This window comes from Apium graveolens, chromosome 10 (genome assembly GCF_009905375.1).
Source record: "Apium graveolens cultivar Ventura chromosome 10, ASM990537v1, whole genome shotgun sequence".
Lineage (NCBI taxonomy): Eukaryota > Viridiplantae > Streptophyta > Magnoliopsida > Apiales > Apiaceae > Apium > Apium graveolens.
In genome coordinates, this window is record NC_133656.1 from 148,828,557 (window position 1) to 148,900,645 (window position 72,089).

At 36.4% G+C, this 72,089-nt stretch overlaps 2 protein-coding genes and 1 non-coding gene across 3 annotated transcripts; 2 read left to right on the top strand and 1 right to left on the bottom strand.

The window, feature by feature from the left end:
- Positions 1–15,618: 15,618 nt before the first annotated feature.
- On the bottom strand, positions 15,619–20,022 carry LOC141691128 (uncharacterized). The gene is made up of 4 exons (XM_074495871.1): positions 19,599–20,022; positions 19,142–19,369; positions 18,793–19,040; positions 15,619–15,825 (listed from the first exon to the last, which is right to left on the bottom strand). Exons 1-4 carry the CDS (start codon positions 20,020–20,022, stop codon positions 15,619–15,621), a joined length of 1,107 nt encoding a protein of 368 aa, XP_074351972.1.
- LOC141694645 (small nucleolar RNA R71) lies at positions 15,977–16,083 on the top strand. Its single transcript, XR_012563933.1, has one exon. It is a non-coding gene; the product is annotated as a small nucleolar RNA R71 (small nucleolar RNA).
- A 2,118-nt stretch (positions 20,023–22,140) lies between the features above and the next one.
- On the top strand, positions 22,141–24,978 carry LOC141693757 (uncharacterized). Its single transcript, XM_074498922.1, has 5 exons — positions 22,141–22,277; positions 22,923–23,095; positions 23,298–23,396; positions 23,497–23,648; positions 24,359–24,978. Exons 2-5 carry the CDS (start codon positions 22,925–22,927, stop codon positions 24,744–24,746), a joined length of 810 nt encoding a protein of 269 aa, XP_074355023.1. The 5' UTR covers positions 22,141–22,277; positions 22,923–22,924; the 3' UTR covers positions 24,747–24,978.
- The last annotated feature ends 47,111 nt before the right edge of the window (positions 24,979–72,089 follow it).

The window sequence follows — 72,089 nt, forward strand, 5'->3', positions numbered from 1 at the left end:
TTTATTATCCATCGAGTGAGTAGCTTATGTAACAATAAGTCATGTAGCACATTTCTGCAAACACCCTTGTTTAGATTCTGTAGTAGCATATAAGTCATGTTGACTTTAATTAGATATGCAGAATAGGTTGATTAATTGTACATAGATGATGTCTTGTAATTCTGCATAAATGAAATAAAGTCAAGTTCCAGAAAGCTACCCGACGTATGATCAAAAATGCTACTCGACGGATGATAAACAAGGAAACCCGACGGATAATCAATTCAAACATTTGTTGACAGTGACAACACAGTCACATGCGTCGAGTGTATGCAAAAGGAATGTGGAAGCCTATTCAACTGGGTTTTTGAGAACAAAGAAGCATTGCCATTTTCATGCTATTATGAAGATATTCAAAGATGCTAGAATAGAGTAATGAAGTAGCATAGTATTAGACTTGATAGGTTTTGTTTTATTATCTTGTCTTATTACTGTGTAATCTTGGTGATATATAAACCAAAAGTAAATTCTCAAGAAGACTAAGCAAGTAAATTCTCAGAGAAACATTTCTAAGCTGTATTCTTAGCATTTCTCTATAAGTTTAGTTGTTCTTATTGTGTAAGCAGCTGTGAGCTATTCAAGCTTCACAGAGTTCTCTCGATATATATATATATATATATCCGGTGGATACTTTCTAATCCACCAGAAAGTTTTAAAAACTTGTGTTTTTATTACTTTGTGTTTTGATTCATATTTAACTTGTTATTCCGCACTTTGCAAATCAAAACACTGTCATATATATCTTAAGTTAGAAAATTTTATATTTCTGAAAAAGGTTCAAGAATTCCATTCAACCCCCCTTCTTTACTTCTTATTGCATTGTTAGGGACTAACAAACCCAAGTGAATCGAATGGCATATCCAACTTCCTCTTCCATGGAGGTGCATTCAAAACCTGCAGTTGCTCTGCCCCTTCTTCATCTTCAATAAGTGATTCCCCTATTAAGGATCTCCCTAAGGTATCTGACTTTGGCAATTGCTCAGGCTCTGAATTCATGACAGAGTCGACCCACTCTACTTTAAAGCACTCCTCTTTAGCTGTGGGTAAATTTATTGCCTTGAACACATTAAAAGTGACCTTTTGATCGCGAACCTTCATCGTAAGCTCTCCTTTTTGCACATCGATTGTAATAACCCCAATTTTTGGAATTTTTGAAACACTGATGAATAGTAACTTTTGCTGATGATGCTGATGAAGGAAAATTATCAGACCACGCTATATAGGAGTACTGTTATGGAAATTCTAAGACAGTATTAGTCTTCCATAAAGTAAATGAGTGTATGTAAAGGTCGTTAGAATTCGAATCCGGACACTTTCATTTTTTCCGAAAATCCACCAGATACCGAAAGAATTGAGTATAAGGTAACATGATTAAAAGGATTTAAATTCAAGGATTATAAGAGAGGATCATAAAAGGAGTATAAAATATTGAGAAAGGTTTAAGGGAACCCAAGTAATAAGATCCCGTATATGATCCCTCAAACAACGAATGAGAATAAGAGTTAAGCGAACCGTAAAATAAATAAACGACCAAGGGACAAGCTCATGCAAGTAGGATGGGAAGAAAGCTTCCAAGAGAAGCTAAAACATGTGGTTAAAGGTTAAGACACCCTTACACCACATGAAATGGACATGTGGCATATTGATGATGCAAGCAATGATGTAATCAAAAATCAAAAGCAAGACATTTTGCAAGGTTGATTTACAACCAAGTAAATTCATTTCACTTTCCAGAAAAATCAACCAAGCACCATTCATCTTCTCTCCCCCATTCCAAGCTTCAAAGCTCTCAGCCAAAATAAACCCAACAACTTCAAACTACCATATCTCCTTCAATACTCACTCAAATGTTGTGTTTAATCGCTCGTTGGAAAGGAATTGAGATGGCCTACAACTCTTGTTCACAAACGAACCTTTACCCCTCGCTTTACTTTGAGACCTTGTTTAAGGCCCTTAAAAGACTAACTGGATTACGAAACAATTATGTAAGGTGGGTTAGGAAATTGGTAGAGTATTCGCGAAAGAGTCGCCTTAAAATTCGTAACGGTTAAATTATTAAAATTGGTGGAGCCGAGGGTACGCAAGTGAGTAACGCAAATCGTTAAGCGTATAAGTGACCGTAAGCGACCGTTAGGGTATGAGTGAGTTTTGACTAGTTTCTTAAGCGACCGTGGTCTAATTCCGGCTTATGTTATTGTTAATAGGTTACCGAACCCACTCTAAGCTTAAGTCTACCCAGGAACACTCAGTCAAGTTTCTACCCGTTATAATGTTGTTGTGATGTAAATATATTGATGCATTATATTGAGATAAATGCATGGTTGTTATTAGCAAATCTTGCGATATATTGGAGCATGTTGATATGGTATATATATGCATGTTGTGAAATCTTGATATTTTATTATCAATTCAAATACTTATAAACTGCATAATACCTATGTTAGAGATAAGCAGTAGTTGCGTATACCCTTAGTATAGGGGACCCAGAGTTGAACATTTTTCTAAACCGGGAGACGATGTTCCCGAGTATATTATATATATATATATAAATATTTTTCAAAACTATTAATCGAATAATGTTTATTCAATAGTTTTATATTATAAGTGAATATTATTTTTTTGAATATTCATTTAAGATTCCTATTACGATCAAAGACTAGTTTAATTATTTGAATAAAGTTTCTACTTATGAAACTTATTTTATTTCTATTAATAAATGAATATTAGTCTGAATATTCATTCGAGGACTTATGACTCCGCTTATTTTATTAAATGAATATTAGTCTAAATATTCATTCGAGTACTTATGACTCCGCTTATTTTATTAAATAATATTCTTTGTTTTCTTAAAGAATAATGTGTCAATATTCGCCAAGTATTCGGAAAATGATTGATACTATCAAATCATTCTTACTTTAAATATTTCCAGAGATTATTTTCAAATTTTATCAAAACAATTTTTGGAAAGTTAGAGCGGATCCCAAAACTTTTCAAATTTAATCCTTTCGAAGGGTATTTAAATACTCGCTCAAAAATCTGAGGGATCCGGCTCTGTGATATATTTTTATATTCGCAACAAGGTTGCTGTTTTGATAAAAGAGTTTTTGATTACTTACCTAACACTTGGGAAGTAAAATTCTTGGAATAAGTTAATCCATTAACAGTCATCGCCTGGGAAATATCGGTGAGTTTTCCTTTCCAACTAGATACGACTTCTTGGTGGAGCCGTATCAACAAGTTTCTACTTGGGGAAAGGGGGGACGAGCTTTACGTTTTAGAGTCATGGATTTCATCTGAACTAGGAGTGGCGTAAGTGGTCGAGTGGCGCCGGCCCAGCCTTATTATATTGGCCCAAATAGCCCGGAAGTTCCGCTAAGACGGTCCATTCCTTAGGAGTCCAGCGTTCGGTCGACAAGTAAATCTGAGTGTTCTCCTCAACATGTAGAAAATGGCGGGTTTGCACTACTACGACTGATCATCGTGAGTGGTCTTCCTGGCGCGGGAAACTCCCGTAATGAGTTCATCATCCAGTTGGATATTTCTGCAACATTACCCAGAGCACTTCGAAAGAAAGGCTACGGCTGGGCGATTGTTGAGTGTTGGCAGGGTCGAGTTTTCAAAATGATGTTTTCATCAAATGAAGTATCTCGTAACTTCATTTCATTTTGATGATATTTCAAAGATTGATTCTATATAATTTTTGTCTTGTAGCTTCATCTATGGGATGAACTATTTATACCTTGAATGGTGGTAGTTCAAGTAGTATTCGGAAAAAGATATAAGTATATTGGAGTATATTGTAACTTCATCTTTTCAACTTAGATCTGGTTAATGATTATCTTATGCATGACAAAGATTTTCAGAAAAACGTTGAGACAAGGTTAGATATATGAGATCACCTTGCAACAATATTTTTATACAGTTATAAACTGGAACTCTGTGTATATTATGCATGGAAGAAGACTTCCAAGATTTTGAAAAGTATATATACATATATACTGAATATTTTGCGACTTGGTCGCGTTAAGATATCAAACTTGGGCATATCTGTTTGACAAAGACTTTTATGAGTACTATGAGAAGGCTCATATATTGTTAATTATAATACATATTATTTTGGTGGGCTTGTTGATCACCCTTGTTTTCTTCTTTCATCACACAACAACAGATAGACAAGATGAACATGACCAAGCTCCCAATTCACGAGCGGACATGAAACGTTCCGCAGTTTCCTGTAGGCGTTGATGCCGCTGTAGCCGAGGTAGTAACTACCAATAGGCTAGGTTTTCAACTGTTGATGTACCAGACTTATGTATATTTATGAATTGTAATAATGGCAAGGAATATGTAAATTTATTCAGAAACCCTTTTAAGGTGTAATGGTTTATATTTGTGGAATAAAATGACTTGTAGTATTTTTGGTATTCATCTCTGAGATTATAACTTGTGGTGTGTGTGTGTATATTGTGGGGTCACAGTACGTAGTAGTTGGTTGTTTATTAATATTAAGTGTTATTAAGGGAAATGGAACTCGTGACAACCCGGATCCCCGACCCCGGATTTTGGGGTGTTACAGAAATGGTATCAGAGCTAAGCGTTATAAACCTCAGAGATGATGTAAAGTTAAGATAATAAGTTCACTAAGATAATAAGAACTCTTTCCAAGTTCATAGTCGAACTACCTAACGTAGTACTGACAGTTAAAACCCTTATGGGAACCCTTATAAATATCGTGATAGAAGCGTAGTTCGTTATCGTATATGCTAGCGGGACTCCGAACCCAGAGGTTGAGGAGTAACAACGCGATGATGTTTTATTACTTATTGGAGATCATATTGTGGATCCGATAGAGCGTCCTAACGCGGGACCGGATGATATTCATATTGAGGATGTTGTCCTCGAAAGGATTATTACTGAGAAGGATCCCGTGGAGGATCCTGACAAGAATGAATAAAGGACCACTGAGGAATTGATGACCATGGATAGGGCGACTACCAGAGGTAGGATTGGCCGGTCACTACCGGAGGTTCGTTCAAGGTTGTAAAGATAATAGCCCCTTTAATGCGGCTTACTCATAAGACTGAGAAGTTCGAATGGACAGAGAAATGCGAGAACAACTTTTAAGAACTGAAGCAAAGATTGGTGACGACCCCTATGTTGGCGTTGCCGGATGGAAAAAGGAGATTTTGTGATGTGTAGTGACGCTTCGCATAAGGAATTAGGGTGCTTCTTATACAGCACAGCAAGGTAATCGCGTACGCGTCAAGACAATTAAGGGAATATAAAATTCGATATCCCCACCCATGAGCTTGGGCTCGTGGCAATAGTTTTGCCCTAAAGATTGGAGGCACTACTTGTATGGAGAGAAGTGCGATATTTACACAAGCCATAAGTGTTCTAGTGCATTTTCACGCAGAAAGAGCTCAACATGCGCCAGAGGAGGTGGTTAGAGCTAATCAAGGATTACGATTATGAGATTTTTTATCATCCAGGGAAAGCCAAAATGGTGGCTAATGCTCTTAGTGTAAAAGAGAGACTCAAGATGAAAATGTCTTTGGGAGAGTTGATCAGAGATTTTGTGAAAATGGAAATAGAAGTGAAGGTAACCGGAGCCGGTACCGAAAAGCTGTTTGAGTTCGCAATACATCCCGAATTATTGAAAAAGATCATATTATGCCAAAAAAAAGTGATGAATGAAGGCAGAGAGCCAACAAATAGAGAAGATATTAATACCAAGAAAGATGATATGGGAATAATGAGTTATTCCTACAGAATTTGGGTTTCAAACATTCAAGAGCTTAAGGACGAGATCTTAGATGAAAGCCATAGTTCGAGGAATAAGATTTAGGGCAAACCCTGAATGTGATAGTCAGGGAGGTCGCTATCAAGAAAGAAAGAACCCATAACATAATGAAATGGAAAACAAGGATTTTAACATATGAGATAACCCTGATTATGGGAGGAGGATAAATCATTTCATATTGAGAAAACGGAAGTCGAACAAGATAGGGAAAACCGGGATGGTACTCCTATGGGGCAATTCATGGACCTGCCTAAACAAAAACTATACTTTTATTCCCAAACACCACCCTGAGGAAACAATGCGGTGGAAAATTCTTTCAGCTTTAAGTCACTAAGCTCTCAGAGTTCCAAGGAACAAGCTGACCTAGCCGAGGCAAGAGCCTGGCTAAAGGAAATAAAGGAATGATTTTATATTCTAAATGATTGATGAAGCGCAAAAGACTATTTTTGTCACTTACCTTCCTAAGAGAGAGGCCACTCGCTGGCGAAAGGCCAAGAAAGGCACGGAGCCAGATGCTATAATAAACTGATTAAAGTTCAGTCAATTGTTTTCGGGAAAGTACTTCCCAAGGTTATAGAGATAGTGTAAAAGCTTTAGAGCCAGAACAAAGGCGGACAAGTATGATGAATCATGAATCTAGGTTGTGAAAGTCGTCAAGGTTCGTCTGAAGGACACGAATCCAGAATGACGGGATGTTTAAAATCAATGCTTATGTGGTGTTGGTTCATGAAATGGTTGTAATAGAAATAAAAATAAAAGACTGAAAGGGGAAGGAGTATAAAGGGATATAAAGTAAATAGAGTTGAGAAGTGATAAGGGAGTTAGGTAATGGAAATCCTAAGAAAACCCTTGTAATAAATATAGAGAAGTGTGTCATCATCAGCGCGATGGTGACTGATCATGAGATAAATTCAAGGTTGAAGGCGTAAGCAATACGTGTAATTAATCCCCTTGAAGTTGAGAGTATTCGATGAAACTTTGAGATAGATCGATGGATTAATAAGGAAACACGGATGGACTGACGAGACAGGATAACAAGAATTTAGGAAAATGGATGAAGGAAGTGACCTTCAAAAATGTGAAGTGTATGTAACACCTGTGGCTTGATGCCCAAAAAGGGAGACACCGAGTATAAATAATATCCCAACATTGAGATATCGGTTGAGATAAATAATGGAGATAAATGAGTAGTTAGAACTTAAAAAGTTCACATTGAACACGACCAATATCTTCCAGAACATCCCTGTTATCATTACCAAATCAGGAAAGAAAAGCGGATAACCATTGTTATCTTTTGGAGGCCATATGGATTGACCTCAGCTTGAATAAAGATGCTATTGTGAAATTTGGTATAGACTATCGAGGTGGGAATGATTGAATAAGATAATCTATCAAGGATATATGACTTGATTTATCCATGGAAGGATGCAGGTATCTTTTAAAGGTGGAATTAAGGATAAAACCCCGATAACTTAAGATGAACCCTAGGGGAATGTATAAGGGTTGGCATTTCACCCTTAATAGGGATAATATGAGTTTTGACAGTACAAATTGCAAGGACTAAGGTAACAACAACCTTTAAGGATCAGTGGAGAAATTTTTCAGAAGTATATAGACAATGGTCCTAGTATTAGTAAATGGTATTTTGATATGCCCTGTATCTAGGGAATACAGGAGGAACGATTTAAGGATAACCTTAGAGGTCTTACAAGGAGAAAGGTAATATTCAAAGTTCTGAAGAAGAGAAATTTTGATAAAGGAAATATGACGTAATTATAATAATGCCAGGTAGGCACGTGTTGAATCATAAGAAAGTATAGATCGACCCAATGAAGGTCGAGATTGGTGAAAACAAGAAGGACCCAAGATAAGAGACGTCCTAAGTATGATCGAGAGTCAGTCGTGACAATGTTAACTTCTAAAGACCGAGGCAATAACTTATGGAAAAATGGTGATATTTTTTTTCTCACCAAAGCTTAAGGAAGAGCATTTTCACACAAGTAGTGATTGGAAATGAGGTAGAAAATTTAGTTGGAGATCGTTCAAAAGACATTGATTATGAGGAACTATTACTATCAGGAAAGGCCAATGAGGTGGCCGACACTCTAAGTGTATGAGAGAAATTATAGGCGCTCGTGCCAGAGGATTACAGTGATGATGGTTAAAGCCATGAAGGTTGTATTATGGTGTGGAAGATTGACATTCCTTCTGATGATTGTGCGATACTCAACCGTAATAGTATTTTTGTAAAGATTTAATTCATGTAATCGCCGTGAGCGGGCTATATATCTTAGAAGGTCCTATCTTGAGATTAGCCAGGACCATGTTACGAAAGGACTAAATGAACCTTTGAGCTTCATGTCTCCCAATAAAGAAATATGGTTAATAATGGTATTAACCTGCTATCGTTGCTTTTATTGAAACTCTTCTACAATTTTATCTGCTTCATGTCATATGTACGTCAAGTTCAGGAGTGTTCTTCATCGATCACAAATGGTGATTATGTTACCTCCTTAGAAGAGTTTGATATGGCAAGTATGGACTCCGTATGACTAGCTATCGAGATTTTGAGGAAAACAAATGATTACAGTAGGTCAGTGGTGGACCATAGTAATGCTACAATGAGTCTATGAATAATGAGACAATGACGATTGTGAGAGTGGTATTGTAATGAATGTTGAGATTGAGTACCACTAATTGGGTCATGGTGATGTATAAGTAATCATCGTTAGACTAGCTAAGCCGATCATTTACCTATGATATATTTATTCCTTCTTATCAATAAAGATTAATATTACTATACGAAGAAGGTTGCGGTATAGCAATGGATTCTAGTAACGATGATGTCTAGAATGAAATCCCTTATTTGATTTTCGATGTCGAGGGAGTTTCAGAGGTGATTGTTTATAAGCTCGAGCAAGAGCATGGGTCCATGGAATGATGGACGGAATAGCAAAAATATTTAGGCATTTGAAATGCGATGCTATAATACTTGATATTGATATATATACGTATATGTTTTGTTCTCCTATGACAAACCTCTATAGTTCAGAGGTAGATTCCAAGCCAGATATTTTGTGGCAGTATTTTTTTTTACATACATACAATTCTCTCCAATTCGTTCTTTTCTCTTCTTTTCATTTCATGTAAATTGAGAAGAACAACCCTTCCAGAAGGGGAGGTATTGCCGAATGACTATCTATCTGTGTGATAGAAGCCTAGTAGGATACCACATGTTGTTTAATTGCTTGTCAAGTACTAAAGGCTGACCACCTTCTATACTAACCATGCGATGTAACAAGTGTTCATGATCATAGTGATCTCTCAATAAATTCTTTTACTTCTATACGATGGATCAAGCTTTCGAAGATAGAAGCAGCTAGAAAGGAGTAGTATGAGTGCGGTGGTATTCCGAATCTAACGCGTTCGTGATGCTAAGGTTGACGCGGTTATTAAAAGGTTATAGAACACTAACGAGCAAAAGTATAGCTAGAATAGTATTATGTACGGAAGATAGTAACGCTTATAAACTAGAAAAGAATGAGTATCGAGAAGCGAAAGCTTTAGTGCTAGAAGCTATAATGAGAGTCTGTGCAATAGACTTGAAAGAATTTGGAATGATCATTTATCGCGGATTGAGTTTTCTTACGATAATAGATCATATGTCATTATCGAGATGTCGCCTTATGAGATCCTTAAGGGAAGACAATGTCGATCTCCCTTATGTTAGGATGAAGTTGTAGAGCGCAAGATGCTCGGACCAGCAGTAGTCCAAAGGACCAGGGATATAATAGATCTAATCAGAGGACGGCTGGTAGTAGCCCAAGATGGAAATAAGAGGTATGCTGATTTGACCCTAAAGGACAAAGAGTATTATGAAATAGGGGACCTAGTAATGTTAAAGGTATCCCTTGGAAAGGATTGATGAGGTTTGGAAAGAAAGGAAAGCTAAGTCTACAATTTGTTGGACCCTTGGAGATATTAAGACATATTGGGAAGTTAGCATATGAGCTAGCCCTACCCCCGAACCTGTAGCAAGTTCATAATGTATTCCACGTATCAATGTTAAGCTAGTGTAATCCGGATGCCAGATAATAGGGGCATATGAGCGCATAGACATGCAACCAGACGTAACCTATATGGAGCAACCAGGAAGGGTTGTAGATTGAAAAGGAACAAGTGCTTAGGAGAAGGGTTATCAAACTAGTCAGAGTTTGATGGTAAAACCACAATGTGGGAAAATTTACTTGAGAGTTAGAAAGTGCAATGCTAAGAGAGTATCCCTATTCATTTTCTATCTAATTTCGGGACGTAATCCTTTTAAGGAGGGGAGACTGTAATAACCCCAATTTTTGGAATTTTTGAAATACTGATGAATAGTAACTTTTGCTGATGATACTGATTAAGGAAAATTATCAGACCACGCTATATAGGAGTATTGTTATGGAAATTCTAAGATCGTATTAGCATTCCATAAAGTAAATGAGTGTATGTAAAGGTCATTAGAATTCGAATCCGGACACTTTAATTTTTCCCGAAAATCCACCAGATACCGAAAGAATTGAGTATAAGGTAACATGATTAAAATGATTTAAATTCAAGAATTATAAGAGAGGATCATACGAGGAATATAAAATATTGAGAAAGGTTTAAGGGAACCCAAGTAATAAGATCCCGTATATGTTCCCTCAAACAACGAACAAGAACAAGAGTTAAGCGAACCGTAAAATAAATAAATGACCAAGAGACAAGCTTATGCAAGTAGGATGGGAAGAAAGCTTCCAAGAGAAGCTAAAACATGTGGTTAAAGGTTAAGACACCCTTACACCACAAGAAGTGGAAATGTGGCATATTGATGATGCAAGCAATGATGTAATCAAAAGCAAAAGCAAGACATTTTGCAAGGTTGATTTACAACCAAGTAAATTCATTTCACTTTCCAAAAAAAAATCAACCAAGCACCATTCATCTTCTCTCCCCCATTCCAAGCTTCAAAGCTCTCGGCCAAAACAAACGCAACAACTTCAAACTGCCATATATCATTCAATACTCACTTAAATATTATGTTTTATAGCTCGTTGGAAAGGTATTGAGATGGCCTACAACTCTTGTTCACAAGTATCGTCCAAATAAGCAAGGTAAGACCCTCATTTTTACAGTTTTTTCAATCAGACTTTTAGAAACTTCAAAGCCTAACTTTGTATTCTTGATTTCTTTAGAAAGATCAAACTTATAGGAGGCTCCCTAAGGCTTCCTAGCAACTTAACACCTCCCAAGGAAGGTATAAACTTCAAACCCTAGCCTTTACTTTGATTATCAGTGAGTTTGATGGTTGGTTTTCTAAATGAGAAGCATGATCTTTGATTATTAGTAGTTTGATTTGAATTTGGAGTGATTTGGTGAATGAATCTTGTTATTGTTAATAGAACTTGATTGTGGTTGGTTGAGATGAAGAATCTGTAGAATAAGGACTGGTATATTATTATTTAGTTGAGGTTTTGATGTGTTAATAATTGTGGATTGTTTGGTGAGGTTTTGGTATAGTGAGAAACTTGGAAAACTCGTAAACATAGCCGTCGTAATGCCCGTTTTCCTTAGACTGTTGTACATGAATCTCGGACCAGATAACTCACTGACCAATCTGTAACATTGCCATGATTAGCTAGAGCGCGTCGTAAGCTTCATTTTGATATGTGGTTCACTTCGTTTCGATGTACGGTTTAGCAGAAACGACCGTTTTAAGTAACGGCATTTCGCGAACGAACCTTTACCCCTCGCTTTACTTTGAGACCTTGTTTAAGACTCTTAAAAGACTAATTGGATTACGAAACAATTATGTAAGGTGGGTTAGGCAGTTGGTAGAGTATTCGCGAAAGAGTCGCCTTAAAATTCGTAACGGTTAAATTATTAAAATTGGTGGAGCCGAGGGTACGCAAGCGAGTAACGCAAATCGTTAAGCGTATAAGTGAACGTAAGCAACCGTTAGGGTATGAGTGAGTTTTAACTAGTTTCTTAAGCGACCGTGGTCTAATTCCGGCTTATGTTATTGTTCATAGGTTACCGGACCCACTCTAAGCTTAAGTCTACCCTGAAACACTCAGGCAAGTTTTATACCCGTTATACTGTTATTGATCGTTAAGCGTATAAGTGAACATAAGCAACCGTTAGGGTATGAGTGAGTTTTGACTAGTTTCTTAAGCGACCGTGGTCTAATTCCGGCTTATGTTATTGTTCATAGGTTACCGGACCCACTCTAAGCTTAAGTCTACCCTGAAACACTCAGGCAAGTTTTCTACCCGTTATACTGTTGTTGTGATGTAAATATATTGATGCATTATCTTGAGATAAGTGCATGGTTGTTATTAGAAAATCTTGCGATATATTGGAGCATGTTGATATAGTATATATATGCATTTTGTGAAATCTTGATATTTTATTATCAATTCAAATGCTTATAAACTGCATAATACTTATGCTAGAGATAAGCAGTAGTTGCGTATACTCTTAGTACATGGGACCCAGAGTTGAACATTTTTCTAAACCGGGAGGCGATGTTTCCGAGTATATTATATATATATATATAAAAATAATTTTCAAAACTATTAATCAAATAATGTTTATTCGATAGTTTTATATTATAAGTGAATATTATTTTTTGAATATTCATTTAAGATTCCTATTACGATCAAAGACTAGTTTAATTATTTGAATAGAGTTTCTACTTATGAAACTTATTTTATTTCTATTAATAAATGAATATTAGTCTGAATATTCATTCGAGGACTTATGACTCCGCTTATTTTATTAAATGAATATTAGTTTGAATATTCATTCGAGGACTTATGACTCCGCTTATTTTATTAAATAATATTCTTTATTTTCTTAAAGAATAATGTGTCAATATTCGCCAAGTATTCGGAAAATGATTGATACTAACAAATCATTCTTACTTTAAATATTTCCAGAGATTATTTTCAAACTTTATCAAAACTATTTTTGGAAAGTTAAAGCGGATCCCAAAACTCGTTTTCAAATTTAAGATCTTCCTTTCGAAGTGGATTTAAATACTCGCTCAAAAATCTGAGGGATCCGTCTCTGTGATGTATTTTTATATTCGCAACAAGGTTGCTGTTTTGATAAAAGAGTTTTTGATTACTTACCCAACACTCGGGAAGTAAAATTCTTGGAATAAGTTAATCCACTAACAGGCATCGCTTGGGAAATATCGGTGAGTTTTCCTTTCCAACTAGATACGACTTCTTGGTGAAGCCGTATCAACAAGTTTCTACTTGGGGAAAGGGGGGTCGAGCTTTACGTTTCAGAGTCATGGATTTCATCTGAACTAGGAGTGGCGTAAGTAGTCGAATGGAACCGGCCCAGCCTTACTATATTGGCCCAAATGGCCCGGAAGTTCCGCTAAGACGGTCCATTCCTTAGGAGTCTAGCGTTCGGTCGACAAGTAAATCCGACTGTTCTCCTCTACATGTAGAAAATGGCGGGGTTGTACTACTGCGACTGATCATCGTGAGTGGTCTTCCTGGCGCGGCAAACTCCCATAATGAGTTCATCATCCAGTTGGATATTTCTGCAACATTACCCAGAGCACTTCGAAAGAAAGGCTACGGCTGGACGATTGTTGAGTGTTGGCAGGGTCGAGTTTTCAAAATGATGTTTTCATCAAATGAAGTATCTCTTAACTTCATTTCATTTTGGTGATATTTCAAAGATTGATTCTATATAATTTTTGTCTTGTAGCTTCATCTATGGGATGAACTATTTATACCTTGAACGGTGGTAGTTCAAGTAGTATTTAGAAAAAGATATAAGTATATTGGAGTATCTTGTAACTTCATCTTTTCAACTTAGATCTGGTTAATGATTATCTTATGCATGACAAAGATTTTCAGAAAAATGTTGAGACAAGGTTAGATATATGAGATCACCTTGAAATGATATTTTTATACAGTTATAAACTGGAACTCTGTGTATATTATGCATGGAAGAAGACTTCCAAGATTTTGAAAAGTATATATACTGAATATTTTGCGACTTGGTCGCGTTAAGATATCAAACTTGGGCATATCTGCTTGACCAAGACTTTTATGAGTACTATGAGAAGGCTCATATATTGTTAATTATAATACATGTTATTTTGGTGGGCTTGTTGATCACCCTTGTTTTCTTCTTTCATCACACAACAACAGATAGACAAGATGAACATGACCAAGCTCCCAATTCACGAGCGGACATGAAACGTTCCGCAGTTTCCTGTAGGCGTTGATGTCGCTGTAGCCGAGGTAGTAACTACCAATAGGCTAGGTTTTCAACTGTTGATGTACCAGACTTATGTATATTTATGAATTGTAATAATGGCAAGGAATATGTAAATTTATTCAGAAACCCTTTTAAGGTGTAATGGTTTATAATTGTGGAATAAAATGACTTGTAGTATTTTTGGTATTCATCTCTAAGACTATAACTTATGGTGTGTGTGTGTGTATATTGTGGGGTCACAGTACGTAGTAGTTGGTTGTTTATTAAGATTAAGTGTTATTAAGGGAAATAGAACTCGTGACAACCCGGATCTCCGACCCCGGATTTGGGGGTGTAACATCGATCATAGTTTGGCTAGTAGCTAAGAATGGTCTTCCCAAGATAATGGGAATCTTCTTATCTTCCTTGAAATACAAAATTACAAAATTAGCAGGGAAAATGAGTTTATCCACTTTGACCAAGACATCTTCCACTATACCTTGTGGATAAGCGATGGAACGATCAGCTAGTTGCAATGACATGTATGTCGGTTTCAGATCAAGTACACCAAGCTTCTTGAAGATAGACAAGGTCATCAGATTGATGCTAGCTCCCAAGTCACATAAACACTTGTCGAAAGACAAGTTTCCGATGGTGCAAGGAATAGTGAAGCTTCCAGGATCTTTAATCTTCGGAGGCAACTTCTGTTGCAACACATCACTGCATTCCTCCGTAAGAGCAACGATCTCTAAGTCATCGAGCATCACTTTCTGAGAGAGAATACCTTTCATAAAACTCGCATAGCTAGGCATCTGTTCAAGAGCTTCAGCGAAAGGTATGTTGATATGAAGTTTCTTGAACACCTCCAGAAACTTCTCAAACTGCTTATCCAGCATTTTCTTCTGCAACCTTTTAGAAAAAGGAGGTTGAGGAAAGATCTATTTTTCCCCTGTATTACCCCCAGGAGGAGTGTGTTCCACAGTTTTCTTCCTTGATTCCACTTCTGCTTCCTTCTACACATCTTCTTCAGCCAAAATTTCAGATTCCAGAACTTAAGATTCTTCAGAGCTTGCAACCTTCCCAGACCTCAATGTAATTGCCTTAACCTGCTCTTCTGTTTCCCTCTTGCCTGGAACTTCTGTATCACTAGAAAGCGTTCCTGATAGTTGATTCAATAAGGCATTAGCAATTTGCCCTATTTGGTTCTCCAGAGTCTTGATAGAAACAACATGGCTTTGACATATAAGAGCCTGGTTTTTGCACATAAGCCGCAATTCCTCCAATTCAGATTTTTCACTCGAAGATAGACCTGCATCATGAGTTTGTTGTTGAAGTTGGAGTTTTTGTATTGGTGCAAATTGTTGCTGAAAACTGGGAAGATTGAATTGCTCGTTTCCAAACTGCTGGAACGGCTGTTACATCGCATTCTGATTGTTGTTCCATCTGAAGTTAGGATAATTCCAGTTGCCAGGATGATAAGTGTCTGGAACTGGTTGTTGTGATCTCTGAAAGTTGCTCATAAACTAAGCCGATTCACTAAATATAGTGCATTGCTCCATTGCATGCGAACCTGCACATAGCTCACAAACACTGGTTAGCTGATTAACATCATAGTTAGCCAGATAATCGATCTTCATAGATAACTCCTTTAGTTGAACAGTGATAGTCGTAGCTATATCCACTTGAAGAACTCCAGCTACCTTGCCATGTGGAAATCTCTGAGTTGGATACTGATATTCGTTAGCAGCTATTAGTTCAATTAGATCATAAGGTTCATCGTAGCTCTTAGCCCATAAGGCTCTACCTGATGCTGCATCGAGCATGGGTCTGGATTGTGCTCCCAAACCATTATAAAAACAATTGATGATCATCTAATCAGGCATGCCATGATGATGACACTTCCTAAGAATCTCCTTGTAGCGCTCCCAAGCTTCATATAAAGATTCTTCTGATTGCTGCGCAAATTGAGTAAGAGCATTCTTGATTGCAGTTGTCTTTGCCATAGGGAAGAATTTAGTGAGAAACTTTTGAGCAAGATCTTCCCAAGTAGTAATCAAACCAGCTGGTAGAGAGTGTAACCAGCTCCTAGCCTTGTCCCTCAGAGAGAATGGGAATAGTCTCAGCTTCACAGCATCTTCAGAAACACCGTTGAACTTGAAGGTGTCACATATCTCAATGAAATCCCTAATGTGCATATTGGGATCTTCCGTTGGAGAACCCCCAAACTGGATAGAATTCTGCACCCATTGAATTATGCCAGGCTTGATCTCAAAGGTATTAGCTGTGATAGCTGGCCTGAAAATGCTAGATTGAATGTCAATGATCTTGGGTTGAGAAAAATCCATCAAGGTTTTTGTTCGTGCTGCTGGATCTCCCATTGTAATGAGTACCTGAAACACAACAAGTAAACCGTGAAAGTAAAAGAGTCCGAGTCAGTGAACTTTAACGACCACCGATGACAAGCACATAAACTAAAAATTAACACCGAGTCCCCGACAGCGGTGCCAAAAACTTGTTAGGGCATTAACACACGCTAATAATACACGCAAGTATACGCGTTCACAAGTAGTATAAGATTTAGATCAAATTCGTTACCACAGAGACTCTTTGGTTAATTTAAGAATATGCACCTATGCAACAATGATATGGTTATTACCCGATGCTAAGACAAATAACAAGTTGAGATTGTTTATAACTAAGAATTAAACTAACAATTATAACTAAGAGAACAAGAATAGTTGAATTAATATATATGACAAACATGGGATCCTAACTTCATTAAATACTTCATTCAATAGCCTTTTTGTTCTTAACCTTAGCATGTAATGGTGATGACACTAATCAGATAACACGAAACTAGTAAATGCCAAATTTCGTTGTACGAATACCCTACTACCAAGCTTCCACAAAAGAGATAGAAGTTGAATAGACACCAGTTATGCTTAGTCCTTATATGTCTATAAGAATTGAAAACATAACGGTTTAATGCGCAAGTTATCTATCATGATCACATCGTGCAAGTAAGATGGTTAAAATTACCTACGAATCATGCATAACAATTATATATGAACCTATGCTAGCATGGCAAGTTCTAAATCTCTATATTCACTTTCCCTTCAATAGAGATTAACACGCTATCTTATATGTTAGCTACGCACATAAGACGAATAAGCACAACCGATACTAGGATATCAATCAATCACCACACACTAAAGTATCGAAACAGTTTAACTAAAGAAATCCATAAATAAATCCACTAAAACCCCATGATAATGATTAGTTCATAATCGAACTCATCATCACCATGAGTTCCAATGAAAGCATGATAATAAACAATATAAGAGTACTAGGGTTTAAAGACAAATAAAAAACAAGCATCCAAGTATCAACTATATTGAAGAAAACAAGAGTCTTCTTCTCCGTAGCCTTCTCGTGCTCTCTAGGTCTTCTTATTGCTCTTCCAGGTCTCCTTGTTGTTGAAAACGTCTTTTTATTGATATATATAGGCTCCACGATGACCAGGATTCTCAAAATCTTCAATTTCGACTAAAATCAAGATTCTGGGGTAGAAACCGGGCACGGGCGCGCTGTTTTCGGCCGTGGCCGCACTGTAATAGAGATTTCAGCGGCGCGGGCGCGCTGGTTCCGGCACGGGCGCGCTGACATTCTGGAAAAATTATGACAATTCTTCTTTTGGCCGTATCTTGAGTTCTGCTCTTCAGAATTAGGCGATTCAACTGCCCACGCGAAGCTAACGAGATTCTCTACAACTTGATAATGTCCTAGGCTTCCAATTCTGATCGTTTTTCAGCATAATTCTTTGAAAAGTTTCTTTCTTCTTTTAACTAATGCATGAAATGCAATAACACAAAAATACATCAAAAATACCAACAACTTTAGTCCAAAACACCAACCTAAGCCTGAAATGAAGCGTTCCAAGTAGATATAAAATCCACTTATCACCTTTCTTCTGAAAAGACAACAATCGGATTTATCTTTTCACAAATAAAAGAAATAAAGAGAGAAATAGAGGGAGATAGAGATATATAGAGAAAGAGACATGGAGAGATATAGAGAGAGAAGCGTGAAGTGAGATAGTCGTATATAGTTTCAAATCAAAGAGAGGGGAGAAAAATATTGTAAGCCCTAATTGTAAATCAAAGCTTGAACATAGATTTGTAATCCAAGCTTTACATATAATGAAACTCTAATTCATCTCGTAAATCAACCTTTAAACTTAAGCCCTTCCGCTTGAAAGCTTAATTGAGTCCGCCATTGAGAGGCTCATTTAGTTAAAAAGAAGAGTGAATATGGGTTAGCGATGGAGGTATTTTAAGAGTTATGGTTGTTTAAGAGTTTTGTGTATCTAATTTTTTTTATTTATTATTATAATTAAATTGAGCGGGTTAATTTTCGTTTTTAGTCACCCAAATTTTTTGGTCAAATTTGACCCTCCTAGAATTTAGTAGATTACCGCCTGAAATTTCAATTTTTAGTAACATATTTCGAAAAATCAATTATAACACTGTAATTTGTGTTACAACAGAAACTTAATCGTCACTAAGGTAACATTAGATGATATCAATGGTAGCACCAAGAAAAAGTATTGCCTTATATCAATTTTTAGTCATTTAAGGTAATATTTTTGCTTGTAATACACAGAAAAGTGTTGGTAGAGGTCAAATATGGTGTAGTACCACTTCATTACTAAACCCCATCTTCAGAAGCACGGCTTCTAAAAAATTCCACTCTACACGATCATAAGCTTTGAACATATCAAGTTTTAAAGCCATCCAACTATCTTTCCTCTTAGTTTTCCTTTTCATGTAGTGCATTACTTTAAAAGCAATCATTATATTTTCTGTAATTAAACGACCATGTGTAAAGGCGCTTTGACAGTCTGGCATAATTGAATCCATGACCTTTTTCAACTTATTAGCCAACACTTTAGAAATGATTTTATAAAGAACACTACATAGGGAATATGACGTAAATCTGTCATAGAAACTGGATTATGCTTTTTTGGGATTAATGCTATGTTGGTACCTCTTAGCTGAGCATTAATACTCCCGGATTCAAAGAAACTTTGCACCATGGAAACCACATCTTCCTTCATGATATTCCAACATTTCTGATAAAAACCCGAAGTCATGCCGTCTTGTCCCGAAGATTTGTCAGGATGCACACCAGAAAGTGCAGCCTTGACTTCTTTTTCACCCACCTCGAGAAGCAACAACTCATTTTGGGCACTGGTGACTCTCTTAATTGCACAGTCTGTCACTTGATTTCAATCAGTGTTTGTGGTATTGAATAATTGAACAAAATAATCCTCCATTATTTGCTTTAAACCATTACCCCACTCAACTTTATTTTTGTGACTATCTTGCAATGAACTGATATGATTTACTTTATGTCTATTCCTTATATTAGCATGAAAGAACTTACTATTCTAATCACCCTAACGCAACCAAAGTTGAGCCAAAACACTTCTTGTTGTGCGTACGTTTCTGCAAGCTTCTTTTTCTCCCTCCTGGATCAGTTTCACAGAATGAACATCCCCTCCTTCCTTTCAAAGCTTTAAAAATCCTTTTGCTTCGAGATATACGATCTTTAAAGTTGCCCGTGACTTCCTTCTCCCATTCTGACAAGACTTCTGAGCAAAAAGATAATTTGTCGTAGAGAGTCATAGTGTTATTACTCCAGGCATCCACTACTAATTGGTAGCACATAGGTTCTCTTAACCATGCATTTTCAAAGTGAAATGAAGGCTTGTTGTTAGCTTTGATACCAACCTCAGTTTCCAACAATAATGGGCAATGATCAGGGGTAGAGACTTTCATATTTGTGAGTTTAGCTTCTTTAAACAGATTTAAGAACTCCTCAGATACGAGTGCCCGATCAAGGCGTACTTCGATGTGATTATTCATGCCCAAACCTCGTTCTCACGTAAATTGGTATCCACACAGATTCATATCATGTAATTCACAGTCGTTCAGCACATCTTGAAAAACTTGTAGTAAACGATTAGGGTAGGGCCTACCTCATTTTTTGTCATTCTGTGAGAGAACATTATTCATGTCTCCAATAAGACACCAAGACAGTGTATTATTGCTAGCCAAACTCCTAACTAATCTCCAGGTCTCTTCTCGTTTTGATCGGTCTGGTTCACCATAAACACCAGTAAGTCTGTATTTCAAACCTTTTGAAGTTGTCACAACCACATCTATATGATTTTTTTTTAAAAAGACAAAGTCACTTCTTCTTTATTGCGCCAAAAGAATGCAAGGCCTCCACTGTGCCCACTAGGATCTACTGTTACCATCCCTTCAAAACTGAATGATACTCTTACTTTCTCTACAATATCTTTTCTGCAAATGGTTTCACTCAAGAAAACGTAATTGGGTTTCTTCTGGAGCACTCCTTACAGAATTGTAAGGCCCATGGGGTCCCAAGCCCATGGCAATTCCAACTTATGGTACTCACAATGCTAGGCGAGCACCTACTTGGGTACCCGCCTTCTGTCCGTTTTTTGGATTCAACATATTGATTGGGCTTGATTGCTCAATAGACATGTTCACATCCTCATTTGGATTCAATATGACACCAGTGTTATGGCCCATTTGATTGTCTAGGACCAATCCTTCGTCCGTTCTACATTTTTGGGCTCAATGACGGTTAAATTAGTATGCTCAATTATAGGCGAAATAAGTTCATCTGTGCTGTGAGTAATCCGTATCCCTGACATCCCCTATTTTTGAATCTTTTTGAATTCATGATCTCCAATAATTCCTCCCTTCCCACCCAACTCCTGATTTCTTGGAGTTAATGATGGATCGTGATTGCTGCTACTGCCACCACTATGAGTTTGTGATTGAACTTCGTTATAATTTCGATCATCGTTATCGACTCCGCTTTGAAGTCACTTTGCACCTATAGGCTTTACTTGTTTCTTAAATAGGGCTCTCATCCATGGCCCGTAAGGCTTAGCAATGTTCTCTCCTGATGTTTCAAACAATTTACCACAGAATTTTTCAGAGTGGCCTAATGTTCCACAAATGAAGCAGAATATCGGAACATTCTCATATTTGAACGATATCCAGTACCAATCCTCGACATTATTTTTCATCTTCATTCTTCGTTTGAGTGGTTTAAAGACGTCTACAGAAACACGAACTCGGAAGTAGTCTTTCCAGACTCCCACAAAATTGCTAGCACCTAATGCTACGAACTTTTCACTGTTATTGTCGACTTCTGTAATTATTTTTCAGACATGAATCCGAATTTGAGATCATAAATTTGCACCCATAATTCCATATGATTCAGTTCTACATTGTGAGGATTTTCTCCATCCATCAAACGTCGCATGACTAAAACTCGTCTATTGAAAAACCACGGGCAACCTTTCATTACCCTTTTGACGTCTACCTCATGATAAAATTGAAACAGATAGAGATTAATTTCTAATTTCATCATATATACTCCTTTGCCCCGTCTCTACAAAGCTTCCAGTGTTTGCTGCATGGAGGAGAAATATGCATACCCTTCTGATAAGAATCTACCCACTATGCATAATTTTGCATCGAAACCATTCAAAGAATGTTCATGACTAAGTATCTCCTCTGGATCTAAAGCCAATCCGCCTTCTTCTTCCTCTTCTAAAGTGATATTCTTCCTTTTCTAACAACACTCTTTATATTCACTATTTAAATAATATTTTATTATTAATTTTTTTTATCAGAAGTATAATACAAATTGGAGAGAGAAAGTGACTAGCTGTATTACCTATTATAAAATATAACTTAAAATTAGATAATTGGCTCTTAAAAGAGAGGTGAGAGAAGAGACTCTTAAAATTTTTAAGAGTCTATTATTTTTTAATTAAGAATTTGTTTAAAAAGTGTGTCGGAGATGCTGCATGAGACTATTGGAGTATTTGTCTTAGATTCATATTTTTACTGCAGATTAGTGACGTGTTTTTCGGGTCTGGGCTTTTAATTCAACCCATTCTCAGATAGCCTAGTAACTACATATAAAAAGAAAGATCCAAACTAAGCCCATATTTATATACACACACACCCTGCATACATACACCAAAAGAGAGGAAAGTGAAGAAGAAATAGAGCCAAGATTCATCACATATCTGCACCCATTTGAATCTCTTGTTTCCTCCGCAACAATTCAAGTATGCCCATCTCTTGTATCTCTCTATCTGTTTATATTTATGCACTGTATGTACACACACTATATGTTGTATCTTTGATTTGTGACTCCAGATTCATATAAAGTTTTGAACTTTATTGTGTTTCTGTGATTTTGTGAGATGGATTTGTTTTAAATTTCAATGTGATGATGTGAAAATGATTTTCTTGATCTTTGTGTTATTTATGTATTTGTTTGAGTTCTTGTTTCCTTTTTAGTTTGTGAAAGTGTGATTTTTTATTGATTCTTGGATAATTAATTAATGAGGAATGTAATCAAAGTGTATATATATATATTGATTCTTGAATAAGTGACCAATTATTGAGTAATGAAAAAGATTTGTAATTGTATTTGGGAGCTGCAGAATGTTTGTTAATGCGAGTTCTTGTTCTCAAGTGAATTTTCGATGTAAGGTAATAATTGATGCAAGATTGTTACTGTATTGAGTTACTAGGATAGGCTAGCTTTGATCGTAAATAGGACGGATTGTATAGGAAAGTTTTCAGGTTATGTATTATTTGGGATTGGATGGTTTATGCAGGGATTTAATTTGTATTGCAGATTTGCAATTGTGTTTTGAAGGAAATGGTGTCTGAGAATATATGTGTTTTTTTATGTTGTGGCACAGGAATGTATGATAATATTGGTAATCAGTCAGGTGGAACAAGACTTCCGAGTGATGGGCAACAAATTCCTTTTGGAAGTGCATTCTCTGGGGCAGGCTCAGGGCTTATTAGAGGCGGACTAGGTGCTTATGGAGAGAAGATTTTAGGATCAAGTTCAGAGTATGTGCAAAGCAATGTAAGTAGCGTGCTAGGATTACAGGCGTTATTTAAAATACATTTTCCGTCGAGACAAGTCAATTTATGCATATGTTACTGACAAAAAGTAATTGCTGATTAATTGCTTTTGTCTTCTAACTTTTGATTTTTTGGGATGCAAATTGTTATGAATCTGAGATACGATTTTTGTTTGTATGTTAATAATTTTTAATTGCAAACAGATAAGTAGGTACTTCTCTGATCCCCAATACTATTTCCAAGTTAATGACCACTATGTGAGGAACAAATTAAAGGTCGTTCTTTTCCCTTTCCTGCACAGAGTAAGTTTTACACAGTTCTTTCCCTTCTTTTCTCCTAGATACTCTCTGTCATCAGTAAATATGGTAATCTCCCCCCGCCCTCTTCTTTTTGCTATTCCAGGGTCATTGGACAAGAATTACGGAACCAGTTGGAGGTAGACTTTCCTATAAGCCCCCAGTATATGATATTAATGCTCCAGATCTCTATATTCCATTCATGGCGTTTGGTACCTATGTTGTTCTTGCTGGGTTCTTATTAGGTCTTCATGGGAAGTAAGTGCCAGAACGAACAAGTTTCTTCATACATTCTATATGTTTTTTAAATCAATACGAGTTTCTAGTACCCACTGTCAGAACTTTGCTTTTTTGATGTTTGCATCCAAGTAACATTGATAGTTCTCCTTTTCAGGAGTTAATACCGATATTGTACCGATTTAACAGGGCTACTATAGTCTATATATAATAAATACTGTATTTTCTTACCTGTCATTCTATGGAGCACAATATGCTAGTAATTACATATATAAGTATGTTTCTTCCAATCTACTTCTTCACATATCAGATATCCTAGAAGCAAGACCTGATATTGCTGAAGTTTTTTTTTAATATAGTTTTATGTTGTAGCCTGCATAACGTTGAAGGCTTTTGCCAAATTCCTTACAGAATAGCCTGCTTTGTAAGAACTCAGAATGGTAATTGTACTCCATAAAGATAAAGCTATTATGAATTTTGGCCATATAGTTTAGCACTGTTGGATCTAAGTCGAAAAGTTCTTAGTGTATTTATACTGTTACGAGATTTGAAAGACACCTATTAGATTTAGACCCCTATTACATGATTTTTACAACTACAATTTAATATGTTAACTCCCAAATGCACCATCTTTGGGATCTGTGTCAGTGATCATAAATTTTTTGTCTTAGTTTAAATTGCATTACTGTAAAGATTTTTACTTGTAAATTGATTTCATTGTTTTTCAACAGGTTTACCCCCGAAGCTCTGAATTGGCTGTTTATCAAGGGGTTGGTGGGTTGGTTCTTGCAAGTTTCACTACTGAAAATGTCTTTGTTTTCCTTAGGTAGTGGTGAGGCTCCTTTACTTGATATTGTGGCATATGCCGGATATACCTTCACTGGTATGTGTATGGCTGTATTCGGGAAAATTGTATGGAGCTATTCTTACTACTTCTTGATGCCTTGGACATGCTTGTGCATGGGAATTTTCTTGGTGAAGACGATGAAGAGGGTACTTTTTGCAGAGGTAAGGACATATGATTCAAGCAGACACCACTACCTCTTGCTCTTCATTGCTGTAGCTCAACTCCCGCTCTATGTTTGGCTTGGCAACATCAGTATGAACTGGTTATTTTGAGCTTCATGCCTTCTTGTTGTAGAACGGTTATATGTATACGGATGACTCCAAGAAGTATGAATGGAGAATCATGGCTTTAGTTTGTTCGGATAGGATAGTTAATATCAAATAGTATCCAAACAGTGGGTTCTAGATTGTTTGACAATTTATTGATGATATACACAAATGTAAAAGTACATTTTTTAAGTTCTGAGGAATGGGCTTGGATTAATGGATAACCATCTACAGATATTGTGAGGTAGCCAACTAGGTGTAAATGTCAATTTATACAATTTTCTGGAGCCATGTAGAACCTGTATTATGTCTTGCTTCCTAATTTTCTGGAGCCATGTGAAGTAACTAAAATTTCCCAACATAAATGGAAAAAGGTAGAGTTTATGTTCTTCCCTATTTAGCCATAAAGATTTCCTAATTGCAGCAAGTATGACACCAAGGAAGTAGCAAATGTTATTCAAGTACTATTTTTTGTCTTGTATTTTCTAGTGTTTCGTGAATTGTAAATTCAAACCAAAAATGCAATCCTCATTGTATTTTCATGTTATATGGTAATACACAAATAAAAATTATAATTCTGTAAATTCATAATTATTTTGTTACTATTTCATTAACTTCATCAGTTCCGACACTATTACTAGAACAATTTTGTATTCAAAGTTTAGATATCTATTAATATAATATAAGATTTAAAGTTTAAATATATAAATATATAAATATATAAATATATATATATATTATATATTTTATAGATAACTATATATTTTCTTAATATCTAAATTCTAGATTTTATCAGTTACAATTGTTCTTCTACTGTACAACTTTCTTTTAATTTATAATTAGAGAAACATTTCTTTCAAATTATCTCGTTAATTCCTTTCATTTATCTTTGCTCATGAAGGCCTGACCTGCAAATGGTTTGTTTGTCTTTTACTGAATCGAGTTGTGGTTTGTCTCATGTTAAGTATTTTTTTTGCCAAGCATGTTAAATATTTTTTTCATGTATTTGTCTAATATCTAGATGCATGCATACTGATGGCACACTCATCTTCCAAGAAAAGGAAACTGATCGGTTCACGCATCTTACACTTCAAAACCGCGTGAGGATTTATCGGGGTTTTGTAATCTAAATTAAATTGTAGAAATATTATTAATTTATTGTGTTAAATCAATAAAATCTGGGGCTATTATTAGTATTGGATTTCTACGACCTCGACATGACAAGAAAAGGGAACACGGTGAGACAGGAGCAAAGTGAAGACATGAAGCTAACTGGAAGAGACACCTAGCCGATCATCTGAAATGATAAGACTAGAGATCGAGTCCATCAATGTCACTATTCTGAAGGAGGAAACTTAACAACAAGTCCTATTCTTCGGGCATGATTATTTTTCGGGCATGATCTAACCGTGGAAGAAAGGGAGAAAAAAAGATAAGCATGATTTGAAAATAAGGAGAAAAAAGAGGAACAAACAAGAAGAAAAACAAGGCATAAAAACAAGAACACAACATGAAGAACAGCAGAAAGAAACACACGCAGATACCCTCCATATACATCAGGTAACACAGAGTCATTCTCGAGTAAATACACAAATTGTCCATGCACACTTACACTAGCATGAACTCATTATCTGTATTAATAACATAGTATATAGAACGATTCATATCTTGTAATCAATATTGAATTATAGTGGATTTTATTAGGTTGGGTACATAATCCCACCCGCAGTTTTTTTCTCTTTCACGGGTTTTCCGCGTCACCAATTTCTTGTGTCATTTACATTAGCGTTCTTATTCGTTTAGCTACATTGTATGAATCGATCTAAATAGCCCTTAGCAATTAATCGACCAAATTCAGTAAAAACAATTGGCGCCGTCTGTGGGAAACTTTCTAAGGATTTTGATTGATTCAATATCATGGCGGGCAACGAATCGGAAGAACAAGTCACAAATCGAGAAGCTGAGACAGAAAGCAACAAAGAAATGGCTGCAATATTAAAGAAACTACATGAGGAGATGAAATGAGGGATTGAAGAAAGAAATCACTATGGCCAAATCCAAGACCAAAACGGCTACAAAGAAGACGATTCTGAGTGTAGTCAGACGTCTGAACATGGATGATGCTAAGGAGTGGGATCAACATGGGGAATCAACAGATATTGGCGATGTCATCGAGATAGATGACATTGAGGTTATACCAAATACTGACGATGATGTAGAATAGCAACGTGATGAACGATATTACGATGATCGCGAGGAATAAGAGGGGGATCATAACAGGAGGAGATCACGTCACAAGAGTACAAAGTCTCAGAATCATTCCGGAGGAGTTTAAAAGGGAATTACAAGAAGTGATGGAATTAATCGAGAGGATTCCTGGCGTCCCTAAGCCAATGGAGAAAGCAACCCCTACGAGTTATGCTGATTCACCTTTTCATGACAATATTGCTTTGGTGGAGATACCAAAAAGCTTCACAGTGCCACAGATGAGGCCATATGACGGAACTAGTGACCCATTGGAACACATCTCCCAATATAAACAACGAATGTTTACGGTACCTATTACACGTGACTTAAAATATGCTTGTATATGTAAGGGTTTTGGCTCAACATTGTTAGGACTAGCCCTACAATGGTTTGTGAATCTTCCATAAAGGAGCATCAAGATGTTTGCCAACCTGGAGGATGCATTCAACATGCAATTTTCTAGCTGTAGAGTTTGAGAAAACTATGAGTAATTTATACAAGATCGTGCAACATCATAGAGAGCCGCTACGTGACTACTTGACACGATTCAACTAAGAGAAAGTGATTATTGCCAACTCTGATGTACCCACAACTATTGAGGCGTTTAGAAGGGGTTTGGAGAAGGAATCTCCACTTTATGAAGAATTGACAAAGTGCCCGTATAGAATTATGGATGACATATAAGCAAAGGCAGATTGGAAGAAGACATGAGGGAAGATGATGAGAAATATTACAGACCTTCAAGAAAGATTACAACATCAAGGTCTATGTCAACATGAAATGGGAACACAATGATTGGAGAAAGAAGGAACGTGTGGATTGGAGAAATGACCCTAATTTACCACCAATATACGACAGCTACGGTTTCACGATAACACCGTAAACCATGATGAAGGAGTTCACTAAAATGGGAAATATAGCTAAATGGACAATGAAGATCAACAAGCCCAAGGCGAATCCAGGCTCCAAATTATGTTGAGACTAACATGGAGATTATGGACACAAAACTTATGACTGTGTGTCTTTATGAAAGGAACTACAATTCTTAACCAAGAAAGGGTATTTAACTGAGTTCATGACATCCAAGAAAACAGCTTACGTCAGGAGAGATAAGTCACCTAATAGAGATGACATAATGCCAATGAGACAACCACCACCACAACACCACAAAGTAATTAACTTCATTGCGGTGGTTCTGAAGTGTGTGGGTCTACGTACTCACAAGCTAAAAGGGTGGCTAGAGAGACAGACATACGAGTTTCTCAAGTAGGAGTTGACAATGGTACTCTATCAGCCTTGATATTTGATGAATCAGATAAGAAGAGTATTCAAGAACCACAACAGGATGGTCTTGTCATCTCGCTCCCAGTGGGAAATTGCCTGATCAAAAGGATATTGGTTGACAACGGGAGTGCTTCCAACATCATGATGCTGAGCATGTTGAAGCAAATGGGATTGGCAGAAAGTGACATGATTAAGAAATCAACAACATTGGTGGGGTTCAGTGGAGAAACCAAACATACGATGGGTGAGATCACGCTGCCTACATATGCACAAGGGGACAGCCTTTTGGAGAAGTTTTTTTTGGAGAAGTTTTGTATAATAGACGTCGACTCCATATACAACATAATCATGGGAAGACCTAGGATTCATAATTTGAAGGAGGTCCCGTCAATATACCATCAAGTTCTCAAATTCCCAACACCATGGGGAGCACAGGAAATTCGGGGAGACCAAGACATGGCGCGTGAATGTTACAAGACATGTTTGAAGCCAACTATCCAATATCATGGGAATGAAACGCATGTGGATATAATTACTGAAAAATTGGCTGAAGTTGATCTAAACACAGGAGAAAATAAAATTTTGATAGGAGAAGACTTATTACCAACAATTGAAGCTACCACAAGACTGGATGCATTTGCGTGGGAACACGACGACATCATGGGAATTGATCCTAGTATGATCACTCATAAGTTAAATATTGATCCTAGTCACACTCATGTTCAAGAAAAAGAAGAAAATTCATTACGGAGAGAAACAAAAATAATCAATGAAGAAGTGGACAGGCTTATGAAGGCTGGGATGATCAAAGAGGTCGACTATCCTGAGTGGTTAGAAAATGTTGTCATAGTCCAGAAGAAGAACGGGAAATGGAGAGTTTGTGTTGATTACACGGACTTGAACAAAACTTGCCCCAAGGATCTCTATCCATTGCCCCACATTGACACCATGGTGGATTCGACAGCTGGACACGAGTTGCTTACGTTCCTGGATGCATCAAGTGGTTTTAATCAAATCCAAATGGAGCTATCAGATTGTGAGAAGACAACATTCATTACAGACAGGGGGATATATTGTTATTTAGCTATGCCTTTTGGACTACGTAATGCTGGGGAAATATTTCAGATACTTGTCAACAAGATGTTCAAAGGTCAAATAGGTCAAACAATGGAAGTCTACATAGACGACATAGTGGTCAAGTCTTTAAATACTTGTAATAACCCCAATTTTTGGAAATTTTGAAACCCTTATGAATAGTGTTTTTGCTGAATGAGAAAACTTTTCATGCCACACTATGTAGGGGTTCTGATATGGATATTCTGAGATTTTATTAGTACTTTATATGGGATATAAGTGTATGTAAAGATAGTCAGAATCCAAATTCAAACACTTTGATTTTTCTCGGAAATCCACTAGATACGGAAAGAATTGAATATAAGGTAACAGGATACGAAGGATTTAAATTAAAGGATTATAAGAGATGATCATAAAAAGGAATATAATGTATTGAGAAAGGTTAAGGGAACCTAAGTAATAAGATCCCGGGTATGATCCTTCAAACGATAAACGAAAACGAAAGTTAAACGAACCGTATAACAGATCAGCGGTCATTAGGCAAACAATTAGGAAGTTAATCAAAGGGATTAGAGAGGATGATGTCACCCAACCAATGGGAAGAGGACAAGGAGGGAAAGATGACATCACATCATGACATAGGCATGACATGGGAAGGATGGAGATGTGGTGGCTTTTTAACCACACAAAATCAAGGGCAAATAGGTAATTAACTAAAACAAACACAAAATCAAACCAACCAAGACAAGCAAATCACTTTCATCAAAATCAAAAAGAAACCAAGGCATTGTTCTTCTTAGCTCTCGGCTTTTTTACTATTTCAAAGGGAGAAAAATTCAAAATCAAAGATCCAAGCTTCCTAAATTGGTGAGTTAATTCCCTAATCATCCTTATGCATAGTTAGGGCTATATCATGAGTTTAAGCCATCAATTCCTTCTCAATCTTCTTCATTTAATCAATGAAGAAGACAATGAATAGTGTTTTCAAGTTTTTAACTTGAAATTTTTCTTGATTTCCTTGAAGATCCAAGCATTCCTAAGACTTCTCAAAGCTTCTTAAGGCTTCCTAGCTCCTCCCACCACTTCAAGGAAGGTATATCATCTCCAAACCCTAGATTCCTATGTATTATAAGATGATTTTGATTAGTAGGTGATATTGTAGCTTAATGTTTGTGATTTAGAGTTTGGGATTGAAATGGTATGGAAATGGAATGGTAAATGTTGTTGTTTTGGTTAAGAGAATGTAGTATAGTTAAATTCAAGCTTAGGCATAAGTATGAATGTTAAAATTGAATTGGTTGGGGCTGATATGATGTGATAAGGATGGATGTTGGTTGTATGTTTGATTTGAGATTGAATTGGGTTGGTTTTGAATGGTTTTAAATTGGGAAATTGCGTAAACATAGCCGTCGTAACGTCTGATTTTCTTTAGACTGTTTTTGTGCATAACATTAGGACCCGAAAACCCCCTGCTAGATTATGACCATTGCCATGTCTAGATAGCTCGTGTTACGAGCTTCGTTTTGATATGTAGTTCATTCGATTTCGATGCACGGTTTAGGAGAAACGACCGTTTCAAGTAACGGTGTTTCGCGAACGAAACTTTTCCCCTCGCCTTACTTTGAAACATAGGTTAAAGACCAAAAAGGGTTAATTAATGTATGAAACAATTATGGTAAGAGTGTTAGGCAGTTGGTAAGACACTCGCAAAGGAATCGCCTTAAAACTCGTAAAGGTTAAATTATTAAAAATGGTGGAGCCGAGGGTACTCGAGTGACTTAAGAGAATCAGTAAGCGCAAAACAAGCGTTAGAGTCTAAGTTAGTTAAAGTATAGATTTACAAGTGACTTTGGTTTAATTCCAACTTACTTGTTGCTTATAGGTTACCAGACTCGTCCCAAGCCATTCGTAACCCCCAGTCGCTCAGACAAGTTTTCTACCCGTTATACTGTTGTGGTGATGTATATATGTATATGCATTATCTTGTGATAGTGCATGATTGTTATTAGCAAATTTTGCGATATATTGGAGCATGCTGATATGGTATATATGCATGTCTGTTTCGTAATCTGGTTATCTATCTGTTGATTTCAATGCTTATAGTTGCATAATACCTATGCTAGAAATAAGCAAGTAGTTGCGTATACCCTTAGTATAGGGGATAAAAGGTGAACATATTTCTAAACCGGGAGTCGATGTTCCCGAGTATATTATATATATATATATATTTATATATATATATGGATATAGTTTTTAAAACTATTGATCGAATAAGGTTTATTCGATACCTTTATTTTATTATTTGAATATTATTTGAATATTCATTCGAAGGCTTATGACTCAGTTTATATTATTATTGAATATTACTTGGATATTCATTTGAGGATGTATGACTCCTTTATTTTATGAATATTATTTATAGTATTCATTCGAGGTATTATGACTCCGCTTATTACTTAATAATATTCTTTATTGTATTAAAGAATAAGGTGTCGATAATCAAACTTATTTTTGATTATTCAAATAAAGATATTACTTTCGTATAAGTATATCTTTGATTATTTGCTGTTCATTCAAGTATAAGTTTTCCAACTTCTACCTCAATTATTCTTTATGGGAATATTATTTAAATGATAATATTCAGATATTTCTTTCATATTGGGACTGATTTATTTTATAAATCAGCATTACTCCAAACATTCTTAAAAATGTTTTCGAGTCTTCAAAATGAATTTAAAAGGTAGAGCGGATCCCAAAACTTGTTTTCAAATTCAAGATCTTCCACTTTAAGGGGACTTGAATACTAGCTCAAAAATCTAAGGGATCCGGCTCTATGGTGTATTTTATATTCGCAACAAGGTTGCAGTTTTGGTAAATGAATTGATTACTTACCCAACGTTCGGGAAGTAAGTCCATCTATTGAGTCGGCATAAGCAACATGGGCTCAGTGGGCGTCCATGATAGTGTAAGTGGCTCAGTGGGAGTCCATCAAATGCATAAGTGGCTGAGTGGCAGTCCAGCATAAGGTCCTATTATGACCAGGGTGATGACCAGTGGGGAATTCGTCCATCTACTAGTAGAAATGGTTACTTATTGGTATCTTTGCCTGATCAGCAAGATATCAGGTTTATGCCAAAATTCTTTCCTTTCCAAATTTATTGGATATTGCAATTCTGTTCATACTTTACATGACAGAGGTTTTCAGGAAATGTATATATATATATATATAGCTGTATATATATGTCGGGACTTAATGAAGTATCTCGTAACTTCATTATTTATAATGATATTCAAAGATTGAATCTATTCAAATCTTGTCTTGTAGTCTCATCTATGTGATGAACTTTTGAAACTGATTATAACTTGAACGGTGGTAGTTCAAGTAGTATTTGGGAAAGATATAAGTATATTGGGGTATCTTGTAACTTCGTCTTTTAAACTTATATCTAATTAATAATTGTCTTATGAATGACAAAGATTTTCAGAAAAACGTTGAGACAAGGTTAGATATATGAGATCACCTTGCAACGATATTTTTTTCTACAGTTATACACTAGGACTTTGTGTATATTATGCATGGAAGAGGACTTCCAATATTTTGAAAAGTATATATGTATATATATATATACTGAATATTTTGCGACTTCATCGCATTAAGATATCAACTTGGTTCATTTCTTTTGACCAAGACTTTCATGAGTACTATGAGAAGGCTCATATATTTTTAATCATTATACATATTATTTTGGTGGGCTTGCTGCTCACCCTTGCTTTCTTCTTTCATCACATAACAACAGATAGAAAAGATGAACAGGACCAAGCTCCCGATTCGCAAGCGATTAGGAAACGTTCCGCAGTTTCCTATAGGCGTTGATGTCGCTGTAGCTGAGGTAGGAACTACCAATAGGCTAGGCTTTCAACTTTTGATGTATCAGACTTATGTATCTTTATCAATTGTAATAATGGCAAAGAAATGTAAATCTATTCAGAAACCTTTTTAAGGTGTATTGACATATAATTGTGGAATAAAACGACTTGTGATTATTTTTGGATATTCATCTCTGAGACTATAACTCATGGTGTGTGTGTTTATTGTGGGGTCACAGTACAGAGTAGTTGATTGTGTATTAAGATTGGGTGTTATTAAGGGAAATGGAACTCATGACAACCCGGATCCCCGACCCCGGATTTGAGGGTGTTACAGAAGTGGTATCAGAGCTAAGCGTTATAAACCTCAGAGATGAAGTGACGTTAAGATAATAAGTACACTAAGATAAATAAGAACTCTTGCCAAGTTCATAGTCGGGCTACCTAACGTAGTATTGACAGTTAAAACCCTTACGGGAACCCTTATAAATATCATGATAGTAACATAGTTCGTTCTCGTATAGGGCAGCGGGGCACCGAACCTTGAGGTTCAGGAGCATCAGCATGAGGATGTTTTATTACAAGTCGGAGATCAAATTGTGAATCCGATGGAGTACCCTAATGAGGGACCGGATGAGGTTCAGATAGAGAATGTTGCGGTTGAGGATGTTATTCCGGAAAGGATTGTGGCTGAGGAGGATCTCATGGAGGATCCTGATGAGAATGAAGAGAGGACCGCTGAGGAATTGATGACCGTAGTCAGGGCGACTACCAGAGCAAGAATGGCCGCGAGGGTGGCACTAGAGGATGAAGAGTTACCAAGGGCACAAAGGTTAATGGGGGCAGAAGGAGTGGGGCCTTCCACGACACCAATTATACCAGTATCAGACCCTCTTCCAGAGGTTCCTGTAGACATCCATGAGGTTCCACCAATTCCTGTTCCATCCCCGGTACAGAGCCCAACACCTACTGAGGAAATGCCACCTTTATCTCCTGCACCATTGTCACCTGATACCGTGCTTGGTTATCCGTTTGGATCTCCTGGGACTGCACCACCTGCACCCCATGGACTGCTAGATGCTACCACTCAGGCTTCTCTTATCGCTGATTATCATATGACTTTGGGTGGCCTGTCCGAGGCCCGTAATGTTAGGAGTGATCTGTTGGATAGACTTACTGCACCAAGGATTGAGGGCGGGGTACTTCCGGCGGGATTAGCTCATAGCATGGAAAGGATTGAGGCTACCACCCGTGTTACAGCTAGAGGCCATCTTGAGGGTCAGATTGATCTAGCTCTACTTGCAATTATCCTAGACCTCATCACCGCTTTAATGGAGCAGGTTAGGGATGTCGTGCGTGCTCGCATTTCTTGATCCATGGTAGTGTGCAGAGCCAGAGCAATCAGACAAGAATTTCATGCAGCACCGCTTTTGGAGGATTAGCCTAAGTTATGAATGATTAGTTTTAATGACGAGATGACTATCTATGGTAGTACTTTTGGGATAGGAGCGATAAGTTCAAATGATGTAATCCTCTTTAATATGTTCAGTTGTTGTACCCTCGAACAAATGGTTACGTATATATTCGTTGATTTCAGTTCAGATCAGTTTGTTTGTGATAAATCACATTGTTAATTGCTCTATTAACACTTAAGAGGGTGTCATAAAGTTTATCGAACTTGAGAATTCATAATTTGCAATCGTACAAGGACTAAACGAGGGGAAGACTTAAGAAAAGTAAGTAAGACAAATATCCGGAGATTCTCAAAATTTTCCAAGTAATATGCCCCCACAAGGAATAAGATTAGGGGCAAACCTTGAATGTGATAATCAGGGAGGTCGCAATTAAGATATAAAGAACCCGAAATATAATAAAGTGGAAAATTAAGATTTAAATTAAAAGATGACCCCAATTATGGGGAGTAGGAAGAAATATTTAGACTAAGAAAGCAAAAGTCGAGCGAGATAAGGAGACCCGAGACGGTACTCCTATACGGAAATTCATGGACCTGTCTAAACAGAACTTATATTTTATTCCCAACCACCACCTTGAGGAAACAATGTGGTGTGAAATTCTTTCAGGACCTTTAAGTCGCTAAGCTCTCAGAGTTCCAAGGAACAAGCTGACCCAGTCGAGGCAAGAGCCTGGCTAAAGGAAATATAGGAATCATTTGAGATTCTAAATGATTGATGAACCACAAAAGACTGTTTTTGTCACTTACCCTCCTAAGAGAGAGACCACCCGCTGGTGAAAGACCAAGAAAGGCACGGAGCCAGAGGTTAGAATAAACTGATTTAAGTTCAGTCAATTGTTTTCGGGAAAGTAATTCCCAAAGATAAGGAGATAGTGTAAAAGCTTTGGAGCTAGAACAAAAGTGGATGAGTATGATGAATTATGAATTTAAGTTGTAAAAGTTGTCAAGATTCGTTCTAAGGACACGAATCCAGAATGACGGGATGTTTGAAATCAATGCTTGTGTTGTGCTGGTTCATGAAATAATGATAAGAGAAAGGAAAATAAAAAGAAACTGAAGTGGAAAGGAATACAAGGGCAATAGAGTTTGAGGTATGGTAAGGGAGTTGGGTATGAGGAAACCCTAAAGACTCGTAGTAATAGACATAGAAAAGTATGCATTCGTCAGGATGAGGGTGATTCACCATGAGTTGAAGTTGATGGTTGAAGGCATAAGAGATACATATAGTTTACCCCCTGTAAGTTGGGAGGATTTGAGGAAACCTTGAGATAGTTTGAAGGATAAATAATGAGACGCGGATAGACTGAGGAGACAAGGAAGTAAGAAATTAGGAAAATTGGATGAAGGAAGTGACCTTCAAGAATGTGAAGTGTAAGACCGGTGGCTTGATACCCAGAAAGGGAGACGCCAGGTATGAAAGATATCCCAACATTGAGGTGACTGTTGAGATAAATAACAAAAGTAAATAAGGAATTATTAAGAAGAAGTTCACGTTGAACATGACCAATATCTTCCAGAACATCCATGTTATCATTACCAAATCAGGAAAGAAAAGCGGATGACCATTGTTATCTTTTGGAGGCCATATGGATTGACCTCAATTTGAATAAGGATGCTATTATGAAGTTAGGTATAGACTATCGAGGTGGGAATGATGAATAAGATAATCTATCAAGGATATATGACTTGATTTATCCATGGATGGATGCAGGTACCTTTTAAAGGTGAAATTAAGGATAGAACATCGGTAACTTAAAATGAATCCTAGGGAAATGCATAAAGGTTGGCATTTTACCCTTAATAGGGACATTATGAGTTTTGACAGTATGATTTGGAAAGGGTTAAGGTAACAACAACCTTTAAGAATCAGTGGAGAAATTTTTCAGAAGTATATAGACAATGGTTCTAGTAATGGTATTTTGATATGCCCTGTATCTAGGGAATACAGGAGGAACGATTGAAGGATAACCTTAGAGGTTTTACAAGGAGAAAGGTAATATTCAAAATTCTCAAGAATAGAAATGTTGATAAAGGAAATATGACGTAATTATAATGTTGCCGAGTGGGGCACGTGTTAAACCACGAGAAAGTATGGATCGAACCAGTAATGGTCGAAATTGTTCAGGGCAATTAGGACTTAAGATAAAAGATGTTCTAATTATGATTGAGAGTCAGTCATGACAGGGATTAACCTCTAAAGACTGAGGGGATAACTTATGGAAAAATGGTAATTTTTTTTTTTACTCATCAGATTTTAAGGAAAGCATTTTCACATAAGCTATGATTGAAATAAGGTAGAAAATTTATTTGGAGGTGGTTAAAATGACATTGACTGTAAGGAAATTTTACTATCAGGAAAGGCCAAAGAGGTGGCCGACACTTTAATGGTAAGAGGATAATTATAGGCGCTTGTGCCAAAAGAATACAGTGATGATGGTTAAAACTGTGAAGATTGTATTATGGTTTGGAAGATTGACATTCCTTCTGATGACTGTGCAATACCTAACCGTAATAGTAGTTGGTAAAGGTTTAATTCGTGTAATCGCCATGAACGGGCTATCTATCTTAGAAGGTCCTATCTTGAGATAATCCAGGACCATGTTTCAAAAAGGACTAGACGAACCTTTGAGTTAAGTCTTCTATTGAAGGCATATGATTAAGAATGGTATTAACCTGCTATCGTTGCCTTGATTGAAACTCTTCTGCAATTTTATCTGCTTCATGTCATGAAAGTACGTCAGAGTTTGGAGTGTTCTTCATGAATTGTGATTGGTGGTTATGTTACCTCCTTAGGAGAATTAGATACGAGATGTATGGACTCCGTATGGTTAGATATTAAGATTTCATGGAAAGTGAATGATGACAGTAGGTCAGTGGTGGACCATAGTAAGGCAGCAATGATTCTGCGAGTAATGAGCTGGTTACAACCGTGAGAGTTGTATTGGAATGGATGTTGAGATTGAGTACCATTAAGCGGGTCGTGGTAGTGTATAAGTTATCATTGATAGACTAATTAAGTAGAGTATCTACCTATGGAATATTTATTCTTTCTTATCAATAGAGAGTCGTATTATTATACGAGGAAGGTTACGGTGCAAGCATAGAATTCAAGTAACGATGATGTCTAGAATGAGATCCCAGGTTCGATTTTCGATATCGAAGGAGTTTCAAAGGTGATTGTGTATAAGCTCGAGGAAGAGCATGGGTCCATAGAATGATGGACGGAATAGAAAAAATATTTAAGCATGTGAAATGCGAGGCGATAATACTTGATGTTGATATATATACGTATATGATTTGTTCTCCTATGACAAACCTCTATAATTCAGAGGTAGGTTCCAAGCCAGATATTTTGTGGCAGTATATTTTTTTTTCTCATATATACAATTCTCTTCAGTTCGTTCTTTTCTCTTCTTTTCATTTCATGTAAGCTGAGAAGAACAACCCTTCCAGAAGGGGAGGTATTGCCGAATGACTATCTATCTGTGTGATAGAAGCCGAGTAGGATACCAGCTATTATTTAATTGCTTGTCAAGTACTAAAGGCTGGCCACCTTCTGTACTAACTATGCGATATAACAAGTGTTCATGATCATAGTGATCTCTCAACAAATTTATTTACTTCTATATGATTGATCAAACTTTGGGAAATAGAAACAGCTGAAAAAGGAGTAATAAAGTTGTGGTAGTATTCGGAATGGAAACACATTCGTGATACTAAGGTTGACGCGTGTATTAAATGGTTATAGAATGCTAACGAGCAAAGGTGTAACCAGTATAATATTAGGAACGAAAGGTAGTAGCGATTACGAACTGGAAAAGAATGGGTATTGAGATGCCAAAGCTATAGTGCTAGAAGCTGTGATAAAATTCCATGCAATAGACTTGAAAGAATTTGGAATGATCACTTAATGCGGATTGAGTTATCTTACGACAATAGATCATATGTCATTATCGAGATATCGCCTTATGAGATCCTTGAGGGAAGACAATGTCGATCTCCCTTATGTTAGGATGAAGTTGTAGAGCGCAAGATGCTCGGACCAGCAGTGGTCCAAAGGACCAAGGATATGATAGATCTAATCAGAGGACGGCTGGTAGTAACCCAAGATGGACATAAGAGGTATGCTGATTTGACACGAAAGGACAAGGAATGGGAAGTAGGGGACCTAGTGTTGTTATAGGCATTCCCTTGGAAGGGGTTAATGAGATTCGGAAAGAAAGGAAAACTAAGCCCAAGATACATTGGACCTTTGAGATATTAAGACGGATTGGAAAGTTAGCTTACGAGCTAGCCCTACCCCCGAACCTGTAGCAAGTCATAACGTGTTTCGCGTATCAATCTTAAGGAAGTGTAATTCGGATACCAGACAAATAGGGGCATATGAGCACATAAACATGCAACCCGACGTAACCTATATGGAGTAACCAGGAAAGGTTATAGATTGAAAAAGGAACAAGTGCTTAGGAGAAGGATTATCAAACTATTCAGAGTTTGATGGAAGAACCACAATGTGGGAGAATTTCCTTGAGAATTAGAAAGTGTAATGCTAAGAGAGTATCCCTATTCATTTTCTATCTGATTCCGGGACGAAATCCTTTTAAGGAGGGGAGACTGTAATAACCCCAATTTTTGGAAATTTTGAAACCCTTATGAATAGTGTTTTTGCTGAATGAGAAAACTTTTCATGCTACACTATGTAGGGGTTCTGATATGGATATTCTGAGATTTTATTAGTACTTTATATGGGATATAAGTGTATGTAAAGATCGTCAGAATCCAAATTCAAACACTTTGATTTTTCTCGGAAATCCACTAGATACGGAAAGAATTGAATATAAGGTAACAGGATACGAAGGATTTAAATTAAAGGATTATAAGAGAGGATCATAAAAAGGAATATAATGTATTGAGAAAGGTTAAGGGAACTTAAGTAATAAGATCCCGGGTATGATCCTTCAAACGATAAACGAAAACGAAAGTTAAGCGAACCGTATAACAGATCAGCGGTCATTAGGCAAACAATTAGGAAGTTAATCAAAGGGATTAGAGAGGATGATGTCACCCAACCAATGGGAAGAGGACAAGGAGGGAAAGATGACATCACATCATGACATAGGCATGACATGGGAATGAAGGAGATGTGGTGGCTTTTTAACCACATAAAATCAAGGGCAAATAGGTAATTAACTAAAACAAACACAAAATCAAACCAACCAAGCCAAGCAAATCACTTTCATCAAAATCAAAAAGAAACCAAGGCATTGTTCTTCTTAGCTCTCGGCTTTTTACTATTTCAAAGGGAGAAAAATTCAAAATCAAAGATCCAAGCTTCCTAAATTGGTGAGTTAATTCCCTAATCATCCTTATGCATAGTTAGGGCTATATCATGAGTTTAAGCCATCAATTCCTTCTCAATATTCTTCATTTAATCAATGAAGAAGACAATGAATAGTGTTTTCAAGTTTTTAACTTGAATTTTTTCTTGATTTCCTTGAAGATCCAAGCATTCCTAAGACTTCTCAAAGCTTCTTAAGACTTCCTAGCTCCTCCCACCACTTCAAGGAAGGTATATCATCTCCAAACCCTAGATTCCTATGTATTATAAGATGATTTTGATTAGTAGGGTGATATTGTAGCTTAATGTTTATGATTTAGAGTTTGGGATTGAAATGGTATGGAAATGGAATGGTAAATTTTGTTGTTTTGGTTAAGAGAATGTAGTATAGTTAAATTCAAGCTTAGGCATAAGTATGAATGTTATAATTGAATTGGTTGGGGCTGATATGATGTGATAAGGATGGATGTTGGTTGTATGTTTGATTTGAGGTTGAATTGGGTTGGTTTTGAATGGTTTTAAATTGGGAAATCGCGTAAACATAGCCGTCGTAACGTCCGATTTTCTTTAGACTGTTTTTGTGCATAACATTAGGACCCGAGAACCCCCTGCTAGATTATGACCATTGCCATGTCTAGATAGCTCGTGTTACGAGCTTTGTTTTGATATGTAGTTCGTTCGATTCCGATGCACGATTTAGGAGAAACGACCGTTTCAAGTAACGGCGTTTCGCGAACGAAACTTTTCCCCTCGCCTTACTTTGAAACATAGGTTAAAGACCAAAATGGGTTAATTAATGTATGAAACAATTATGGTAAGAGTGTTAGGCAGTTGGTAAGAAACTCGCGAAGGAATCGCCTTAAAACTCGTAAAGGTTAAATTATTAAAAATGGTGGAGCCGAGGGGTACTCGAGTGACTTAAGAGAATCAGTAAGCGCAAAACAAGCATTAGAGTCTAAGTTAGTTAAAGTATAGATTTACAAGTGACTTTGGTTTAATTCCAACTTACTTGTTGCTTATAGGTTACCAGACTCGTCCCGAGCCATTCGTAACCCCCAGTCGCTCAGGCAAGTTTTCTACCCGTTATACTGTTGTGGTGATGTATATATGTATATACATTATCTTGTGATAGTGCATGATTGTTATTAGCAAATTTTGCGATATATTGGAGCATGCTGATATGGTATATGTGCATGTCTGTTTCGTAATCTGGTTATCTATCTGTTGATTTCAATGCTTATAGTTGCATAATACCTATGCTAGAAATAAGCAAGTAGTTGCGTATACCCTTAGTATAGGGGATAAAAGGTGAACATATTTCTAAACCGGGAGTCGATGTTCCCGAGTATATTATATATATATATATATATTTATATATATATGGATATAGTTTTTAAAACTATTGATCGAATAAGGTTTATTCGATACCTTTATTTTATTATTTGAATATTATTTGAATATTTATTCGAAGGCTTATGACTCAGTTTATATTATTATTGAATATTACTTGGATATTCATTTGAGGATGTATGGCTCCTTTATTTTATGAATATTATTTATAGTATTCATTCGAGGTATTATGACTCCGCTTATTACTTAATAATATTCTTTATTGTATTAAAGAATAAGGTGTCGATAATCAAACTTATTTTTGATTATTCAAATAAAGATATTACTTTCGTATAAGTATATCTTTGATTATTTGCGATTCATTCAAGTATAAGTTTTCCAACTTCTACCTCAATTATTCTTTATGGGAATATTATTTAAATGATAATATTCAGATATTTCTTTCATATTGGGACTGATTTATTTTATAATTCAGCATTACTCCAAACATTCTTAAAAATGTTTTCGAGTCTTCAAAATGAATTTAAAAGGTAGAGCGGATCCCAAAACTTGTTTTCAAATTCAAGATCTTCCACTTTAAGGGGACTTGAATACTCGCTCAAAAATCTAAGGGATCCGGCTCTATGGTGTATTTTATATTCGCAACAAGGTTGCAGTTTTGGTAAATGAATTGATTACTTACCCAACGTTCGGGAAGTAAGTCCATCTATTGAGTCGGCATAAGCAACATGGGCTCAGTGGGCGTCCATGATAGTGTAAGTGGCTCAGTGGGAGTCCATCAAATGCATAAGTGGCTGAGTGGCAGTCCAGCATAAGGTCCTATTACGACCAGGGTGATGACCAGTGGGGAATTCGTCCATCTACTAGTAGAAAAGGTTACTTATTGGTATCTTTGCCTGATCAGCAAGATATCAGGTTTATGCTAAAATTCTTTCCTTTCTAAATTTATTGGATATTGCAATTCTGTTCATACTTTACATGACAGAGGTTTTCAGGAAATGTATATATATATATAGGTGTATATATATGTCGGGACTTAATGAAGTATCTCGTAACTTTATTATTTATAATGATATTCAAAGATTGAATCTATTCAAATCTTGTCTTGTCGTCTCATCTATGTGATGAACTTTTGAAACTGATTATAACTTGAACGGTGGTAGTTCAAGTAGTATTTGGGAAAGATATAAGTATATTGGGGTATCTTGTAACTTCGTCTTTTAAACTTATATCTAATTAATAATTGTCTTATGAATGACAAAGATTTTCAGAAAAACGTTGAGACAAGGTTAGATATATGAGATCACCTTGCAACGATATTTTTTTATACAGTTATACACTGGGACTTTGTGTATATTATGCATGGAAGAGGACTTCCAATATTTTGAAAAGTATATATGTATATATATATATATACTGAATATTTTGCGACTTCATCGCATTAAGATATCAACTTGGTTCATTTCTTTTGACCAAGACTTTCATGAGTACTATGAGAAGGCTCATATATTGTTAATCATTATACATATTATTTTGGTGGGCTTGCTGCTCACCCTTGCTTTCTTCTTTCATCACACAACAACAGATAGAAAAGATGAATAGGACCAAGCTCCCGATTCGCAAGCGATTAGGAAACGTTCCGCAGTTTTCTATAGGCGTTGATGTCGCTGTAGCTGAGGTATGAACTACCAATAGGCTAGGCTTTCAACTTTTGATGTACCAGACTTATGTATCTTTATCAATTGTAATAATGGCAAAGAAATGTAAATCTATTCAGAAACCTTTTTAAGGTGTATTGACATATAATTGTGGAATAAAACGACTTGTGATTATTTTTGGATATTCATCTCTGAGACTATAACTCGTGGTATGTGTGTTTATTGTGGGGTCACAGTACATAGTAGTTGATTGTGTATTAAGATTGGGTGTTATTAAGGGAAATGGAACTCGTGACAACCCGGATCCCCGACCCCGGATTTGGGGGTGTTACAATACTGAAAATCATGTTCGTGATCTACAAGAAGTGTTTGACATATTGAGGTCGTACAATATGAAGCTGAACCCATCTAAGTGCAACTTTACTGTATCATCCGGAAAGTTTCTTGGACACATGATGACAAGGAGGGGTATTCAGGCTATCCCATAACAAATTAAGGCGACTTTTGAATTAAAAAGTTCATCGAATGTTAAAGACGTTCAAAATTTAACGGGAAGGGTTGCATCCTTGAACAGTTTTATCTCCCGATTGTCAGATAGATGCAAGCTCTTATATGACGTTTTGAGAAAGAACAAGGGGTTCGTGTGGTCAAAAAAACATGAAGTTGTACTTAATGACTTGAAAAATTATCTCACTACCCTTCCACTCTTGTCTAAGCCTCTTCAAGGTGAGGACCTCTATGTCTATCTATCTGTTACAGATCATGCCATGAATGGGGTACTCGTCAAAGAAAGTGAAGGCATCCGGTCGCCAGTCTATTATGTTAGCAAAAGTTTAGTGGATGCAGAGACATGGTACACATCTCTCGAAAAATTGGCCATGACCTCAACCAAGCTAAGGCATTATTTTGAATCACACAAATTACATGTTATGACCAATTTTCCTTTGAGGAATGTTTTGAGTAAACCAGACTTGACGGGACAGATGGCGAAATGGGCCATACATCTAAGCACTTACAACATCCCGTATGCCACTAGGACTGCCATAAAATCACAAGCCTTAGCTGATTTTGTGGCTGATTTCAGTCCCGGCCAAATGACGGCAGTCGAGGAAGAATTTTAACAAGTCATTTCAAGGGCGGACGTTAAACCATGGGCGTTGTACACCGATGAAGCTTCAAATATGAATTGAACATGATTGGGGCTTGTACTCAAATCGCCACAAGGGATGTGATAGCACATTCAATATATTGTGATTTCAAAGCCACTAATAATGAGGTTGAGTACGAAGCATCGATCTGGGGGCTTACGACTTCCAAAGACATGAAGATCACATATTAATGTAAACTGTGATTCATTGTTGATTGTCAATCATGTCAACAACTCTTATGAAGCTAAGGATCCCAAGATGATTACATACTTAAATATCACCAAAAGATTGACGAGCTATTTTGACACAATCAACATACAACAGGTACCTAGGGAGAATAATGTTCAAGCTGATGCACTAGCTGGGCTTGAGGCCGTTTTCAAATACCTCAGCTTGAGTAATATCCCAGTTATACATACCATGAAGCCTGTTGTTGAAAGATTGGTTCACGTCATGGAGGTGTTGGCCCTTTATCAACGTGACAACAATTTAGATGAGGTCATGAATAGCTGGATTCAATCATACAAGGATTACTTACAACTTGGAGTCAAACCCAACAATAACAATTAATCTAGGATCCTTAGGATGAAGGAATCATGGTTCATAGTCAGGGACAACGAGTTGTTTAAGAAATGTTCTACATGATTACTTCAAAGGTGCTTGAGAAAGCATCAGGATGACATGGTCTTGAGCGATGCATATAAAGGAGAATATAGGAATCATACCAACGAAAGGAACCTCTCATTAAAGATTCTACACTTAGGATATTATTGGCCAACAATAAGACAAGATGCATTAGATTATACGAAGACACTTGCCAAAGACACGCACCCGTCATACATCAATCGTCTAAGCATCTCAACATGTCTATTCCCTCTTCTCCTTTCATGAAATAGGGGATGGACATTGTGGGGAAGATCCCACCCGCACATGGACAAAAAGTTTTCATGCTGGCCATGACTGACTACTTTTCTAAGTGGATCGAAGTAGAGGCATTCAAATACGTCACGTCGAAAGAAGTGACCTCAGTCATCAAAAGGAACATTCTATACAAGTTTGGTGTACCATATGAAATCATTTGTGACAATGGATCACAATTTATAAGAGACAAGACGAAAGCATTTTGCAAATATTGGAACATCAATTTGATCAAGTCGACACCAAGAGACCCTCAATCCAATGGACAGGCTGAACCAAAGAACAAGATTATAATCAAAAACCTCCAGAAAAGACTGACTTCATGCAAGGTAAAATGGGCTGAAGAATTGCCTTGGGTATTGTGGTCAGACAGAGCTAATCCCAAAATGTCAACTGGATAGACGCCGTACATCTTAGTCTATGGGACTGAAGCAGTCTTACCAACAGAGATCATGATTCCCAGTTCCAGGTATGGGTTGTTGACAACTGATATGAATAGCAAAGAATTGTCACATAACGTGGATACAGTGGATGAGCTTTGAGAGATGGAAAGAATACGTATGGTGTCTTACCAACAGAGGGTTGCCAATACATATGCAAACATGTTCATGTGAGAGCTTTCCGTGTTATCGACTTAGTACTGAGGAAGATGTTCCAAAACATTGTGAACGTGATAGAAGGAAAATTTGCCGAGACCTGGGAAGGACCTTACCTTATTGATGCAGTTGTTGGACGTGGGGCTTATCAGTTATCAAGTTTGGACGACATCCAAGTACGAAGGAGCTGGAATGCATTACACTTGAAGTCTTATCACGTGTAAAGTTTTCTAATTCATCGTTTTATTTCGGTTTTTAGGATTCTTTGATAATAAGTCACTAGGACATAGTTGATTGTCGAATGTTGTTTATGTTGGTATGACATTTTACTCTAAGAAATTTGATTCCATGTTTTCAATTCTTCATATTTTGCATAATAAGTTACGTGATTATGCGAATTATTTCTACCAATTGTGTTTGTCTTCTAGATTTACTCATGCTAACATAAGTCTACTTTATTATAGTTACTTTTATAGTAATTATGTACATGAATATACGATAGACAAAACATGTCAACTAAGGACGCACGGAATGATCACCAAACTATGATTGTGTTGCTTCAAAAAAGTATACTATAAGCAAGCAACGGTCATAGCTGACATGAAAACTTTATTGGATTTCTCACAATAACAAATAACGCTCATACACATTCACATCATACTAACAAATAACGTAATATTTGGTGAGTTTCAAGAGGGATAAAGGCCTTTTAACCACTCTACGAGTGCATGCACCAACGTATATTGACAAATCAAACAAAGTAGATTGACAGTTAAAATTAGAATTGATATAAAGAATTAAATCGTTAAAATACATAACGACGACGGGATTAAAGCTTGTCTTACAAAATTACGTAAGTAATTACTTTATTATGTCAAGTAATTCATCATAATGTTTACACTTTTAGTGACAACACATAGAAGGATCCGCTTTACGAATTATACAACTAGCAACATTTAAAATCTTTTTACAAATTGTTAAGTCGTGTATGTGACACCTCATAAAAAAGACAACTACAATCAACAAAAAAGAGCAAATCAAAGATACACTTAAAATATACAAGTAAAAATAAGTGATACGATAATGACGGGAATATAATTCATAAACGACGCATGTAAAGTTATGTCAAGCGTTCAACGTTAAAAAATAACAAAAGTAATCCATGAATCCCCTGCATTAATTTGAAACATGGATTGAGCGTAGCAGAATCAAAAAAAGTACCAAAGAAAAACAAATTCTTAGAAAGATAAAACAAGTTCATAATCAAATAGAAATGCTTGATTACGCATCATCAGGATCACCATCTTTGGGGGACTTTATCTCTGTATCACCATCACCAGGACTGTTGAATTCATCAAGGGGAAAAACATCATCTGAAAAGGCTTCACTATAGATATTTACAGTTTTGAGTACGTCCATTGAGCTTCATTCACCCCAGTGATATTCAAGCATCATATCAACATGTGTCCTCCTGATTTGTTGGTGAACGACCTTGTAAGATTCAGAACGCATGTCCTGCTTCACTGACTACACCTTGTTAGTAAAATCATCGAAATCTTTCTGCGAATTGTTCAAGGCGACCAGCCTCTCTTTAGCCAGGTCCTCTGCAATCTCTAATTTCTCAGCACAACTTTTATGTTCGAATTCAAGTTCCTTATTCATTTGCATCTTGTGATTATAAACTTCACGAGCGACCAAAATATTTTGAAGTGCCTACATAATGACGAAGAACGCGTTAGGGAAAAATTGCAACAAATATCTAACATAATATAAAGATGAACAACATTTTTATAAAGATGACTTACATGGAATGAATAACCAGCACTATCATCGAGTATATCTTCAAGTTCTTTGGCAGAGAGATCCTCCATTGATTTGGGAAGTATCATATTATCGAGCATGTCAACAAAGGTGGAAGGACTTGCATGGACAACATGACTTTGGGTCAGAAGTGGCAAAGGAACATCAGAATCAATGGTGGTAACAAAAGGATTAACCCTGACTTTCTTAGTCAACAGACTCGCAATAGGGTTCAACAGGGGGATTGAAAACATAGGAGCTTTAGAAGACTCAGTTTCGGAAGGATTGTCCTCACGGGATCTTTTAAACTAATCTTTACTACAGATTATTAATGGCTTGATGATTAGGGGTTTGAACTCTATAATTATAAAATATGGGTCAAGGTGTGTTAACAAAATTAATAAGGAACAACAAGAAAAAAAGAAGACGCGCCAATAAGAAAAAATATTCGACGTATACCTCTGGCATACTTGAGTCCTGAGCTCATCTCATTATTATTCACAATTTTTGGATTTTCCATAGATTATGAAGAAATACTGTGGATGGACACATAAGGCTTAAGGATGGGAGTAGACAACTTACTTATAGTCCTTGTAGATGCACCCTTACTTTCAGGATGCTCAAAAATGTTGGATTTTAAACGCAGCGGGGGTATGACAAAACACTTTTACACATATAAAATCCAAATAAAAGCATATAAATCGTGAATAAAAATTTGAGGGATCGAATATAACCTTTAAAATAATTCGGAGACAACGATCAGAGATCCTTATCAGTTGCTCCTCAAGTGTGAAGCACTCCACCGGTATCCACCAAGAAAACGATGTTAAGGAGGAGGAAGAGGGTGGAGAAAATTGGGTTTTCCAAACTTTTTGGGTTTCCGGGTTCGAATAAAATTAGGGTTTATAATAGTGTATTTATAGGCAAAATTTCCAGCTGAAATTTTCCCATAATAATTATTATTATTATCCCATTTATTATTCTTATTAATAATTAAAACACCTTTTAATTATTAATCCTTTTTCTAAACACTTTAGAAATAATTCTCTCTCTTGATTTAATTTCCAAAAATTAAATCCTTTAATTAATAATATTAAGAACTTTTCTTAATTAATTTATAATCAATTAAATCTCATTTAATCAATTATTAAATTTGCCAATTAATTATTTATTTCATAAATAAATAATTATCAGCCATTATTAATTAATTCCTCCATCATTAAATCATTCTCTTTTTATGGTGTGACCCTGTAGGTTCAATATTAAGCCGGTAGTAGAAATAAATAATAATAAAACTATTTTATCATTATTTATATAAATTCTCTAATTTATTAAATATGATTAATTAATTAATCACATTTATTCTACATCGTGAGGGATACTTCTCAGCATATCGCGACTATCCGGATAATATGAATTCACTGCTTAGAATACCAAGAACCTATTCAGTGAATAGTTACCATACAATAAACTCCTTCTACCCTACAATGTCCCAATTAAATACAAGGCATGGATCTCGTGTCAAGCCTATCTAATTTAATCACTTGCTTACCATTTACTATGCTTAGTTCTATGCAAATTAGAAACTCCTTTCTAATTTCATTCACACTGGCCAGAGATTCCTGAACTAGCATAAGTGGATCAGCCTTGAACATTCGCTTCCTTCACTGGAAGGGGTAGATCCTTTATTGATCATACACTATCTTCGTGTACAAATTCCTATACCCAGAAGAGCCCTAATAATTGTCCCTGGAGACTAAGAACTAAACCAAAGCATAGTTCAGTGTACACAAGATGACTGTGATGACCTCAAGTCTAAGGATACTTGTACAACTATCACTATGTGAACAATTGCTGACACGTGAGTGAACTCCATCAGTTGTTCAGCTGTGCGAGTCATGTTCAGTGAACTTATTCTATAATAAGCACCTACATACTAGCTATAGTGTCACCACACAAATGTCTATGAGAACAGACATCCTTCATAATGAAGCAAACATAGTATGTACCGATCTCTGCGGATTATTAATTACCAGTTAGTAATCCTACGACCAGGAACTATTTAAGTTTAGAGTTATCATCTTTTTAGGTCTCACTATTATGATCTCATCATAATCCATAAAAAGCTTTACTCTAAACTATGGTATATCTTATTTAAACACTTAAATAGATAGAGCCCGTAATAAAAACAAAACAAGTCTTTTATTAAAATCAATGAAATCAAAATAGATTATATAAAAAGTTATTCCTAAATCCTAATACATGATTGGACTTAGGACATATTCCTTTCAATCTCCCACTTATACTAAAGCCAATCACTCTGGTATCTAATACCCATCTTGTCTTTATGACGATCAAAGTGCCTTTCAGAAAGTAGCTTTGTGAGTGGGTCTGCTATGTTGTTATGTGTGTCAACTCTATTTCAATACAATACAAGAAATGTTACCGCGCTCCCACTAACCCTTTTGTAGATGCATGGTTCATCTATGTTTTTGATAAAATCAAACTCTTTGATTGTCTCATCAAAACGAATGTTCCATCTTTCGAGAAGCTTGCTTTAAACCATATATGATTCACAGTAGCTTACACACTAGGTTTTCATTTCTCTTGGAAAGAAAACCATCTGGCTAATTGCCAGATCTCATAGTTGTAGTAAGTAGCAATCGCAAGCAAAATCCGAACTGATTTTAACAGGGCTACAGGTAAAAGGTTTCATCAAAGTCAATTCATTGCCTTTGTTTGAATCCTTTTCCTAAAAGCCTAGCCTTAAAGGTCTCCACCTGGCCATCTGCTCTAATCATTCTTTTGTATACCGTATACAAAAATTCCATTCTGGATTTCATGGCACTTTGCCATTTCTCTGAGTCAACACTACTCATAGCCTCATTATAGGTCACAGGTTCGTCATCATCAATGATCGACAACTCATTGTCATTCTCAATGACAAGACCATAATACCTCTCAGGTTGGCGAGACACTCTCCCTGATCTATGAATGGGCTGTTCCACAAAAGGTTGTTCAGTCAGAACAGGTGTTTCCACTTGATCCGTAGTAGTTTGTGCTTCTTGAACTTCATCAAGTTCAATTTTGCTCCCACTGTTTTCTTCAAGGATAAACTCCTTTTCCAAGAAGGTAGCTTGTCTGGAGACAAACACCCGATGATCGGTGCAAAAGTAATACCCTAAAGTCTCTTTAGGATATCCCACAAAACTACATTTTACGGATCGATATTCCAGCTTATCTGGGTCAACTTTCTTGACATAAGCTGGACATCCCCAAATCTTAACGTGTTTAAGTCTCGGTTTCCTTTCTTTCCATATCTCATACGAAGTTTGAGGAACAGATTTTGGAAGGCACCTTATTCAGTAAATATGCTGAGGTTTCCAATGCATAACCCCATAGGAATACTGGAAGATTTGCATAGCTCATCATGGACCGAACTATGTCTAACAAAGTTCAATTTCTCCCTTCAGATACTAATCTGGAGGAGTCCACTGGGAGACTATACCATTTACTTTGAGATAATCTAGAAACACTCCATTAAAGTATTCACCACCTCGATCTGATCGAAGAGTTATAATACTATGTTTGGTTGTTTCTCCACTTCATACTTATATTCTTTGAACTTTTCAAAGGCCTCAGACTTGTGTTTCATCAAACACATATCCGAATCCAGATCTATCATCTATGAACGTAATGAAGTATAAAAATCCACCCATGGCTTGCGTAGACATTGGTCCACATACAACTGTGTGTACCATTCCTAGCAAATCTGCAGCCCTCTCTCCATATCCACTAAATGGAGACTACAGTGCCACTATAAAGTGAGATTTTCATCATCCCTTTTCTTTTATTAGTTTGTTCAATCTGAAGTAAATTATGTCACATATATACAGACCATTATTTAAAGTACCACGTCCATAAAGAATATTATCTCTAAGAATAGAACATTCATTATTCTCAATAATAAATGAAAAATCCACCCAAGTCTAACATGGGAATAATATTCCTCATAATCGAGGGAACAAAATAACAATTATTTCAAACAATAGTCTTGCCCGTAGGCCTATGTAAATGAAACAATTCTAGATCTACAGCAGCAACTCTTGCTCCATTTCCATCAGTAGAATCACCTCCTCTTCCTCAAGAGTCCTACTTCTCCTTGGTCCCTGCAACAAATTACAGATATGAGAACCACAGGTGGTATCTAATACCTAAGTAGAAATGACATATTCACTTCAATCATGAACATACCTGAATCAGAAGCGGTAGTCTCACTACCCTTCTTCTTCTTCAATTCTGCAAGGTAAACCTTGCAGTTCCTCTTCCAGTGCCCCACCTTGTTACAGTGAAAGCAGACAACTTTGCTCTTGGGGTCTTCAGCTTTTGGTGGAACCGGCATTTTCTCACCTACTTTCTTCTACTTGGAAGAGTTCCTCTTCCTTTTCTTAGGATTGGAACCTTCACCAATTAGAAGAACAGAACTCTTCTTAGGGGGAAAATTCGATTCCGCAGTCTTCAACATGTTGTGGAGTTCAGGCAGGCTGACATCCAACTTATTCATGTGAAAGTTCACAACAAACTGCGAGAACGAACTCGAAAGCGATTGCAAGACCAAGTCTTGGCTCAGCTCCCCATCCATGGCAAAACCAAGTTGTCCAAGACGTTCAATCTAATTGATAATCTTAAGTACATGGTAATTCACAGATGATCCCTCAGACATCCTACAACCGAACAACTCCTTCGATATCTCATATCGAGCTGTCCTCCCTGCTACATCATACAACTCTTGTAAATGCATGAGGATAGTGTGAGCATCCATATGCTCATGTTGCTTCTGTAGCTCAATGTTCATGGAAGCTAGCATGATGCATTGAGCAACATTTGCATCATCTATCCACTTACGATACACAACATGTTCATCATTATGTGCATCGCTAGCAGGTTCAGTAGGCTTAGGTGAGTCAATCACGTATTCCAGCTTCTCAATCCTGAGAACAATTCTCAAGTTTCGAAGCCAGTCAGCATAATTAGGACCAGTCAATTTGTGAGCATCTACTATGCTCCTGAGTGATAGTGCAGAAGACATAACGTACAAAGTAAATCTGTAAATGATAAACACATAACAACACTTAGCAAATATTCGATTTCATTTTAAAACACTATATGAATCGGGTCTTTATTCATAAGTGGCTCCCACTAGTTTATCTAATTTATTCAACCCCCTACGTGAAAAATTAAGCATTCATAATGCTAGTGGGAATAGGGATCCTACATTCCATTACACAACCCCGGCTGTGGCACGAAATGCCATGTAATGTTCAATAGGCAGACAACTCTTGTCAATTACATCTAATGTTATTCCCTAATCAAACTTTAGCCTCTTGAATAATTGAGTCACGACTGTGGCACGACAAACTCAATATTCTAAGTCAAGTCTAACCCAACATTCCGTATAATTGAATCAGTCCCCAAAGGCCCACGACTGTGGCACGTAACGACCTTTAGATTCTTATTCAATGTACACATCTCTATGTAATAGACAAGTATTTCTTACTTCGAAATCAAAGCCCTCGGCTGTGGCACGAAACGACAATGATTCAAAAATAAGAAGTACTTTTCTATCATGTTGGAAGGCTATGACCGACACAAGCCCGTTGTATTATTGGCCAATTACTACTTGATATTATTTAATTTTAGAGGGATTATATTACGTTACAATCATAATCATATTATAAAGAAATTCTTCCTTTTAAATTAAATATTTCAAATCAATCATCAATAATCAGATGATTCCCAGATCGGGTGGAGCATTGTCAAGAGGCGTCACTTAATAACCCTTTCTTACAGATAGAAATCTGTTGTTGACAGAATCATCCTTTCTCTCATATCGAAAATTCATATTCAATTACGTGTTTCATAAACACAAGAATCTCATGATTGTATTCATAATATTGTTATTAAGGTTATGAAACAATTTCACTATACTAGGTTGTCTAACAAACACCTTATGTTCATTTAAGTCCACCTAAATCTATCATCGCATGATAAACTAAGCATATATCACATATATAAACATTAATAAACATCAAGGTAGGCATGTTATATCATCTAGCACATTAATCTAAGCATTATACATCTCTATGTATCACATGAAGCATTTAAAAGCAATTAAAACAGTCAAAAACAACTTTAAAATACTTCATGGAAATATAAACAGTTCAAACCTTTTATATAAACTAAAATTGATCACTCCATTAGATCCGTCTCGGAAAATCGAATCCAACGGTATATTGCACGCCTAAAACGGAGTTACGAAACTCCCAGAAAATCAATTTTAAAATCAACAGACGGGCTGTAATGCATTACAGGAACGCGTTACAAGCCCTGTAACGCATTCCGGTGATGCGTTACAACCCTTTTAAGCCATTTAAAAGGTGTAACGCATTCCCTGAATGCGCCACAGGTGTGTAACGCATTCCCGGAATGCGTGACACCCCTATTTTTTTTTTGTTTTTCTGCAACAGCCGCCTTTTCTCGATACCCGTGCCGCCGCCTGTTCTCCTCTTTCTCCGTGCAACAACAGCAGACAACACAGATAACAGTACAGATATATACAAACATATATATATATATACTTTATATACATATATTTATACTTATTAAATTATGAATTTAATTACAAGAACTTCAAAAATTCATAATAAAAAATCTATACATCATAAAATTATGAAAAAAATACCCAGACGATCTACAACACTTGTAGAATCCAAATCAACATTCAAAATTATTATGAGAACCGATTTCTCATCAGAAAAAATTAATCCATGATATAACTTTTAAAAATCATAATTAATTCATACAAGCACATAAAATTCTGAAATTTTTACCACAGATCTATATGCATACAACCTATGCTCTGATACCATTGTTGGATTTTAAACGCAGCGGGGGCATGGCAAAACACTTTTACACATATAAAATCCAAATAAAAGCATATAAATCGTGAATAAAAATTCGAGAAATCGAATCTAACCTTTAAAATAATTCGGAGACAATGATCAGAGATCCTTAGCAGTTGCTCCTCAAGTGTGAAGCAATCCACCGGTATCCACCAAGAAAACGATGTTAAGGAGGAGGAAGGAGGTGGAGAGAATTGGGTTTTCCAAACATTTTGGGTTTTCGGGTTCGAATAAAATTAGGGCCTATAATAGTGTATTTATAGGCAAAATTTCCAGCTGAAATTTTCCCATAAATATTATTATTATTATCCCATTTATTATTCTTATTAATAATTAAAACACCTTTTAATTATTAATCCTTTTTCTAAACACTTTAGAAATAATTCTCTCTCTTGATTTAATTTCCAAAAAATAAATCCTTTAATTAATAATATTAAGAACTTTTCTTAATTAATTTATAATCAATTAAATCTCATTTAATCAATTATTAAATTTTCCAATTAATTATTTATTTCATAAATAAATAATTATCAGCCATTATTAATTAATTCCTCCACCATTAAATCATTCTCTTTTTATGGTGTGACCCTGTAGGTTCAATATTAAGCCGGTAGTAGAAATAAATAATAATAAAACTATTTTATCATTATTTATATAAATTCTCTAATTTATTAAATATAATTAATTAATTAATCACATTTATTCTACATCGTGAGGGATACTTCTCAGCATATCGCGACTATCCGGATAATATGAATTCACTGCTTAGAATACCAAGAACCTATTCAGTGAATAGTTACCGTACAATAAACTCCTTCTACCCTACAATGTCCCGATTAAATACAAGGCATGGATCTCATGTCAAGCCTATCTAATTTAATCACTTGCTTACCATTTACTATGCTTAGTTCTATGCAAATTAGAAACTCCTTTCTAATTTTATTCACTCTGGCCAGAGATTCCTGAACTAGCATAAGTGGATCAGCCTTGAACATTCGCTTCCTTCACTGGAAGGGGTAGATCCTTTATTGATCATACACTATCTTCGTGTACAAATTCCTATACCCAGAAGAGCCCTAATAATTGTCCCTGGAGACTAAGAACTAAACCAAAGCATAGTTCAGTGTACACAAGATGACTATGATGACCTCAAGCTAAGGATACTTGTACAACTATCACTATGTGAACAACTGCTGACACGTGAGTGAACTCTATCAGTTGTTCAGTTGTGCGAGTCATGTTCAGTGAACTTATTCTATAATAAGCACCTACATACTAGCTATAGTGTCTCCACACAAATATCTATGAGAACAGACATCCTTCATAATGAAGCAAGCATAGTATGTACCAATCTCTGCGGATTATTAATTACCAGTTAGTAATCCTACGACCAGGAACTATTTAAGTTTAGAGTTATCATCTTTTTAGGTCTCACTATTATGATCTCATCATAATCCATAAAAAGCTTTACTCTAAACTATGGTATATCTTATTTAAACACTTAAATAGATAGAGCCCGTAATAAAAACAAAATAAGTCTTTTATTAAAATCAATGAAATCAAAACAGATTATATAAAAAGTTATTCCTAAATCCTAATACATGATTGGACTTAGGATATATTCCTTTCAAAAAATACGCCCTTCTATATTGTCCAAATTCTTCTTCATTGTGGCAACAAACTTCTCAACATACACTCTGCTAGCATTGTGGATAGGACGGTCAAGGCAATGAGGCCATAGTCTATCACCAACGAGAAGTGCACGGATCTTTTTCCGAATCTCTTTGGCGATAAGATTACTCTTATCTCCTTCAAATTCACAATCTACATGGATATGGGAAAAAAGGGAAGATAAGGAAGGGAATGATGAATAAAAATATGACGAGACAAATTATAAGAAACATTACATAAAGACGAACAAGACAACAAAAAGCCAAAGCTATAGAACTACGCGAACAATGAGTCATATGGAGAAAGAGAGACATGCAAGATAGATTTGGCATGAATTATGTGAAAGCATGGTGTGAATAGCCCAGCACAATAATAATATATAAGTAAAAGAATAAATTGGGAAAGTATAAAAACTGTGATACTAGTATGCAAAACAGGATAAAACGACAACAAAAATGAGTAACAGTAAGGACGAAATAAGCATTACCAGTGTTGTTCCAACCCTCCAACCTATAAGCACCACCATCTACGAAGAATTTTTTGTCTACAAAGAAAAAATAATTCTTCCAATTCCTGTCGTTCACGGTGTCATGGTTCAAAATTAGGGGATCATCAGTGTTCTTGTTTGAGAAGCCGATACGACAATTGCTGAACTTTGTGAGACTGTAGTCATGTTCAATCACCTCGATATCAATTTAAAAGTGATGCTCATTTTCAATTGCGTCAAGACAAGCAAAGGTCCTCCATGCAAATGGCATAAGTTGTCTGAGAGAAATATTCAGGGCCTTTAGTACATTAACAACCAATCTAGGGAATGGAAAGGTGAAACCAATATCAAAGGGGTAGTAATAGAAATATACCCAATTTGCTCTGTGAAAATCAGCACAAGCATCAACGTCAGGAACAAAAGCAAGAGCACCGGAAGGAAAAAACAGTTGGGCTTTGTCAAGTTTTTCAGGTTTCATGAAACTGGGTTGGCTATCGCGAGAATCCAATAGGTTGGTGATAATCCATCCAGAGGTATTGGAGAACGTAATGGGGCTGTTGGTGTTTGGGCTCTCAACATGCCTAGAACTTTTCTTGGCCATTGATATGAAAATGGGTTGGGTTTTTTCTTGAGGCTATGTTGTTTAGAGAGAGCAACAGATATGGGTGAAGAGAAGTTAATGAATAATGATCTACAATTATGGGGAGTATATAGGGAGTTGGAAGGAGTGTGATAAGATTTTAGGAGAAAGATTACTTCATAAGTCAAACACCAATGCATGTATATCTCTTGATGGCACACTCATTGTAACACCCCCAAATCCGGGGTCGGGGTCCGGGTTGTCATGAGTTCCATTTCCCTTAATAATACTTAATCTTAATAATCAATCAACTACTGCGTACTGTGACCCCACAAAACACACACCACAAGTTTTAGTCTCAGAGATGAATATCAAAAAATAACACAAGTCATTCTATTCCACAATTATAAGCCATTACACCTCAAAAGGGTTTCTGAATAAATTTATATATTCTTTTCCATTATTACAATTCATAAGAATACATAAGTCTGGTACATCAAACGTTGAAAGCCTAGCCTATTGGTAGTTCCTACCTCAGCTACAACGGCATCAATGCCTACAGGAAACTACGGAACGTTTCCTGTCCGCTCACGATTTGGGAGCTTGGTCATGTTCATCTTGTCTATCTGTTGTTGTGTGATGAAAGAAGAAAGCAAGGGTGAGCAACAAACCCACCAAAATAATATGTATAATGATTTACAATATATGAGCATTCTCATAGTACTCATGAAAGTCTTGGTCAAGCAGATATGAACCAAGTTTGATATCTTAACACGACCAAGTCGTAAAATATTCAGTATATATGTATATATACTTGTAGAAATTTTAGAAATCCTCTTCCATGCATAATATACACCGAGTTCCAGTCTATAACTGTATAAAGATATCGTTGCAAGGTGATCTCATATATCTAACCTTGTCTCAACATTTTTCTGAAAATCTTTGTCATACATAAGATAATTATTTACTAGATATAAGTTAAAAGATGAAGTTACAAGATACTCCAATATACTTATATCTTTTCCGAATACTACTTGAACTACCACCATTCAAGCTATAATCAGTTTCAAATGTTCATCATATAGATGAGACTACGAGATAAGACTTGAATAAATTCAATCTTTGAAATATCATTCAAAAGAGATGAAGTTACGAGATACTTCATTAAGTCCCGATATATATATATACACCTATATACATATCTCATACATTCCCTGAAAACCTCTGTAATGACAAGTATAAACAGAGTTGTCATATCTGAATTTGGAAAGAAGAGAATTTTGGCATAAACCTGATATCTTGCTGATCAGGCAAAGATACCAATAAGTAACCTTTTCTACTGTAGATGGATGAACTCCTCACCGGTCATCACCCTAGCCACATTAGGACCTCGCGCTAGACCGTTACCCAGCCACTCACGCGTGGATGGACTGTCACCCAGCCTCTTACACCTTCATAGACCGTACCCCGGCCTGTCGCTTATGCCGACTCAATTAGATGGACTTACTTCCCGAATGTTGGGAAAGTAATCAAATTGTTTTCTCAAAACAGCAACCTTGTTGCAAATATAAAATACACCACAGAGCCGGATCCCTCAGATTTTTAAGCGAGTATTTAAATCCCCTTCGAAAGGAAGATCTTAAATCTAAAAAATGAGTTTTGGGATCCACTCTAACTTTTAAAATCATTTTGAAGACTCGAAAACATTTTAAAAAAATGTTTAGAGTAATGATGATTTAATAAAATAAATCAATCCCGATATATTAGAAAATATCTGAATATTATTATTTAAATAATATTTCCATAAGGATAATCTTTATAAAAATAATTGAAATAGAAGTTTTAAAACTCCTACTTGAAATGAATAATAAATAACCAAAGATATACTTATACGAAAGTACGATCTTTATTTGAATAATAGAAATAAATTTGATTATTATTCAAACTATCAAATATAACTTATTCAATTAATAGTTATAGAAAACTATATATATATATAAATATATATATTATACTCGGGAACATCGACTTCCGGTTTAGAAAAATATTCACCTCTGGGTCCTCTATATTAAGGGTATACGCAACTACTGCTTATCTCTAGTATATGTATTGTTAGTCCCTTAACAATATAGCAAGAATTACAGAAGGGGGGTTGAATGGAATTCTTAAGCCTTTTTCTTAAAATAAAAATGTTCAAACTCGAATATAAATAAAAGTGTATTGATTAGCACAATATGGAATAAAAACTTAAGTGAACCAAAACACAAGTAATTAAAAACAAGAATCTTTAAAAACTTTCTGGTCGATTTAAACAATTCCACCAGAGATATATATATATATATATATATATATATATTATATCGAGAGAACTCTGTGTGCAAGAATGCTCACAGCTGCTTACAAATATGAACTACTGAGAATACAGAGAAATGCTAATAATTCTGCTTACAAATGTTTCTCACCTTTTGTTTCTCAGATCTTAGTTTCTATTTGCTACTTCTTGGTTTCTATATTACCAAGATTACAAAGTCAAAAGACAGGATCATTATAAAAACTATCGGGTCTAATGCTTTGTTACTTTGTTCTCTATTACCCAGTTAATAGGCTTCCTCATTCCATTTGCATACACTTCGACGCATGTGACTATGCTGTCACTGTCAACTGATATTTGAATCCTTTATCCGTTGAGTACATGATCATCCGTCGACTTTATGATCATCCGTTGATGGCTTCATTGATCATCCGCCGACTGCTATATTGAACATCCGTTGATAGCTATTTAATCATCTGTCGATGGCTTTATTAATCATCCGTCGGTAGCTATTTTGGCACTTGACTTCAATTCATTTATACATAATTACAAGATATCATCTATGTACAATTAATCAGCCTATTCTGCATATCTAGTTAAAGTCAACATGACTTATATGCTACTACAGAATTTATACAAAGGTGTATGCAGAAATGTGCTACAGACTTATTATTACATAAGCTACTCACTCGACGGATAATAAGTCATCATCCGTCGGGACTATAATCAGTTATCCGTCGGGACTAAGATTCTTATCCGTCGAGTGCTACATTATTTTACTAAGTAAAATCTACTTAGGTGTTTTGTTTATGTAATCATCAAGTACACAACATATGCACAACAATCTCCCCCAATTTATGTCTACTGGAATTGTAGCCATAAATTAAGAGATACTTTATGATAATAAAACACCCTAAACATACAACTTTAAAGAAAAGTAGATAATACTGAAAAGTGCTTCAATTAATCAAAATGTACAAAGTTTAGCTCACAGTCATTTTCAAGATGCTCCTCTAGCCTGAGCAGATTTTTCTAATTTCTTGAAGGTCTGGATCTTCTTCCAAGCTTTCTGTTGTTTTCAACAATCTGATTTTGGAGCTGCCTGTGGAATTCCAGTTCATCAGATTCTGAGAGATTTATCTTTCCTTGCATTTCCAAGAGAGTCTCATTGCTGGAGATGCTCAATTGGTCTTCTAATCTGAAGAATCTTCTCACCCCTTTGTCATCTATGAACTTCATCAGCCAGTAGGGCCTTAGATGCACTCTTCTCCCTGTATATGGGATGATTAGAGTCTTTGGGAGTGCATCTTTAGCTCTAACACTCCTTAGTTCTTCAATTTTCTTCAACACTAGTCTTCTTGCAGTGATGTTGAACCCAAAGTTCTTCTTGAAGGATGAATAAACTTTAATCAGTACAGCTTGGCTCTCTTGAAGAATCCTGTGAAGTGGCCACTGAATCTCCTTTCCTCCTTTGTACTTGAACACTAACCTTTCAGGTAGGTTCCTGTATGCATCAATACCTCTTACTTCATCTAGTTCATCCAGATAGAGATTTAGATCAGAAAATTCTTTGATGTCACATAAGTACAAGTAGTCTCCCTTATTGACTTTGGGCTGAGCTTTGACTACATACTTGGATTTTAGAGGTGACAGCTTCACTTTCCTGACTGCTCTTGACTTTGTCCTTTTTGGCTTGCTAAGGATTGGTAGATTGAAGTCTGGAATTGGTATGTTCTCTCATTCTATTGGCTCATTCTTGGGCACCATAGGTTCACTATGAATATTCCTGTAGGGATCCACCACCCTTATGTCTTCAAATACCACAGAGGGCTTTGATGCTTGAGTTGTAGCTGGTGTGGATTCCTTAGGAAACTGATCTTTTAATTCCTTGTCAACAATACCCAGTTTCCTTTTAGTTCTTTTAGCCAGTTCTTTCTTTCTTGGAGATTTCTTATGTTCTTCAACTTGTTCCCTTGATTCAGTAGCTTCAGATGGTTGAGAGGGAATTTGTTGAGATGAATTCACAGCTTGTAGCTTGCCAGGATAGCAATCTACTCTTTCTTTTATTTAGACTTCTTTATATCTAGAGCAGCTTGCTTCTTTTCCTGCTTCAATCTGGCTTTTTCTTCTCTCTTTGCTTGAGCAAATTGAGGATGTCCAGCTATCACACAAATTTCCTTCCCATTTCTGAATATCTTAGCAATCCTCCTTTTAGAAGTTGAATCAGTTGGATCTTTATAGAAAATAAATGATCTTGACAGAAGCTTCTTTTCATCAGGCTTGGGTGTCTCATACACAGTGTCCAAGGGGTTCTTCAAGGATGATTTTGAGTAGTTTGCCCTTAGTTTAAGAATCATTTCAGCCTTTGGAGACTTGATGCAGGAAGATTGTCCTCTTTCCAGATAGTTCATGCTCATCTCATTCACACTAATTTGCTTAACTTGAGAGTGATGGATGGTTGATTTAACTGGCTCCTTGACAAGTTCAAACTTTTTCTGTATCTCCTCATCAATCTTCTCCCAGTTGATCAAACTCAACTTTTTTTTCTCAGCAACTTTCAAGTTAGTTGCTGCTGCTTTAATCAGATCTATACCATCTATAACTGGTGGCTTTGAGACAGTAATTGAAGGCACAATCACTTTACTGATTTGTATCTGAAGCTTCTCCCCCTCACTTGGTCCTTTCTCCCCTTTTTGTAATCATCAAGTTGAGGGGTCAAGCCTTGTGCTTTAGCCAGTTGCATTAGAAGACTGGTCTGAGACTATTGATTTTGAAGAATGGTGACCACAAAGTTTTCAATAACTTGAACTCTGTCCTCTAATTTGGCCAGCTTCTTTTCAGCATCTGATTCTCTTCTCAATCTCAGTAGCAGATCCTGCATGGTACCATAGGGCATGATTGAATCCAGCTTCTCAGAATTGTATGTCTTCACGTCAGCTATATCCTTTTTGAGTTCATCCATACTTAGATTCTGTCTTAATTGCTGTAGCTTTATGAGATGTAGAGAATCTAGGTGAGCTTGAAGAATAGTCTTGGTACCAGCATTTGAGGTGTTCTGAATGGCCTTTTGGATAGACATGATTTATTTGACTAAGGATACATTGAATTGTCCTGGTGTAGACTCCTTTGTCAATGCCCATTCAGGTAGATCTGGAATTGAACTTGGGCCTTCATCTCCCCCTAAGTTCATGCTTCCATCAAATGAAACAGAGTCATCATCATTAAAATTCACTCCAAATTCTTCAGATGGCTCACCAGCTGTAGAAGGCATTAAATTGACAGCAGCTTTATCCCTTTGCAGAGATTCTGAAGTATATACTAGATTTAAAGTCTTCTCTACCTCCTCATTGCCCTGAGCAGCTAATAGTTGATAGGCTGACACAGGATGAGTAAAAGTGTCAGCGTCCAAGGAAATGTTATCAATTACAGCTTTGTAATGTTGCTGAAATTGTCTTTCCTTTTCAGCATCATCCACAATCATTGACTCATGAGCAATGGCTGTATCCATCCTTATACCCTCTGTACCTGCTTTTCTCTCATGTTCTCTCTTTTGTTGCATCAAGGTCTCACCCTGGCTCCCCACCCTCACACCCTCACCTTCACCTACTAAGGTGGGACTCCTCTCACTCCCTTTTGCCAATCCTGAAGAAATGGATTGCAGATTTTCACTCATTTCCTCTCCTTTTGCCTGAGAGCAACCCAGCCTCTCACTCAAAACACTCCGCTCTCTCAATCCTAAGAGTGACTGTACAACCACTAAATCTTCTTCACTTGAAATAATTGAAGTTTGAAGTTGTGCAGAGATACTCGACGGATGAGTGATATCCATCGAGTGAGTGGTTTCGCTATCCGACGGATAATTGCTGTTAGGCTTATCCGTCGGGATACAATCACTACTCGACGGATGAGCAATATCCGTCGAGAGAGTAGAAACGAATGAGGTGGGAATAAAAACTATTGTTGACTCTGTGTTGATTGAAGATATTTTAGGCACAGATGACACAACAGTTCCTGAAAGAATTGGCAAGTGAGCCAACAAATCATCTAAAAGATGATGCTCACTTGTACTAGATTTTGGCTTCCCCAATAGAGTTAAAGAAGGGGAATCAGGAATTGATGTGTTTATCATATCCACATCCAGAGAATTTGTTGGTGAGTATGGTGTTTGAGGTGCTTTTATAACTAAAGATTTTGGCTGTGACTCCACATTTATTGGAGCCACATAAGGCTGAATTTGTGAAGGTGCAGTGACTGTGTCTTAACATCAGTTTGCACTGTGTTAGATATATTTGATAATGTCATGGCTAATATGTTTTATGTTTAGCTTTCAGATCTTACTTGAACAGGATAAATCAGTACTTAACTGTTGATCAGTACTTATACTGGAAGTCAGGACTTAAGGATATCAGTACTTATATTATCAGGAGATAATCATCAGAAGTTAGATATCAGAACTTAAGTGCTGAAGGACGATCAGATAAGGACAGTAGCTGATTAAAGGAAAGAAGATCAAGATAAACATAAGAAGAGATATGCATGAAGAAGGAATTCCGTGAAGAATGGAATACTTGGAAGAAAAGATATCTGATTGATATATTTTAGGAAGCAGAATTATATTCCATATCAATTAGCGATTATCTTGTAACTGTGTAGTATATAAACACACACATAGGGTTTACACTATAAGTGTTATCATTATTCGAGAAGATTATTCATTGTAACCCTAGCAGCTCTCGTGATATTGTTCATCACTGAGAGGTAACAGTTCCATACTGTAACAGAGTTTATTGTTTCAATAAAGTTTGTTTTCTGTTACTTAAGTTCTTAAAGTTCGATTTGAGTGTACTAAACACTGTATTCACCCCCTCTACAGTGTGTGTGTGACCTAACAAGTGGTATCAGAGCCTATCTGTTAACACACATACAGTTAAAGATCCAAACACAATCATGTCGGACACAGAAACTCTAACTAAGCCTACCAAAACTGAGGAACCACCAAAGACACAAATTCAGAGTCGGTATGAGACCATCAGAGTTCCCATACTGAGACCATCTGAATATCCCATATGGAAGGTAAGGATGACCATGTTCCTGGAAGCAACAGATCCAGAATACCTTGATAGAATCAAGGAAGGCCCTCACAAACCAACCAAGCTCGCAGTTGCAGTTGCAGGTGAAGCAGCAAAGACCGTACCAAAGGAGAAGAGTGATTATACTGCTGAAGATATAGCATCAATTGCTAAGGATGCCAAGGTACGACACTTACTGCATAGTGCCATTGATAATGTAATATCAAACAGGGTAATCAACTGCAAGACTGCTAAGGAGATATGGGATGCTCTGGAAACAAGGTGTTAGGGAACGGAGACAATTAAGAAGAACAGGAAGACAATACTCACTCAAGAGTATGAACACTTTGACTCAAAGATTAATGAGTCATTGAATGATTTATATGATAGATTTGTCAAACTTTTGAATGATTTGTCATTGGTTGATAAAGAGTATGATCTTGAAGATTCAAACCTTAAGTTCCTGTTAGCTCTTCCTGAATGCTGGGATTTGAAGGCAACGACAATAAGAGACAACTATAATCTTGATGAAACAACTCTTGACGAAATCTATGGAATGCTCAAGACTCATGAGCTTGAGATAGAACAAAGAAGCAAGAGGAAAGGAGGAAAGTCAAGGACAGTTGCTCTTAAGGCTGAAGAAGAATGCCCCAAAGCAGCTTCCTCAAAGAAAGACAAGGGTAAAGCTCTTTTCATAAAGTCTGATACTGAGTCATCAAGTTCTGAGAGTGATGATGACTCAGATTCTGAAAGCTTGCCTGAGACTGATGCTGATGAGGAGATGATGAAGCTGTGTGCTCTTATGGTGAAAGGAATCACAAAGATTGCATACAGAAAGTTCAGGAAGGGAAAGAAGTTTTCCAGGAAAGGCATAAGTTCTGATAAGAAGAATTTCAGAAGATCTGAAGGCAGAGGAGGAAAGTCTGACAGAGGAGATTACACCAATGTTAAATGCTATAACTGTGGTGAGAATGGCCACATATCTCCTGATTGCAAGAAGGTAAAGGGTGACAAAGGCAAGGCTCTTGTCACAAAGCAGAAAAGCTGGACAGACACCTCAGACTCTGAAAGTGAGGAAAACTATGCATTGATGGCAAATGCTGATAAAGAAAGTGCTGGGAGCAGTTCTGAAGCTGCTGAAACAAAGGTACCTCAGACTACTTATGCTTTTCATACTGATGATATTAATGAGTTGAGAAGATATCTTAAAACCATGTTTGTTAGTTATAGAGATCAAACTTTAACATGTGAAAGATTAACTTCTGAAAATCTTGTATTTAAGAAAAGAAATGATTTCTTAGAAAAAGAGTTAGTCATGTTCCATCAAACTCAGAAGGATAGAGATGATGCTTTTTATGTTAGGGATGAAGTGCTAAAAATGAATGAATCTCTAAAAACTGAGTTAGAAAAGGAAAGAGAGATTATCAGGACTTGGACTAACTCTGGCAAAACAACTCAAAATTTGCTAAGTAGTGGAAACTGGAAAGAGGGCTTAGGTTATGGAGAAGATAAGAAAGATAAAGGAACTGAAGAAATTAAATCTGTTGATAAGCAAAAGCCAAAGTTAAAACCTGTTAAGTTTGTAACTGTAAACTCTGAAAATGAGAAATCAGAAGTTACAAAGGAATCAACTTCTGACAAACTAAAACAGGAAAAGACAGCTGAAGTGAACATAGGCTTAATGAAGAAGAAGCAGCTTAAGCATAAGCTGAAAGATGTCAAGAATGCAAACAAGGTAAAATCACCTAGGAAAAATAGGAATGGAAAGGAAGGTGTGAATAAAAGCAATGATTATAAACCTGTTCCTGATGCTCCTAGGAAAACATGTCATAACTGTGGAAGTTCTAACCATCTGGCTTCTTTTTGCAGGAAGAATAATAATATTAACTCCTTACCTTCAAAATCAGGAGTTAAGAGTCAGTCTGTTAGATACAAACCACAAAATCCTTGTTTTCATTGTGGTAGTTTATGGCATTCCATTTATACTTGTAAGGAATATCATAGCTTGTACTATGATTATTATCAAATAAAACCTTCTTTGAAGAAAGTTTCCATTGTTCCTTCTAGTATAAATTCTGATTCAAAGTCTGATAGTGTAAGTTCTGATAAAAAAAATGTTAACATAAACTCTGATGCTAAATCCGCTGCAAATGTTAACAAACTTAATAAGGCCAAAGGATCCAAGCAAGTCTGGGTCCTTAAAACTAATAATTAGTGGTCTTTGTGATTGCAGGGCAACAAGAAAAATATTCAAGTTCTGGACAGTGGATGTTCAGGACATATGACTGGAAATAAGGCCCTGCTATCAGACTTTGTGGAGAAAGCTGGCCCAAGTGTTTCTTATGGAGATGGCAACATTGGAAAAACATTGGGATATGGTAATATCAATCTTGGAAATGTCATAATTAAAGAAGTAGCTCTGGTCTCAGGACTTAAACACAACCTACTGAGTATAAGTCAAATCTGTGACAAAGGTTATCATGTTGATTTCTTTGAAGAACACTGTGAAATTGTGAGTAAATCTAAAGGCAAAGTTGTTCTGAAAGGATACAGGCGTGGTAACATTTATGAAGCTAAGCTTTCAACAAGTACCGATGGTTCTGCAATCTGTCTGATGAGTAGAGCATCAATTGAAGAAAGCTGGAATTGGCACAAAAACTCTCTCATTTAAATTTCAACAATATAAATGAACTGGTCAAGAAAGATCTTATGAGAGGATTGCCAAAAACAGTATTTGCTCCTGATGGTCTTTGTGATTCATGTCAGAAAGCCAAACAAAGAAAATCTTCATTCAAGAGCAAGACTGAATCATCAATTCTTAGCCTTATCATCTACTACATGTTGATCTATTTGGTCCAGTAAATGTCATGTCTATTGCAAAGAAGAAGTATGCGTTGGTCATAGTGGATGAGTTCACCAGATACACATGGGTGTATTTCTTGCACACAAAAAGTGAAACTGCATCTATCTTGATTGATCATGTCAAACATCTGGGTAAAATGGTCAAAGATTCTGTGAAAGGTTTAAGGAGTGATAATGACACTGAGTTCAAGAATTTGATAATGGAAGAGTTCTGCAAAAACCATGGAATAAAGCAGGAATTTTCTGCTCCTGGAACTCCACAGTAGAATGGAGTTGTTGAAAGAAAGAATAGGACTCTCATTGAAGCTGCACGTACAATGCTTGAAGAAGCGAAGCTTCCAACCTATTTCTGGGCTGAAGCTGTGCCGACTGCTTGTTTTACTCAAAATGCAACACTCATTAACAAGCATGGAAAAACACCATATGAGATGGTGAAGAAAAAGAAGCCAAATCTGAAATACTTTCATGTATTTGGATGCAAGTGTTTTGTTCTCAAGACTCATCCTGAACAGCTATCAAAGTTTGATCTAAAAGCTGATGAAGGAATTTTTGTTGGATATCCACTTTCCACAAAAGCCTTCAAAGTCTATAATTTGAGAACAAAAGTGGTCATGGAATCTATCAATGTCTCTTTTGATGACAAGAAGATTACTGGTCTTGAAGATTTCATTAACCATGATCAGCTGAGATTTGAAAATGAAGACTCAAATTCTGATACTGAAACTCCTGACAGTCTAAGTCCTGATACTGTAAACTCTGATGGATTAAACTCTGATGTTATTGAAACTGTGGTAACTAGGTCAAAGGAAGATGCACCTATGCAGGGGGAGCATACTCAAGATCCTACCACAGCTCAAGAAACATCAGAACATACATCTGGCTCTTCAAGTTCTGATTCGTCAAGTTCTGATAAGCCAAGTTCTGATAATGCTGAAAATCTAAATACTGAAGACTCCAACTCAGAGAGCATAGTTTCAGGGGGAGCATCAGAAAATGAAAATAAAGATAGCATGGATAATGGGGGAGCATCCAATTCTAGGGACAACCTTCCATCTGCAAGGAAGTGGACAAAATCACATACACCTGATTTGATAATTGGAAATCCTGATGCATGTGTCAGAACTAGAACAGGTACTTCAAATGAATGTCTCTACAATTCTTTTCTCTCTCAGACTGAGCCAAAGAAAGTTGAAGAAGCTCTTCAAGATGCTGATTGGGTGCAAGCAATGCAGGAAGAGTTAAATGAATTTGAAAGAAACAAAGTTTGGACCCTAGTGCCAAGACCAAAGAATAGATCTGTTGTTGGTACAAAATGGGTATTCAGAAACAAAACTGATAGTGATGGCATAATTACAAGGAATAAGGCAAGACTGTTCGCAAAAGGATATTCTCAACAGGAGGGAATTGATTATGATGAAACATTTGCACCAGTTGCTAGGTTAGAAGCCATAAGGATATTTTTGGCTTATGCTGCTCACAAAAAGTTTACTGTCTTTCAAATGGATGTGAAAAGTGCTTTTCTCAATGGAGAATTGGAGGAGGGAGTATATGTTGAACAACCTCCAGGCTTTGTAGATACCAAACATCCAGATTATGTCTACAGGCTTGATAAAGCATTTTATGGACTTAAGCAAGCTCCTAGAGCATGGTATGAGACTTTAGCTCAGTTTCTTCTGGAAAGTGGATTCAACAGAGGAACAATAGACAAAACACTATTCTACCTCAACCATGGAAAGGACTTACTTCTTGTCCAGATTTATGTTGATGATATCATCTTTGGATCTACAAATGACAGACTTTGCAAGAAGTTTGCCAAACTGATGCAGTCAAGATATCAGATGAGTATGATGGGGGAACTTAGCTACTTTCTGGGCCTTCAAGTCAAGTAGAATGAAGAAGGCACTTTTATTTGTCAATCTAAGTACACCAGAAACTTGCTGAAGAAATTTGGAATGCAAGATTGTTCAAGTGCATCCACTCCCATGGCCACTGCAACAAAACTGGATAAGGATACTGGTAAATCAGTAGATATTACTGATTACAGAGGTATGATTGGCTCTCTACTCTATCTAACTGCTAGTAGACCTGATATCATGTATGCTACCTGTCTTTGTGCAAGATTTCAAGCAGATCCAAGAGAACCTCACTTAACAGCTGTGAAAAGAATCTTTAAGTATCTTAAAGGAACAGCTGATCTGGGATTGTGGTATCCTAGAGAATCAGACTTTAAACTAATAGGTTACTCAGATGCAGATTTTGCAGGCTGCAAAATTGACAGGAAAAGCACAAGTGGAAGCTGCCAATTTCTTGGAGGCAGATTGGTTTTTTGGTTCAGCAAGAAACAAAAGTCAATTTCCATATCAACTGAAGAAGCAGAGTATATTGCTGCAGGAAGCTGTTGTGCACAGATTCTTTGGATGAAGAATTAGTTACTGGATTATGGGTTAACATATTTCAAAATCCCTATTTACTGTGATAATCAAAGTGCTATTTCTATGACAGGTAATCCAGTTCAACACTCTATGACAAAGCACATCAGCATCAGGTACCACTTCATCAGGGAACATGTGGATGAAGGTACAGTGGAATTGCATTTTGTTCCCACAGATCAACAACTAGCAGATATCTTCACAAAACCACTGTGTGAAGCTACTTTTACAAGATTGGTAAATGAACTTGGAATGGTTTCAGGTTCTTTCTCTAAATCTGCCTAGTCTTGTTCTGTGTTATCAGACTTTATGCTCAGTATTTACAGAATTAATCTCATTGTGTATTCTGTGCTTAATTGATAAATGTTTTTAAGTACTGACTGTTGTCTGATATATATTTCTCAACTCTGATAAGTGATATGTCTGTTTAAGTAATTATTCAATCCTATGAGGATAACTGTGCTAGATACTGACCTAGTAGTCTTCAATAAACAAATGATTCCATGTAAGAAGTAATTATTTCAGTTGAAATCTTATGACACTAGCAAATTCTGATACTTGAGCTTAGTTTAGTTTACTTTATTCATCTTATTACTAAGTCACAAATTAGAATAAATGCTACTCATCTGTTAAGTTCTGATTCTAGTAAAACTGCTGAATGTACTAAGTGCTGATAAACCTCACTTATCAAAAGAAAAAGCAAAAAGATCAAAGAATAAAATCAGGTACTCCTTTGAGATCTAGAGTAAAAATGTGGAAGGGACGACCCAAGTGCATTGCTGGTATTAAGTAAATATGCATTAGAAAAGCAAAATATTTTCTTAATGACTTTTCACACTCTATGATTACTGGAGAAATACTCTGATAATAGCATAAATTCTGATAAACAGTCGTGACTCACTTACACTGCGAAGCCACTGTAAAATAGAATTTCAAAAGATGCATAAAATTAGCATAAAATAGTTGAGGTGGACTCAAGCATGAACTCATTCATCAGTAGGTTTCAGGACAATGACAGCTCTTTAGCAAAATTTTAGTTATGCCTTATTTCTAAGATGTACTGAAGTGAATCAGACTTTACTCTTTGTATGTTATTTAGCTAAATGCACACACTAATCACTCCATTTGAATGATGAAAATTTCTGTGGAGGTCTATGTTATTTTAGATAAACAGTCACTGTGTCACTTTGCACAAATTATGAGGACAAGTTCTAGTTACACGTTCTGATGATTAAGTTCTAAAGTCTATAACACAGAACTTGTATGAGGATTTACTAAGATGGGCATTCCTTTTTCGAGTTAAGAAATTATGTTCTGATGACTGTTAAGTTCTGGTATAGGTCTAAGTTCTGATTTCTCAGTCTAATCCTTTACTTGGCTTATCTGTGAATAAAATTTGATAACAGTCTCAGTTCGAACTAGAATATATTGAAGTGGAAGATTAATAGTCACTATGATTAGGATTAATGGTATTCGTACTTGAACAGTCCACTGTTTCTTGTTTCTTGTGCATTTTAAACCATGATTCCTCTTTCCAATGAATGTTATTCTTTTTCAAAGTCTAGGGAGACGAGGTAGAATTAATTCTACCTGTCAGCATTCAATTTCTTTGCATCTCCTGGCATTCTCTTGCCTATATAAGCAACCACTTCACATCAGCCTTCCCATCACACTTTTATCACACTCTCGTTTTTCATTTATCATCACAAATGGCTGCATTTGGCTGGTTCTACAATTATGGTGATGAGACTGTGCATGTCTTTTTGAATGGAATTCCAACTCCATACCCTATCACCAACATTCCTCACAATCTCTGGATTCAATTTCCAGAGGTTATCAAACGTGATCTGGTGGCCGTTCGAAGAGAACTTCATCTTCATCGTCTCCGCCAGCAAGAGCGAATCATCCGACTCGCCATTCTGTTTGTCGAGAGTAGGAAGAAGAAGATGACTTAATCTCGTCTTCTTCCTGTTTTTCTTCATCATCAGCTTTGTCAGGCTTCTTAGCTAGGACTAAGGCTGTTGATGTTAGGTTTAGAAGCTTAGGAAAAATCTTGTATAAGTATTGATGTAATTTCCATTTCATGAATGTATTGTTTTGATATATTAATGAAAGTTGTTTTTACTTCAAGATTTTGTCTCTGAGTTATTTTATCTTGTGTTGATAAATCCTGATTGATATTCTGATGACCATATAAATTTTGTTTTATATTAAGTTCTGATTC

Coding starts and splice junctions, on each gene's coding strand:
- LOC141693757 (XM_074498922.1), top strand. CDS start 22,925: ATGTATGATAATATTGGTAATCAGTCAGGTGGAACAAGACTTCCGAGT. Junction 23,096..23,297: donor CAGAGTATGTGCAAAGCAAT/GTAAGTAGCGTG, acceptor AATTGCAAACAG/ATAAGTAGGTACTTCTCTGA. Junction 23,397..23,496: donor TTTTCCCTTTCCTGCACAGA/GTAAGTTTTACA, acceptor TTGCTATTCCAG/GGTCATTGGACAAGAATTAC.
- LOC141691128 (XM_074495871.1), bottom strand. CDS start 20,022: ATGAATAATCACATCGAAGTACGCCTTGATCGGGCACTCGTATCTGAG. Junction 19,370..19,598: donor AAAAAGAAGCTTGCAGAAAC/GTACGCACAACA, acceptor ATCAAGTGACAG/ACTGTGCAATTAAGAGAGTC. Junction 19,041..19,141: donor TATTAATGCTCAGCTAAGAG/GTACCAACATAG, acceptor TCATTTCTAAAG/TGTTGGCTAATAAGTTGAAA.